Source organism: Helianthus annuus, chromosome 14 (genome assembly GCF_002127325.2).
Source record: "Helianthus annuus cultivar XRQ/B chromosome 14, HanXRQr2.0-SUNRISE, whole genome shotgun sequence".
NCBI classification, from domain to species: Eukaryota; Viridiplantae; Streptophyta; class Magnoliopsida; order Asterales; family Asteraceae; genus Helianthus; species Helianthus annuus.
The window spans coordinates 142,559,705-142,630,237 of NC_035446.2; the positions used below are offsets into that span (position 1 = coordinate 142,559,705).

Here is a 70,533-nt window from a genome sequence, read left to right on the forward strand (position 1 = left end):
TGGCGCAGGGGTACCGAGGGATTCTGCAGAATTTCAATGCGTATCTCTTTTGACAAGTGTTGGAAGCTGGTGGACGCGAGTTTTGACAATGCGTCCGCAGATTTGTTTTCACTTCTGTTGATATGACGGATATTGAAGGAAGTGAATTTTGATTTTAGTTGCAAAGCTTGCGCGAGGTAGAGGATCATGATATCCCCTTTTGCGGTATAGTCACCGCGTACCTGACCTGCAACTAACAAGGAGTCGACGTGTGCTTCCAGATGTTGTACGCCGAGCTTAACTGCTAGACGTAGCCCTGCCAATAGAGCTTCATACTCTGCCTCGTTATTTGTGCTTTTGAAATCAAGGCGGATTGCATAGGTAAGCTCCTGGCCGTCGGGGCTGACGAGTCGCAGACCTGCGCCCGCACCTTCTTCGTTGGACGCACCATCGGTAAAAAGTGCCCATATTTCTGAAGAAGGTGGCGGTGGTGCAGGGTTTTGTTGTTGTTCGCATTCTTGGATGCGATTTGCCGGTACCTCGGCGACGAAATCTGCCAGGACTTGGCCTTTGATTGCGGGGCGCGGTTTGTAGTTTAGCGTGAGTGCGCCCAGCTCGATTGCCCATTTTGCTAACCTCCCATAGATGTTAGGTTTGGATAGGATCGGGCCAATCCTGTAGTTGGTTAACACCGTGATGACATGATTTGCGAAGTAGCGTCACAACCGTCTTGATGCGTGTACTAGTGCTAGTACCAACTTTTCTATTATTGAATATCTTGTTTCTGGGTCGTTGAGCATTTTGCTGATGTAGTAGATGGGTGTTTGAACTTCCTCCCGCTCCACTATTAGTACCGCACCCACCGCATTGTCTGCGGCGGATAGGTACAATATAAGTGGTTCGTCTTTGCGTGGTGCGGTTAGAGTCGGGAGTTGTATCAAACACTCCTTCATTTCCCGGAAGGCGTCCTCAGCCTCTGCGGTCCACTGGAATTGTTCTTTCTTTAGACAGTTCCGCAGGGTCTTGATGAAAGGATAAGATTTAGCTGCATGGTTGGCTAAGAATCTATTTAGTGCGGCTAGCCTGCCGGCTAGTCGTTGCATCTCTTTCATCGTTGAAGGCGATGGCATGCGGTCGATCGCCTGAACTTTTTACGGGTTTACCTTGAATCCATCTTTGGTTACGATGAACCCAAGGAATTTGCCTTCTTCCATTCCAAACGAGCATTTCCCTGGATTGAGCTTCATATTGACGCTTCGCAGAGTTTGGAATGTTCTTTCGATATCAGTGAGCATGGTATCTTCTTGCATGCTCATGACGACCAGGTCGTTCATGTAGATTTCGACACTTTTGCTGATTTGCCCGCGGAAAGTGTCGTTCATCAGTTTTTGATAGGTTGCGCCCGCGTTGCGCAACCCGAACGACATTTTTGTATAACAGTAATTTCCGGTAGGGGTGCGGAATGCCGTTTTGTCTTCGTCCTCGATTGCCATCTGTACCTGGTGGTAGCCCTTGTAACAATCGAGGAAGCACTTCCCTCGAAATGGTGCAAGGTTATCGACCTTTTCGTCGATTTCCGGAAGTGCGTAACAATCCTTGAGGCAGGCTTTGTTGAGGTCTTTGTAATCGACACAAATGCGCCAGCCCCCGGATGGTGTTTCTACCATGACCGGGTTGGACAACCAAGTCTGGTACTTAGGCATGATGGTTTTTCTACCATGACCTTTTCGTCATTTCTCCTACACTTTCATGTTAACCATTTATTTGAAAAATAAATGGTTAAGATTTCTTCTCATCCTAATTAGACAAAATAAACTTTTTATTTGATCTTACTCCTATGATAGATTACATACAACATTGATTCAATTCATAGTAATCCTGTAGTTAGACACAAACTATGAAGTTCATCATGCAAGAGTTATGAATACTAAACTCAGAACTCGAGTCATGAATAGTATGACAAGCTGAGGTTTATACTTGTTTAGTATATATAATGATATAATAATTTTATATTCTAATCATACATTATATTATATTATATTATATTTTATTTTTTATATATATATAATTTTATATTTTATATATATATAATTCTCAAAGTACCATGAATAGTAATTTCAATTTCCAAATAATATATAGGTTTTTAATATTTTATTATATTACTATATTTTTTAATATTTATTTTTAACTTTTAATATATTTTAATTTAATTTTTCCTATTTACTTTTAGCTTTTAACGTATTTTTTATTTTTCCTTTTCTAAAACCATATTTTCTTTATCATTTATTTTGTTTTCTATAATATTTTCTTCTTTTTTTAAATTTACCTTTAGTTTATCAATTAATTTGATATTTCTTTAATAAATTATGTTCGTTAACTTTTTTCTAAAAACTTAAGTACGTAGTTGAGCTTACTTTTTACCCTCGATTAATATAAGTTTTATTAAAAACGAATTTATATTAAAAAATAAAGTATTTGTTTGCTATCGTAAAATGATACGATGATAAACTGAACCGATTCTAACGGTTTGGCTTTCTAAACAACATTCTACATTTTCAAATAACGTTTGTTTTACATTATCGTTTGCTCCGTTTCGCCGCAACGCGCGACTGAAAAAAACCTAGTTTTATATATATGTCGTTTATTATACTTGTATATACAATATAATTGTTTAAGCCTTAAGGCTTGTGATTAGGTTGGGTTTGAGTTCGCCTCGATTTGAGTTTATTTCGAGTCAATTTCAAGTAATTCACTGATGGTTTCAACTCGTTTACACCCTAGTTAGAACTATGAAATCCTCAAAGGTCGAAATACTTAGGACTCATGAAACATCTTTAACAAATGTTATATACACACACACATTAAGTATTTATATTCCCGACACACAAACAAAGTGATGCTTGATCAAATTGAATGACTGGTAGAACTCATAGCCAAAGTTTGGCTTTAAAGTTTATTGACTCGTTTTTTAGTAACCGCCTTATATTAAAAATTTAGGCTTGGTACTCTATAAGTAATTAAAATAGCAAACCTCAATGACGAAAACCGAATACTATACCATTACTTTTAGAACACAATCCCAAACACCTAGGATGATGGAGTTATGCCCTTTTTTGGTCGATCTGGTTTGGTTATTTTCGTAATCGAATAGACTTTAACTACAAAAATGAACAACTAACAACACATTGCAGCATTAACAAAGTATGAAAAAAAGAAAAGATTACCACAAACAAATCCATGATCTAAACAATAGAAACCTTAGCACCAGCTTCTTCAAGCTGTTTCTTCGCATCTTCAGCTTCATATCTGGACACTCCTTCCTTAAACTTCTTAGGAAGACCTTCAATAAGCTCTTTAGCCTCCTTTAATGCAAGGCTTGTCAAACCTCTAACCGCTTTAATCGTCGCAATTCTGGCATTACTAGGAACATCATCAATTACAACGTCGAACTCCGTCTTCTCCTCCACAGCCTCCGCCGCTTCCGCTCCACCGCCACCAGGTGCGGCGACTACAGCAGCCGGAGCGAAGGATGCGGCGGTGACTCCGAGCTTGTCTTGCAGGTACTCAACCAGTGATTGTGCTTGAGCTAGGGTTAGGTTCGAGATTTCATCACCTAGCTCAACAACTTTCTCCTCAGCGGCTACGGCGGCGAGTGGGCGGAGGAATGTGGATCGGTGGTTGAGTTTGGGGGTGTGGAAGGGGAATTGTTTGGGAGAAAAATGTGAGGGGAGAGAGGCGTGAGTGGTGGTGGCGCGTGGAGTGTGTGAGAAGGAGGGTAGGGTGACTGTGGAGAGTGTTGAAGACGCCATTGAAATTGAAGCAGAAAGAAAGGGGAGGGAGACTGGGAGAGATAGGATAAGAGGATTGAGATGTTTGGTTGTTTTTTTAGATGGAAAGGAGACGGAAATTTACATAACACACCCTGATAAATGATAGGAGTGCAGAAAAAACACCTAATTTATGTTACGATTCCAAAAAGGGGGCATTCCGAGAATCGAACTCGGGACCTCTCGCACCCAAAGCGAGAATCATACCACTAGACCAAATGCCCGAGGTGTCATGTTTGTATCTATAAAATGCTAATACTTTGACAAGTATAAACCAAATAGAACTTTAGGGGATACACACGCAATAAGAGAACGATATGTTTGGCATGTTGATCAAAATAATAATAACGATAACCTTCGACCATCTATTTCACCTTCCCACCTTGGAAGTCATGATAAACTATTAAACTGACACAGGTGATCTCTCGTTTGTGGAAAGCGTTTATAAATACTGATAAAAGCAACTTGGTAGTGCCAAAAACCAATTAGAAGTAAAAGAAAAGGTCAGTTTGCAAACTGATAAACATGTAGAATCAAATCACACCAGCTGAATTTTTATACTTTTATTAGTTATGGGTTTTCAAACAACTGATTTTTGGTTTATACAAGAACTAAACCATTTATTTTCTCTCAAAATTCATGAATGAACAATACGAGTGATTGGTAATTTCGTATGGTTTATATTTTGTAAATTTGGAAATTTCGACATAAATATTGTTTCGGCTAGAGTCGTAAACAAAAGAAAACCCGAGTCATGGAAAACCAAGTTAAAGAAGGAAATATTTCTAGTCCCCCCAAGTTTCTATTTTTACGCTACTACAAGAAACATCCAAACCAAATAAGCCTAGGCTTCACCTCATAAGTTTAGTTAAGAGAGCAAGAGGCTTAAGAGCTACTTACAATGTTGTTAAAAGGTTGAACCACAGCCGCCATTGGTTGAATCCGCCAATTTTTGCGATGGTTGAACCAGTTACCCAATTTTGTGGTTAGACCAATCTTAGTAAAAAAAATATATATATTATTAGATTATTATATATAAATTTGGGATCTCTTATATACATGAGTTCACTAAAATCATCAATCGCCAATTTCAGCCTCGTCACCTTGGCTATAGCCACATACTCTTCTTAACTTGCACCTTTGAGAAAAGCCCATCTAGATGACCCTTGTCTATAAATAAACACTGAAATTGGTTCATGACCGAATAAATGGCTGCTGCCTTTATGGTGGCCATAACTAAAATTTTGCCTTTTACCTGGCCAAGAAATATTTTTTTATTATTCGGAAAAACAAACTCACACACACTCATCGAACTCGAACCCACAACCGGCCACGACTAGAAGCACGTCGTTAGGCCAAAGGAATGGTGAGCCAAACAAATGGATAAGTTTTCTAAATTAACAAACCTGGAGTGATCTCAACTAATAAAAACTGAAGTGAATTGATACACCCTAATCTTGCCAATTGCTTGATGCACGTTTCTTAGGAGAAGGTATTATCGTCAACTTGGTTTGAAAAAAAAATAAATGTGAGGAGCTCCTAGAAGTTTGGATCCCAAAACCCGAGGTGCAAGGCGTACATCACGTACATAAGGTGTTGCTCCGTAGGTTTATTACAGCCTTAAGTTGTTCGTTTCTCTTAGTGTTTTATCAAGTAAACATTTCATACATTCTGCCCACTTGATTGTTTTATATACCAACCTCAAAGACCTCCAGAAGTGAGAAGTGTGCGCCTTGTATAATTAAAAGAATTGAAGATTAGCAGTAGGCCTATAGTCACTTGGATAGTTGGATGCCAAGGGTTTCCAGTGATTTATACAATTAGAAATAACTTTTCTAATTGAATTTCATAGAATCAAGAACTATGATTTTTCATGACTCGTGACATAGCTAATATCGATGCCATTGTTTTCTTAAGGCCAAGTCATGTTCGACAGCTAATACTTCAAAGAGTTGCAAAAACATCAAGTAAATCTTCAGATAAGTAACTTAACAGAGATATATAGCACATAAATTGGTAACAGGATAAGTTTAGCTACAAAACTAAAGAACTAATAACACATTACATTGTGAAAAAGTATAACAGAACAAAAGATTACCACAAATCCGTGATCTAAACAATAGAAACCTTAGCTCCAGCTTCTTCAAGCTGTTTCTTCGCATCTTCAGCTTCATCTCTGGACACTCCTTCCTTAAACTTCTTGGGGAGACCTTCAATAAGCTCTTTAGCCTCTTTAAGCGCAAGGCTTGTCAATCCTCTAACCGCTTTAATCGTCGCAATTCTCGCGTTACTCGGAACATCATCAATAACAACATCAAACTCCGTCTTCTCCTCCACAGCCTCCGCCGCCTCTGCTCCGGCGCCACCAGGTGCGGCCACGACAGCAGCTGGAGCGAATGACGCGGCAGTGACTCCGAGCTTGTCTTGCAGGTACTCAACCAGTGATTGTGCCTGAGCTAGGGTTAGGTTTGAGATTTCATCGCCTAGCTGGACAACCTTCTCATCGCTGGCTACGGCGGCGACCGGGCGGAGGAATGTGGACCGGTGGCTGAATTTGGGGGTTCGGAGGGGGAATTCTAGGGTTTGTTTGGGGGAGAAGTGTGATGGAGTGGTGGTGGCGCGTGGTGGATAAGAGAAGGAGCGTAGAGTGACTGTGGAGAGTGCTGAAGACGCCATTACAGCAGAGCTCGACAGAGACGAAAGGGAATGAAGCGATAGGATAAGAGAATTGATAACAGGTTTGGCAACTTGGTTGATTTTGGATACAGGCGTCAATTTAATTTTTTGAGTAATTTTATACAACACCCTTATCTTTGAATTGATTTCTAGAAAAAGTTGTTACTTTATTTATTATTAACTGAGACCGCGGGATAGACGGTTACGTAAGCACCTTATGTATCACACTTAAAACAAACCAAGAAAATGTTTAAACCGTCGATGCAATTCTCAACATAAGGGTAGATGGAGTCCACCTGCAAGCACTTTCGGAGAAGATCCCCTTGAATCAAATATCTCCACGTGGACTCGAGCTTGGGGAACGGAATGTATATATCGTTGGAAGTCATCAATGGAATGTGAGAAAGCGGGAGGAGATGCGGGGAAAATGGGTGTGAGGATGTGAGAACACCGACCATTTTACGCGGGGAATTACAGGGGTTTCATCGCTTTTTAGGGTGGTGGGAGTGGGTGCGGCAACCACGCTTAGCAACCATTGCCGTGGTGCGATAATCCGGCAACACCCACTCCTTGTGATGTGGCAACTGGTTCGGCAAGTGGTGGAGACAACACGGAGATCCAAACAAATGCCATTGATGCCGAGAGAAAACAGGAGTTGGTTAGGCCCCTCCCCAAAATTCAACCAATCACATTTTTTTTCTTACTTTTTATTTTAGATTTAATATAAAAGTTTGTTGTGGCATGCGAAGCGTACGAAGCGTGACAAGTAAAAGACAAGTGGTGGAAAACTGATGTGACGCTGATATGGAGGATAGAGGGCTTGTGGCATGTTGGCATGGGAGACAAACACTCCACCACCCTAATGGGTGAAAATTTAGCATGCTTACAAGAAAAAGAACTTTTTATATGAAACCATAACAAAGATACTAATTTACAGAAATTAAATATCCTTTTACATGAACACATATGCTATACATGATAGAATATTTTGATTATGTTATGTATACAAGTCTTACTGTCATAGCACATGAGTATTCGTGTTGTCCAAACCTCCTACTGAAATTGCACAACAAGGGTATAGGCACTAAACTTGGACTCAATAAGTTGATTTTAATAACAAATTTTAGGGGGTGTGTATTCATCGTGAAAATAATCAACCCGCAACTCTCACCATCGCCGGCGTCTTCTTCCATACCAATAAGCAAATGCAGCTATCGAAGCCGCTGCCACCACCCCTGCAGCTGCATGCCAAGGGTACTCCGGTTTTTCTAAAACAACAAGTGATGTCGAACTCCCCACATCCACTATAGGCAGCACCGGTTGTTTCTGGCTCAGTGTCACCACAAACCTTAGACCCTGCCGCTCGAGGTCACTCATATCATCAATCGCCGGTCTAAGCCTCGTCGCTTTGGCTAGCGCCTCATACTCTTCTTTACTTCCACCTTCGAGAAAAGATCCTACTAGATGACCATTGTGGACCCAGTATGCACCAAAACTAGTTCCTGAAAAATCTCCGAAATAAACGGCTTCTCCCAAATTTTCTCCATAAAACTGCCACGAAAACAAGAATGCCCTGGAATAGAAGAATGGCAGGTAATCGAATTCTGGTGTAGTATCTGGTTCCATTATCGCAGAGACAGCATGGCGAGCTGATTTTCTAGCAGCATCAACGTGTTCAAGCCGTCGGATTTCACCAAAAGCCTTTACCGGAAATGATGCCACGTCACCAACTGCATACACCGAGCTGTTGCTCGTTTGCAACATGCTGTTTACTTTGATTCCTCCTTTCTCTAGAGTGAGTTGGCCTTCGAATAGACTTGTGTTTCGACGGATTCCAATTCCTACGACCACCAAGTCAGCAGGAAGATAGCTTCCATCCTTCAGATTAACTCCAATAACCTGTATACAATCAGTTCGGTTAATGACGCTAATTTAACATTGACTCATTCTCCGTTAATGACGCTAATTTGACTTGTGTTTACCTTCCCCTCAGGATTGATAACAAACGATGACAAAACTGTGCCTTTGACAAAATTTACACCCTTTGATTTATAAAACTCTTCATAAAAACTTGCAATCTTTGGGGTGAATAAACGGGGTACTACAAAAAAGATGAAAACGGTGCTTTAATTTGACTAGAACTTATACAAAGAAAACAGATAAGTTTGAAAAATGAAAGTGCTTACTGCAGTGTGGCTCAGGAAACACCATGGTAACATTAATCTTATTTATGACCAAGGATGCAGCAACCTCCATTCCAATGTAGCCACCACCAATAACCACCGCATTACCGCCAGTAGAGGCTTGCATCAGGTCCACAAGCCTGGTTGCATCGGCCAAATCACGCAGATGACATACATTTTCAGCGTCTGATCCGCTTACACCAAACTCTTCAAGCTTAAAAGCCTGTAACCAGGCCATACGAATAATTCAAGAAATAAAATACTCCTATTTTTTTTTTTAGTTCAAGAAATATAATATATACATAATATTGTTTGAGAACAAGCTTCAGTACCCGAGCACCTGTTGCAATGATAAGAAATTTATAGCTGATTGTTTCTCCTGCTGCAGTTACAAGTGTCTTACGTCTTACATCAGCAGACGTTACCCGAGTATCAAGAATCAGTTCAATTCCTGAAATAATTTTTGCATTAAGTTTTTATGTTTTCATTATCAGGTCTATTTATAACGCATTATGATACTTATAACAGTATATGTTCATTACATACTATAAGAACACTTATCATCATCGGTTTATGAACAACATTTACCATGTTCCTTGTACCACTTAGGTGTTAACCTCTCTTCATTGACGCCTACACACGTGTGAAATGCAGGTAGACGTGCAGGAGCTGTGTGGAACAATTACAAAATACAGAGTCAAAAAGAAGACATTGATGACGCTAATAAGGCAACTTGTGATTGGATATTAAACTTTATAAGGAATCAAGACCACTTTGACACTATTTAATTTTTGATATACAATAGGTACCTTCTGGGAGTAGAAAGCCTTTGCTGAGTGCAGGTCTTTCATAAGGAGCCACCTGCACATTATCAAGATGAGATGTGTATCTAAGAAAGCCAAAATATGAACTACATGTGCTTTTATTATCATGCATTCTTGTTCTATGTTCTAACGCAAATATATACGCTACAAATGAATTTTACATGATCAAGAAATTGGTTTGGATTTAAATTAATAGAATAACCACCTCATGTTCAATGTGATTGTGAAAGACAAACTAGCATGATATTTCAAACATGGGTTAAGCCAATTTCACCGTTTTATAACACTTTCCAAAATGCACAGGTTACCGAACCTGATCGTGATGATCTACAACTCTAGCTAAACTACCCTTCACATCTAAATTCCAATTTGATAAGATATTTTGGAGCCTTTGGAGCTAACTCAAATTGATCATCGAAACTAAAAAAAATGGATTTACATGACTACATAGGCTAGGAAAGTCAAACATATGTGCAGAAGCAATCAAGATTCATGAAATCCACTGCCTTTAAACTCCCAATCAAACTACAGAACTAATTCAATTTATGTTATGAACACCAATGGCAATACAGGTCCCGAACCAAGCCGATACGGGTCAAGTACAACAGTGATCAAATTCAACCTAGCAAGGAACTGGGTCAGAAAGGATCCTAGCAAATGGAATGGTTATGTCATGAATGCCACATCAGCAGCAGCACCATGGACACGCAAATTGACTTTTGTATTTTCTTTTCTCGTCATCTCCTCTGAATTCTCTGTTCTCATCTCAGTTTCTAAGCATTCAATAAAATTTTCCTTTTCCTTAATTAGATTCACTCCAATATATATATATATATATATATATATATATATATATATATAACTGGAAAATCAAAGTATATTGCAAACCTTTAAGTTCCCCAATCAATCATAGTTTTTAAAACACACACCAGACCAGGGTAAAACAACAAACACTTGGCGTGCAAGAGATAAAACCGAAACTCAATGATCAGATTCAACAAACAAGATGATCAATGAAAATCAACGAATTCACGTCTGAAACAGATTAAGGGTTGTTAACTAGGATATTTGATGTGAATGAGGACGGAAGATTACAGGTTCATCGGAGATGATGCAGAGTTCACCATGAGCGACACCTTTGTTGGCGAACTCAAGAGCTGCATAACCGGCAGCCACTCCTCCACCAAGTATCACGTACACAAACGATCTTCCCATTTACCCGCTCTTTCTCTCTCACACACACTCACTCTCTCTCTCTATATATACACACACACACACAAGAAAGATGTTGGATAAAAATAGACCTCTATGGCTCTATCTACTCCATCCACACTCCAATATTCCTGTGACTACAATCAACTTAGCGGTTATCTTTGTGAATAAAACAAAATCTTGTTCAAAAACCAAACAAAAAGGGTCAAATTGTAAAAGAAGACGACTCCAAGGGCTGTTTAGCAATTAGCATAATAAATAATCTCTATTTCTTTCTCCCATTTTATTTTACCCAGATAAATTCGACCACCAAAGTAGTATGACTATGGCCTATGCGAAGTGGTTGCATTCCTCCGCCCTTTCTCATGCTACCGTCCCTACAACTAGCCCCCGACGGGATACCATTCCGGCAACCTTCCGGCCAACCACTTCGTCCGACCGACCGTTGTTTTTCTCTTCGAATTACCGATACAGACCTCCGGCAATCGCCGTTCAAGCACAGGCCAAACGAGGATTGTTACAAAAAACCGAAGAGGAAGCAGCTTCACGTAAGTTTTATCTGAAACTATTTTAACTTCGATGATAATTAGTTGTAACACGGAGCAAAAGGAGATTTGGAATTTTCAAAATCTAGGTTGTAATTGAAGGTTTCAATATGGTTTTAATGTTTAGAGGAACGATACATGATACTGTTGTTTCTAGTTATGACTGTGATTGTTGTTTCAGCGGATGATGTGCAGTTTGAAGGTCCACTTAACATTGTGTTGTATCCGGACCCTATACTGAGGGCAAAGAACAAGCGTGTTGTTACGTTTGATGAGAATTTGAAGAAGTTAGTAGATGAAATGTTTGACGTGATGTACAAGTAAGTTTTTCTTCCTCCGTTTATGCGTAGTATTGTAATTGTTCATGTGCTCAATTGCTGAAGGTTAGTTCGTGTTTTAATAGCAAAATCAAAAGTGACAAGGTGTCAAGTTTAATTGCAAATATTGATATGGTAGTGATTGGTCAATGGACAGTTTAGTGTGCTATAGTGGTAGTCTGGTAGAATCTAATTTGCTCCTCACAACTTGTGGATGCTTATTGCAATTTGCAAAGCTTGTTTTCTTGTAAGAGGAGTACAATTTAGTAATGCCAAGAATAACAGTATTGATATAAGGGTGAAGGGAGTGGTTACCTATTTGGAATAGGTAAACTCCCCATCCACCCAATCAGACAGTGCCATGTCAATTCACCTATATTGTTTACCTAATGCTCAAAAACGTTAGCGGTGGTTTACCTAATGGGGTTTAGGTAAACTATTTAAAAAAAAAAAGAAAAATGTGTAATTGGTTGAGAAAGAATGGACCCCACCACATACCTTGGTTTAAAAAAGCGTGCCTTAAGCGCAAAGCGACCCTAGGCGCAAAGAGTTGCGCCTTGTGTGACATAAAGCGAGCTCTGTACAAAAAGCGCACAAAAAGCGAGCTTTTTTGGGAAAAAATCCCACTGAGGCACGCGCTTTTTGTACAGAAGGTGTTTTTGTGCTTTAAAGTGTTATACATGCAGCTAAAATGGTTGTACATTATATGATTTATACATTAAATCATATATAAACCGTATTTATTACTATATTTTGGGTAAGGGATGCTAAAAACCTATATGATATATATAAAAAAATATATAAGCACCTTGCGCCTCACGTACGAAAAGCCCACCGCTTTTGCGATTTGCGCTTCACGCTTTGATTTTAGACCTTGTCGCTTTTGTGCGCTTCACGTGTTTTTAAACCAAGCCACATACCCATCTCTCTCCCCCTTCCCTCCCTCTCACCGAATCGGTGAGCCCTCACCGCAAACGCCCCCCAATTCGGTAACATGTGCTCGGTAAAAATGGTTGGCGGTGGAGTTGGGATCGGTACCCTGTGGGTTTACCGACCCACTCCGTTCACCCTAATATGTCTTTGGAGCTTTTGTTCAACTTCTTTTGGCAGTATGCCTCTTAGCTTTTCATTTTGCCAGAAGTAAATGTGATTTGGAGCATTGATTTGTGTAAAAAAGTTAACAATATCAATAGTTGGGGCTGTTTGTTTTTTCAGAGGTAAAACGTCTGCAGTCTGCGGACCACATCTGCAGACATCTGCAGCAGAAGAGGTGGACCAAACCTCTGCAGTCTGCAAGATTAAGACTGTTTGTATCTTAACTTCTGCAAGCTACTGAAATAACACCAAAATTCAGCAAAGTAACACCACAATTCTGAAAATTCACACCAAAATTCTGAAAAACTAACATCAAAAGTCTAAAAGATAACGCCACAATTCTGAAAAACTAACATCAAATGTGTAAAACTCATACCTTTCGTCTCCATCTGAATTATATACTGCCGATCCAGTTTCAACACTCTCCTGAAAATTCCAAACAAATTAAACTTTTTAAAACTTTTAAAATGTCAAATGTGTAAAACTCAAACAAAGCTAAAAGAACAAAAGTTTAAAATATAGGCGCACTCAAGGCGCATAGGCCTCGCCTGTGGCCTAGGCGCAAGGCACAAAAAAAAGTGAGGGTCACTGTGCTTAAGGTTACTGTGCATACAATTTTCTTTCTTAGAACTTAAAAAATACCGAATTTGAAGTGATGGTTTGCTTGCTGAGACATTGTGGTCTGTTATTACATTAAACATTTATAGTCACTGTGCTTAAGGCTTTTGTACTGATTTTTATTACTACTACAAATCATATTAGAACTCACAAGAAAGTCGCTCAAAGTCTGACTTTTAATGCGTAAAGCATCCTAAATCATTTTATTCTAAGAAAATGGTTAATTGAAATAATCTTATATTTGTAATCATATCCCACACATCAACTTTATCGGAACTTTAAATTTAAACAAACCTGAACCATACAAAAACTATAGTTTTGAGTTTTGACCCATTATAAAACTCACCTGTATGATTCCGAAAGAATATTACTATAACAATTATACTCCAACTTTTTTCAATGATAAGTTTCAAAAGGTTATTTACATATTTTCTGTAACGAAAAAATTGCTACCCAATTTTTTTGTCACCTACGAATCTGCATCATGGCTATTTATCTAGTCTGCTTGAATCTACATCATGCTTTAAAGCCTAGCGATTTTCTCATCTTGCTAAATGTCCAATTGAACGCCACATGGCACCAAAATAACTCAAACTTAACAATCTAACGCCATCTCAGCTTTTAGCGTCTTCACTTATTAGAAATATGGATTATGTCAACCTTGTTATCTACAGGAGTATGAACAGTACTTGTATGTCCGCAGAACTGATGGCATTGGGCTCTCAGCACCCCAAGTTGGAGTTAATGTTCAACTTATGGTGTTTAATCCAGCTGGCGAACGAGGCGTAGGAGAAGAGATAGTTCTTGTAAACCCACGAGTCATCAAATCTTCTAAAAAGCAGGTTCCATTTGAAGAAGGCTGCTTATCCTTTCCAGGGATCAATGCTGATGTGGTGGTAATAAATTATACATTTTTGTGCTTTGTATAATTTATTTAACTAGTTATAATTTTTTAATTATCTTTGCTGCACACTTTGCAGAGGCCAGAAGCTGTTAAGGTTGATGCACAAGACATTACTGGTGCAAAGTTTTCAGTTAGCTTGTCACGTCTCCCCTCCCGTGTTTTCCAACATGAATATGATCATTTGGAGGCAAGTTAATCAATATCCATTACTTGGCATTGGACTACAACCAACAATGTCCCTTTTTTAACCATTTGAATATAGGGTAAAGTTCTTGTACAAACAATCTTAACATACTAAACATACAAATTGAAGGAAAACTCAAAAAGACAAGGTGGCATTTTTGTAATTACCACCAACTATCAAAGTTACTCTACAAATATACCTAAAAAACCTAAAAAAACCTACCCCCCCCCCCCCCCCCAACACACACACACCCCCAAGCTAAAATGCTAAAAACTAACCCCCAAAAAACCTTAAAAAATCTAAAAAAAAAAAAAAAAACCACACACAAAAATTATTTATTTTTTTTAACATTTTTTATTAAAAAATCGTTACTTTTAGTAGCAGAAAAAAAAATTTGCTAACAAAATGTAGCGATTTTTTAATAAAAAATGTTAAAAAAAAATTGTGTTTTTTAGGTATTTTTGGTTGAGTTCACATTTGTATAGTAACTTTGATAGTTGGTGGTAATTACAAAAATGCCACCTTGTCTTTTTGAGTTTTCCTTCAATTTGTATGTTTAGTATGTTAAGATTATTTGTATTTGATCTTTTGCCTTTGAATATAATCAGATTATATTATTAATGTTTTTACAATTTTAGTGTTTGAACTTGTCTCTGACTTAATAAATCTACAGGGTATACTCTTCTTTGACAGAATGACTGCAGAAGTTGTCGAGAGTATCCGTGCAGAACTACTGGTGAGTAATTATTATTGTTATTGGAAATTCTAACGTCACATGTAATTTGTAGTCTAGAATATGATTCAATATCTTCTCTGGTGCCATACTATAAGTCAGAAGTGGAAAATAGTCGGATTGGGTAACTGGTCTAAATGAATACGGGTCAAACATATCGAAACGGGTTGGGTCGGATTGGAATTCCAACGATTGTTCCTTTCTTTAAGTTTCAGCATTATATACTATGTATGCTGATTGATTGTTTTGATGACACTAAACAGGCATTGGAACAGAAATATGAGGATAGGACCGGACTGACGAGACCCGAAAGTGTAGAAACCCGCAAAAGATGGAAAGCAGCTGCTGGATTTGGAAGATCTTGATACGAGTGAGGGCGTTATTGTAATTATATTATATTACACTCAAAAACATTTCTTTAGTCTGGATTGGCAGAAAACTGGTGGAGATAACCCTTAGAATTGGTTGAAATATCATAGTACAAAAAAAATCTAATTAGATTTTATTTTGGGGAAATAGCCAAAATAGCCCAGACTTGGTCAAAGTTTCAAAAATAACCAATTCAAACGGCTCTTTAAGACTTTTCCTCAAACCTGAAACGTCTCAACCAGCAACCAATCCACGAAAGCCACGTGTCCACAAAAGAAAATAATTCCAAATAATTGCAACCAGGTAAACAAACATTGGAAATTGAAATTCTTCGCACCTACTTTATCATCCAAACCAGTTACCATTCATTTCTCTCTCTACTATTGTTCCTCTTTCTTCTTCACCGAGAACCACCACCACCCTCACCGAGCACCACCACCCTCCACCCATCACAACCACCACGGTCCACGATCACGTACCAACCAACCACCACCATCACCTACTAACAATCGTCACTCTCCGCCCACCACAAAAACCGTCACTAACCACAACCCCCACCACCGTCACCTACCACAACTTCAATAGACCGGACGAACATCTTAAAACCATCTGGGTTTTATCACCGTAGCTCCGGTCAGTGTGTGATCGCCATCTGGGTTTTATCACCGTCACCTACCACAACTTCACTAACGTCAAAACTTAATTGCCGGACAGGATTGCCGTAAAACGAACGGTTGTAGAGAGAGAAAACAGCAAAAAACGAGAAAGAGGAACAGTTGTAGACGTTTCAGGTTCTGAGACGTTTCAGTGTTCTGGGACGTTTCAGCACTTGTGGACACGTGGCTTTCGGTGGGTGGTTGATGAGGAAACCTCTTAACTTTTGGTTTGAGACATTTCAGGTTTGAGGAAAAGTCTTACAGAGCTGTTTGAATTGGCTATTCTTGAAACTTTGACCAAGTCATGGCTATTTTAGCTATTTCCCCTTTTATTTTTTGTTATCTTTTAGCATTAAAGCATTCTTTTTGTATATTTAGGGGACCCGAGGTGGATAGCTTTTACCCCGTGATGATCATTTATCACGAGTGAATGTTTCCCAAACACCACCGCCACTAAAATGTATAACGCATGAATGTTATAACGCGTGGCCACCATCGCGCGTGATTGTTTGAGTTGTTTGAGGGAAATTGTTGGGTTGTGAGGGAAATTGTTGGGTGTGGTGAGTGATGGGCATTTCCACTAAAATCCATCACTGGTGATGGAATAAAGCTCGATGACGTGGCGGAACTTGATTGGAAGTTGTGAGTGAGTGATGAGTGATGACCACCCCTACCCCCTTATAAGCACGTTGGTGGTTAGTTAGGATATGATTTGTATATCAATCACATGTCAAGAAGATTGAACTACAGAAGTTACTGGTCAAAGTGGTAACTCCATTCAAACCTTGTTGATTTGATTGTATGAAACATTCTTTCTGGTGGCAGGATGGAACCTTGGAATCATCAATGATGTCAAAGGCATCTGGTTAAAATCCAGATTTGCTTATTAATAGGGTCAAAGATATACATCTAGTATCTAGTTCAAATACATCTATTTATTATTAGGGTGGTAATTCATGATGTGTTTTGAGTTGGTATTGCCTAACCTTGACATGAATCGTTTAGTTAATAACGTCAAAGAGCCTAAGCCTAACCTGGATGATGGGTACAGCTTTTACTTTGTGACGACGGGGGTAGCCCAAAGACAAATAAAATCACTAATATGCAAAGAGCTTAAAAGGTTGAAAGGTTCATCGGATGAAAAGCTGCATAATGAGTGAATCGAGGAACAGTAACTACTCATGTCCACCAACTCATCTCACCAACTCACGCTCACCAACTCACAAAGTCAGAGCAGGTCTGTACAGGCACACCCTATTAACCAGGGGTCCAAAGCCTTGAACCCCAAAAGGGGAAACCCTCCATAAGCAAACAGGTTCCACTAGTATAGTCCATACCATTTCGAGAGCTGTCTTCCACTATAAGAAGACAGCTCGAAGACACTTCCTGGACATTCCAAAAAGCAGAGATTCCTTAATCTCTTGTCATTTAAGAGTTCTTTGTCACCTCCAAATAACTCTTCATCAGATTCATCTCATTTGCTTTCTTTTCTGAATTCGAGCTAGTCTCGAAGAAAGAACTTCAAAGCAAATATCTCAATCATACTAGTGAACCTCCTTCCACGTTTTGCAAACGTGGAGGGACCCCGCGACCTGCGTTAGGCAAAACTGAACCCTTCAGCCCTTTTGCCTAACCAGATAAGCTACCATCCTTGGTCCCGTGTTTGTTGCATCAACAAGTTGGCGCCCACCGTGGGGCTACGCCGCTATTTCTCCTCAGAAGAGACCTGGTACGTGTAGCTCCTTTCGTTCAAAATCACCATGTCAGAAAGTGGATCTCCGGGGGAGGTGAACCAGGTTCCTAACACCTCTACCCCGGGAAGTGGTCAAGCTCACACAACAGTAACAACGCCTTTTTCAACTCCGGGGAGTACACCCGAGTTCCTCACCTTTAACACACCAACCCCATCCAGATCTGGAGCTCCGTCTCCCAACGTTGGTGTGTCTGACACTCCTACACGCGTTGAACTTACCCCCGAGGGGGTCGCTAATAACTTCCTTGAGTTAAGATCACTCCTTAACCAACATGTGAACAGAGAAAGGGAAAAAGGTGTAAGGATCCGTCTCGATTACGACGAACCTGAACCAACGTTGTCTCCTGGGCCACCTCTACCACCCTTTGTTACAAGAGGTGAGGCCGGTCCCAGCAACCCTTCAAACTTTCATCCTTACCTGTCCACTATGACAAACCCCACTGTTCATCCTGTTCTTTCTTCCCAACCAACCGCTAGTGGTACTCCTCTGGGACACGAGTTAACCCTCGACCAACTCCTACAATCCCCAGTGACCAGTTGTCCCGCTTCTCTGAATACCACATGGGAGCAAGCCCTGTCCGTGCTCCCTTTAGCACGAAGTGCTGTTGCCAGCACCCCTCTTGGGGTAAGTTGCTCGGTTGGTCCTGGAAGCCTTCAAGGTTTCAATTTCGTGCCCAACGTGATGTCTCAGATGATGGCCCACTTCCCTTGGCAGCACTTCATCAATCAAGTGCTGGCCACCCAGGGAAACCAAGGCAATAACAACAACGGAGGCACGAGACCTGAAGAGGACTTGGCTAAACCTTACAAGCCAAGCAACCTTTCATGCTTTTCAAGACAGATAGCTGATTATGACTTCCAGTCAAAAATCAAAATGCCTGCCCACATCAAAACGTATGATGGGACTGAAGATCCAGAAGATCATCTTCAAATCTTTACTGGTGCTGCTCGAATAGAAAAATGGTCGAATGCTGAATGTTGCCTAATGTTCATGCAAACCCTCATTGGGTCCGCTAGAATTTGGTTCAACGACCTTCCTGCTCAAAGCATTCGAAGCTTTGATGATCTCAGCAGAGGCTTCCTGGCAAACTTCTCCCAACAAAGGAGATACGTTAAGGACGCGACTGTAATCTTCCAAATAAAACAACGAGATGATGAGAGCCTACGAGCATTCATTGAACGGTACAAGAAAGAAGGGCTAACCTACGTGGGGGCTGATGAGAAAATGAGGGTTGCCGGTTTTATGAACGCCATAACCTCTAAGTATCTCACACGAGATTTCAACAAATCTCTACCCAAAACCTTGGAAGAAGCCCTTGAAAGAGCCGAGGCTCACATCCGAGGAGAAGAAGCTGTTGACATCAAGGAACAAAGGAAAAGGGGTTCTGGTTGGCGAAGTAGCAGTCCAGCTAGAAAAAGAGGCAACTTCAACTCTTACGACAGACGCCCAAAGGGTTCAGACCCTCGAAGGGTTGAAGGGCGTAACCCTTCAAGCAGAGATAAAAACATGAGTTTCACTCCTCTCACCAAAACCCCTCAGGAGATCCTGGCAACGGAAGAGGTCAAGCAAAACTTCAGACCTCCCAGGCCTCTTCCCAAAAGTCGGAAAAACGAGAACTCCACTCAGTTCTGTGAATTCCATGAAGAAAAGGGACATCACACCAATGATTGCTTCCAACTGAAAAAGAGAATTGAAGAGGCTGTCAAGTCGGGAGAACTTGCCCACTTGGTAAAAGGAGTCCGAGACAAGATGGCTGAAAGCAAAGGAAAGGAAGTAAACATGGTGTACTCTGATGACAAGGCCCCTTACAAGAAACAACGCCTGGAAGCTTGGGAGCTTCAGTGTGTCTGCTTCCCCCCAACAAAGAAGGACCCACTACCTGGCCCTCTTGTGGTCGAAGCCCTCGTGGGGACATTACAAACATGCAAAGCATACATAGACACGGGAGCAGCCACTGAAATCATGTTCGAAAAGTTCTTTAACCGATTAAGCAATGAGGAGCGTTCAAGGCTTCAACCCTCCGGGACTTCCATAAAAGGTATCGCTGATATAACCTTGAAGCCTTTGGGCCAAATAACTCTTAACGTATGTTTCAGGGAAGGTTTAAAGGAAAGGACTCGATCACTAACCTTCGTGGTTATCAATATCCCTTCCAACTATGATGTGATCATAGGGAGGCCCGGACAGTGTGCATTTTACATGGCTGTATCTGTTGGCCATGGCACTGTCAAGTTCCCCACTGAGAGAGGGATTGCAACCCTCCAACCCTCTCAGGAAGCCTACCTGATCGAAGGAGAAAGTCCCGATGACGAGAAAGACAAGCAGGGGTTAGTCATCAACCCTAAGTACCCCGAACAGCGGATAAGGGTCAACCCCAACCTTTCTCAAGAAACTCTTTCATACCTTGAAAAGCTACTAAAACACCACAGCGATGTATTCGCCTGGTCCCCCGAAGACATGACCGGGATTCCTCGAAACATTGCTGAACATGAGCTAAGGATACCACCAAACGTCAAGCCAGTGGTGCAGAAGAAAAGAAGCCTGGCACCCGAAAGAAGCCTAGCAGCTTGCCAAGAGGTTGAAAAACTTGTATCAGCTGGCATTCTTCGAGAAGTTAAGTACCAGTCATGGATTGCTAATCCCGTTATGGTTCGAAAACCTGATAACTCTTGGAGAATGTGTATAGATTTCAAAGATCTTAACAAGGCTTGTCCTAAAGATTGTTACCCACTCCCAGAAATTGATCTCAAGGTTGATTCACTCACGGGATACCCGTTCAAATGCTTTCTCGATGCATACAAAGGCTATCATCAGATCCTCATGAAAAAGGAAGACGAAGAAAAGACGGCTTTCCACACCGACAAGGGCATTTTCTGCTACCAAAAAATGCCTTTTGGCCTCAAGAACGCGGGAGCCACTTACCAACGGCTCGTCGATAAAGCCTTCGAAAGCCAAATTGGAAGAAACATGGAAGCATATGTCGATGACCTGGTGATCAAAAGCAAAACGGAATACCAGATGCTTGATGACATCCAAGAAACCTTCAAGAATCTTAGAAAAATCAACATGAAGCTTAACCCTGAAAAATGTTCGTTTGGGTTTGATGAAGGAAAATTCTTGGGTCATATTGTGGGAAAGCAAAGCATCAAGGCCAACCCCAACAAAGTAAAGGCTGTTCTCGAAGCTAAACCACCAAGAACCAAGAAGGAGGTTGAAAGCTTGAATGGGAAGCTTGCAGCCTTGAAACGTTTTACATCAAAACTGGCCGAAAGATCTCTACCATTCTACAAAACACTCAAGAATTGTTCAGATAAAAAAGATTTCAGATGGACCGATGAGGCTGAGGAAGCTTTTAATCAAATGAAGCAGCACCTTGCTTCACTGCCAGATATCGCAGCACCAGAAACCGGGGAGCTCATATCGGTGTACCTCTCAGTCGCCGATGAAGCCATCAGTGCCGTCCTAACCATTGAAAGGGATAAGGCTCAGGTACCCGTCTATTTTTTCAGCAAAACTTTAAAACTGGCTGAAACTAAATATCCTCCCCTTGAAAAATTAGCCCTAGCCTTGGTCCAAACAGCCAGAAGGCTTAGAAGGTACTTCCAAGCACATCCTATACAAGTGGTCACTGACCAACCTGTTAAGAACGTGCTTGAAAAACCCGAAAACTCGGGAAGATTGGCAAAATGGGCAGTGGAACTAGGTGAACATAACATCACCTATGTCCCACGAAAAGCAATCAAAGCTCAGGTTTTGGCTGACTTTCTAGTAGAAATCCCAAGCCAAAAGACTGAGGAAGTAAACACCACAACCACTGAACCCTCCAACCCTGAAGCCTGGAAACTATTCACAGACGGGGCTTCAAGCGTTGAAGGGTCAGGAGCTGGTATAATCTTGATCAACCCTGAAGGGCTAGAATTCACGTATGCTCTTCGTTTCAACTTTCAGACCACCAATAACGAGGCTGAATACGAAGCACTGATTGCTGGTCTCCGGCTAGCCAAAGAAATGAAAGTCAACAAGCTTGACGTGTTCACTGATTCACTACTAGTATCAAGCCAAGTCAATGACAGCTATGTTGCCAAAGAACCCAACATGAGAAGGTACAAAGAAAAGTCCAAGGAATTAATGAACACCTTTCAAGCATGCAACATCAAACAAATTCCAAGATCCCAAAACAAAAGGGCAGATGCCTTAAGCAAATTAGCGTCCCTCACATTCGCCCACCTCACAAAAAAGGTGTTGGTTGAAGTGTTGAAGGCTCGTTCAATTGATGAATTGGAAGTACAAGATGTGGTCACCGAGGAAGATCCAAATTGGATGACTCCCATAAAGAAGTTCCTTCAAAACAATGAACTACCCAACGACCAAATGGAAGCTGAAAGGGTAAAGATCAAAGCAAGACAATATGTGTTGCAAGGAGAAATCCTCTATAAAAAAGGATACCTTGCACCATTATTAAGGTGTGTGGGCCCTGAACAAAGCAAATATTTGGTCAAAGAAGTGCATGAAGGAATATGTGGAGCTCATTTTGGAGCTAGATCGGTGGTTGCAAAGCTTATGAATTTGGGATATTTCTGGCCTTCAATGCATCGTGACACCGCTGAGCAACTAAAGAAATGCGATGCCTGCCAAATCCACTCACCGATACCAAAAAATCCCAAACACGACTTGGTCCCCATAACCTCAGCATGGCCATTCCATAAATGGGGAATGGACATTGTCGGTCCATTCCCTCCAAGCAAAGGGGGAGTAAAATTCCTATTGGTAGCAATCGACTACTTCAGCAAATGGCCAGAGGTTAAACCCCTTGCCAAAATCACAGGAAAACAAGTCATAGACTTTGTTTGGGAGAATATCATATGTCGCTATGGGTTACCAGGGGTAATTGTCACCGATAATGGGAAACAATTCGCCGAGAAACCCTTCAGCCTTTGGTGCAAGGAGTACAGGATCAACCAAATCTTCAGCTCAGTGGCCTACCCGCAATCAAATGGCCAGGTTGAAAGAACCAACAGAAGTATTGTAGAGGGCATCAAGACAAGATTGGGGAGATATGAAAGTAATTGGCTGGAAGAATTGCCTAGCGTTTTATGGGCAATCAGAACGACGGAAAAAACAAGTCACAAAAAGACACCTTATAGCTTGGTATTCGGATCCGAAGCCGTAATCCCAGCTGAAATAGGAGTTGTAACCCAACGAGTTGTCAACATGGATCCCAGTGTAAACACACAAGAGACCATGTTGAACTTGCAACTCCTAGAAGAAGCCCGGGATCAAGCAGCAATACAAGAAGCCAAGTACAAACAAAGGATGGAGGCCTATTACAACAAAAAGGTCAAGAACGAAAGATTCAAGCCAGGAGACCTAGTCCTCAGAAACAACGAAGCCATCAAAAAGGAAAACCAAGGGAAACTAGGCCCAAAATGGGAAGGTCCTTACACCATCCTCGAAGCACACAAGGGCGGATCCTATAAGCTGGCAGATTCAGAAGGCAAAAGGCTTCCAAGGCACTGGAACGGAAAAACCCTTAGAAGGTTTTATGTTTAGAAAGTTTGGTTGGTAGCAAAACAAAAACCTTTTGTAAAAGCAAATGTTGCTTGAATGAATGAAGTTACTTTATCAAACTTGTCTTTCTATCCTAATATCAGGTTGAGAACCTAGCAAAAAACTCCATGGCAAGGGCCATGTAAGGGGATGAGCTCCCAGGCCATATCGCTCAATAGGTTCAAGGGTTGAATGGACCTATATAAGGGGTGAGTTCCTAAATCAATACAACTCCATGAGACTTATCAAAGAAAAACAATAGTGTCTCATAGACAGGTTTGAACAGCCTACACCAATCGTTCCTTAAGTCTAAAAAATGTACCCAATAAATAGACTTACGAAATCAAACAAATCGCAACAAAATAAAAGAAAAGGATAGATACTACGTCTTGATGATAAACACTAAGGCAAAGTGACTGCAGCACTGAACCCTTTAAAGTGTAAAAAACATAAAGACAAAGTAAACAAAGACAAGGCAAGAAAATAAAAATAAACAAGCCCATCAACCAAACATACAAACCAAATCAGAAGCTACCCAGCGTTCAACCAACAGACACTTAGCTTGAAAGGTTAAAGGCTTCAACCCGGCAGCAATCATACAAAAAAGCTTGAAGGGTTGAAACCCCACAAAACAAACCAAGCAAGTAAAATAAACAAAAACACCAAACCATCATGTCATAGTCAGAAAGGCCATAAAAGACCTTCATTAGATAGTCAAAGCAAGCCCTAGTGACTTGCAGATAAAACTAGTGTCCAACGGCCATAAAGGCCTAACCAACCATAGGAACCTTAAGGGTTCCCAAAACCTAAACATTGTTTAAAATATTACAAAACATTAAAGTGTTTGCTAAGAAAGCTACGAATAAATGTCAGTTGCCAGAGGGCTTAGAACCTTCACCCTTAGACTTTTTGGCTTTCTTGGTCTTCTTCGCCTTCACACCTTCTTCACCACCAACTGCAGAGGTTTCCAAACCAGCATCTTTCGAGGTTTCAGGCAGACTCGAAAGGGTATCATCACTGTCCCCAGAGTAGGACCTCTTCCTTGACAAAGAGCCCAAAACCTCAGCACAAACCTTCTCATTCAACCCTTCAGGCTTCAATCCCTGTAAAACAGACAAAGGCTTGCCAAAACAGGAAGATACCTCATGAATGTAAGGGTAGGTTAGCCTCTCCATCTGCTCAACAGAAGCTTTGAAAACATCAGAAGCCTCGGGGCGAAACATGGGTGACTTCTCCAAAGGTTGCCCAGATTCATGAAGTTTATAGCCAGCAGTAAGGCCCTGATGCTTCCCCAGGTTCAGCAGCTTTGTGTAAACATCACCAAGGGCAGAGTTAAATTCCTTAGAGTGCAAAAGATAAGTCACAACCTGCTGAAACCCATGCTCGATCAACCACTGATTATCCGCAGTCACCTGACCAACAGAAGCCTTCAACCCCTCCTTTTCTTCACGAAAAGCCTTCTGTTGGACAGACAAGGCCTCTCGATCAGCCTTCAACTTCAGCAAATTAGCTTCAAAGCTCTTCTTCAAGTCACCCATCTCAATGGCATGCATCTTCTTCAGATCCTCAGTCTCCTTCTTCCAAGCTGCCTCCTTCTCTGCAAACCCAGCCACTTCCTTCTTCATCGATGCAAGGGAGGATTTCATTTTGTCTTTCTTTTTAGAAAAATCTTCATACTCCCGCATCCTTTGGCGAAAGCGTGTAATCCCTTGGGGAAGCATGGCTGCAAGGTTGCAAGTAGTTAAAACCATGCGAGATAACATAGTGTCATCATCCATCTCAGCAATAGTTTCACGAACGGAGGGAGGAGCAAGATGACTAAGAGCATCCTCGCAAACAGCAGCATCCTTAAAAGAGTCATCATTCTTAACCAACCAAGTAGGCACATAAGTGCCCTCAGGGTTCAACCCTTCAACGTCCCTGCTCGACGATTCTTGAACAGGGGTAGCAACACCCTTCTTCCCTCGAACCTTCTTACCACGCACAACTAATTCCTTCTCCTTCTCAACCTCTGCCTCAGCCTGATCCTCAGAAACCTCGATGTCATCACTCAAATCCACTGGCTCAGTGGAAGTGGATTGAGGAGTAGCCTTCAGTAAGCGACGAGATAACCGGCGAGTCGAAGGCTTGGGAACATTGGACTTGGTAAAACCCTTCACATTTTCAACACTGACATAACCCGAGCCCTCAAACCTTTGCTCAGAGGTCCTCACAACAACATTTTCACCCGGAACAGTCGGAGCATCTTCAAAAACCACATCGGACGTATCGTCACTCTTGATGAAGTCCAAAGCAGACATAACTGCCAAAAAACAAATAAAGAAAATAAGTCACAAACAAAGTAAGACGAAAAGGCATAGGGGAGAAAATGCATACCAAGGCCATTTCTCATCAACACCGGATCCCGATCAACTTTTGCCCAAATATTACTAACCCCTAAAAGCACTAACAAATGTTCGGGAAAAGGACGAACCCTGGAAGGGCACCTCCGAATGGCTGAAAGAAAGGCATCATTTAATTCAGACTCGGAAGGCTCCGGATCGTTGAGAACAGCATCCGGATGCCTCCACACCATTTTGAAAGGAATGATGGATTCAGAAACCCAGAAAAACGTATTCTTCCATGATCCAAGGGTCGTAACCATGGAGGAAACGAGACAAGTTTCAACCTTTGTGTTCTCAAAAGTAAACCAATCACCATTTTTGGCTAATCGGAAGAACCTCCGAAAGAGCAACAATGAAGGATCATAACCTAAAGCACGACACAGCACTTCAAAGTGCAAAACCCTAGCCATTCCTTTCGGATGTACTTGCCCAAAAGACACTCGATAATACTCAAGCAAATTTAGAACAAAAAACGAAAAAGGGTAACGAAGATTAGACCACTCAAAATGCCGACAATACAAAGCAATAAAACCAGGAATCGGTTTGTCAATGGAAGCATCGCAAGCAGGGGCGGTTGGATTAAACTGTTTATCAATACCATGTTCAAGACAAAACAGGTCTACCTCCTCTTGTGTCAATCGAGAAAATGACCTCGCTAAATCCTTAAGGGCACCCATGATCGGAAAAAGTAAAAGTGAAAATGGAGAAGAAACTAACCTGAGAAGAGGAAAACGGTGAATGATTGCAAAGAAAGTGAAGAAACTTTACAATAGTTAAAACAAATAAGAGAGTAAAGTAGGGGCATTAAAGGTAAATAAGTAATTTCTGCCAATCCGCCGCCTGACACATGTCAAATCAACTGTCAAATCGATTAAAATTCAAAATTCAAAAAGTAACCGCCTCAAACCCTTCAAGCCTCCAAACAACGAACCCTTGAAGCCCTTTAAAAAGACATGCATAAAAGTCAGAAGTCTTTGAGCATAATACCCCAAAAACCTCTGACTTGGGGGGCTGACGACGGGGGTAGCCCAAAGACAAATAAAATCACTAATATGCAAAGAGCTTAAAAGGTTGAAAGGTTCATCGGATGAAAAGCTGCATAATGAGTGAATCGAGGAACAGTAACTAGTCATGTCCACCAACTCATCTCACCAACTCACGCTCACCAACTCACAAAGTCAGAGCAGGTCTGTACAGGCACACCCTATTAACCAGGGGTCCAAAGCCTTGAACCCCAAAAGGGGAAACCCTCCATAAGCAAACAGGTTCCACTAGTATAGTCCATACCATTTCGAGAGGTGTCTTCCACTATAAGAAGACAGCTCGAAGACACTTCCTGGACATTCTAAAAAGCAGAGATTCCTTAATCTCTTGTCATTTAAGAGTTCTTTGTCACCTCCAAATAACTCTTCATCAGATTCATCTCATTTGCTTTCTTTTCTGAATTCGAGCTAGTCTCGAAGAAAGAACTTCAAAGCAAATATCTCAATCATACTAGTGAACCTCCTTCCACGTTTTGCAAACGTGGAGGGACCCCGCGACCTGCGTTAGGCAAAACTGAACCCTTCAGCCCTTTTGCCTAACCAGATAAGCTACCATCCTTGGTCCCGTGTTTGTTGCATCAACACTTTGTAATGCTATATTTTTGTTTTCTATCTTTATATCGGTTGTTGTGTCGATCCACCTACCCATAACCCAACCCAAGCCAACCCAATCCAAACGCAACCTGTTTGTTCAACATGTTAAAGACCTCTTATGAGCCAAACCTGTTCAAACTTAACACTAACCCCTCTATTTTTTTTGTGTTGGGAATTGACTTTCTTTGCTATTAATCATGTAACATTGTATAGGTCAAATGGTTCATTAAAATCACTCAAAAACTTTAATTTTAGAGTTAATTACATATTTAGTCTCTGTGGTTTGTAGAAAATAACATACTTAGATACTAATAGTTTAAAATCACAATCTAGGGTATTAACTTTTCATTTTGTAACGTTTGGAGGTATTAACTTCTAGGGTATTAACATAGTTAGTCCCTGTGGTTTGCACAAAATAACATACTTAGGGGGTGTTTGGCCTAGCTTTTTTATTTAAGCTTATAGCTTTTTTAGCTTATTTTTACAAAATAAGCACTAATGGGTGTTTGGTTTAGCTTTTTAAGCTTATGCTCATTAGCTTATATAAGCTAATTCCAAGAAGCTTATGGGAACATGGTTTTTTAGCTTATTTGAAAAAGCTTATTTGAAAATGATTATTTGAAGAAGATGGTTTTTTACTCATTACACACAATGATATTATACCCCTTCCCATAATACAAAATAACTTAACAAACAACTAAAGATTAATTATTAATTATCAACTTGTAGAATATAAGCTAATCCAAACACTTAAAAATAGCTTATCAAATGAAAGAAAATAAGCATAAGCTACTTTAAAATATAAGCATAAGCTAAAAAAAATAAAAGCTAGGCCAAACACCCCCTAGATACTAATAAAATGTGATTTTAAACCTACAAATAACGTTAATACCTCCAAACATTACAAAATGAAAAGTTAATACCCTAAAATGTGATTTTAAACTATTAATACCTAAGTATGTTACTTTGTACAAACTACAAGGACTAACTATGTAATTAACTCTTAATTTTATTAAAAGAGTTGTAGTTTTGAAACTAAATTATGGTATAGTGATTTTTTAAACCTACATGTCACTTTAGGTAAAATTTTCAAAACTATTACATATTAATCAAGTTTTACAATTACAATTGTTACATTTGGTTATATGCTCATATAACATTAAATTGTGTAAATAGTTCATACTTGTTTTAAACATTATCTAACTATTTAAAAACCAACTTTAGGAACAGTTTTTTCATGCTATTAATCAATGTTGTCACATGGTAGTTATCCATTGATCCACATTACAACTGTGTGTGTTTTTTTATTTCTCTCACACACTTAACATCTTTACTTCTGGTAGTGACCGCACTGACGACAACTATTGGAGAACATTGCACAACAATCAATACATTTTTTTCTATATTTTCATGATCATGGTATTAATTTTCTTTAAAAATATTTTCATGATCATCCATGATCATGGTATTAATTTTCTTTAAAAGAAAGAATTAGTGGTTCTAAAAATAAAAAAGTGAACCAGACTTATATTTGTTACAAAGAAGCATAAACAATAATAAAAATAAACTAAATCAATCAACGGTTTAACAACATCAATTTCAATAATCATAGAGTTATATTTTTTTTGAACGACAACTATTTCATTAGATCATTCAATAGAACAAGGGCCAACAGGAACAATAACTAGCTGGGAGTCCCAAAAAAAAGCAAAACATTACATAACAATATCACGGATATTAAAGTCTCTCCATTTCTCCCAAACTAAGTCTTTAAAAGGCGTTCTATGTTTTAGCCACAATCACGACTCTTCCTTTTTTCCCATCTACCACTTTCAAGATCGATAATGGAATGCCATAAAAAAACGTTATCGTTTCAGATCTTCCAAATCGCCACGTAAAAATTACTATCCACCACTTTTTTTTAGAATCACTATTATATATATACTAGGTTATCACCCGGGAAATGCTTCCCGGGCCGGAGAAAGTTATACATATCACTTATTATTTATAAGCAATACATACTTAAATAAAAGTCTGCACCATATGATCAATATGATCTACCAATGGGCAAATCCTCTATAAAGGCACGATAACTTTGACCACATTTATAGACAGCTTAGTCAAATCAACAATAATTTCTTTTTTTATCCATGTGCACATACATCATACACCAAAAATGTAACAAAATTAATTAAAAAAATGCAGTTTTGAAAACCAATTAGTTTCACTCTTAAACTTAGAATAATACCTCCATCGCTATTTTGTAACTTCTTTTTTCTAAAAATGACTCATTTTAGCTCGACCCCATTTTACTCTTAGCCTTTTGAATAAAAAAATTGATATTTAGCCATAATAGCTGTTTCGATTTAACTTGTTTGTTACCCTTACCCCTTTTGACCAAACCAATCTGATACTTTTTTAAAATGGCGACCTTAAATAGTTAAACGTGTATGCAAGTTCAGTCCACCCAAATCTATTTAGACTAAACCCAAACTTGTGTTCGGCAAAACATGTATAAAGATGCAACTTTAACAACATTTAAAGAGACCCTAGCCATTTCAGCAACAATTTTCTTCATTTTATCACACACACATGAAACAGACAAACACAATATATGTGAAAAATTGATTTGTTAAAAAAAGTAGAATAAGACTACCACCATCGCCAGTTGCCACCACAAAAAAAAAGCAAATGGATCTATTTTTTTTTACCTTTTTCTAGGCCAACTCCATATTGCCCTTACCCATTTGGACCCAAAACAACATGGTTTTTTTTTTCCTCCAAAACAACTACGCTAATTAAGCTATGACCTGAACCTGTTTTGTTACCCTAAACCCTTACCAGTAACTCATTTCTTTCGTACCCGTTTAGACCCGAACGTATTTTATTACCCGAAACGCTGACCCTCAACTCATTTCTTTCATAAATTGATTTGACCCAAAACTGTTCTGTTCAAAAACGGGTTGGACGACTTCTGACCCGAACACATTTTGATCCGTCAACCAAACCAGCTGACCACCCCAGTTTCGCTGGATTACTCCGGCCCCTATGCAGATGAACGTGTATTAAGTCATGAAAACAATTTTCAATGAAATAAGAACAAAACCTATAATATCAATATAAAACTGGTATTAAAACAAACCATCAATTGTAGCTTCTCAGTGTATGTACACCTTTTGAATCAAATAACATTAAGATGGATATCATATGTGAAGGTGAAAGACTTTTAAAAGAAGTAAAGAAATGTGAAAGTGTATAGTGTATACCTATCGTAACCTTTGCTTCTTAACTGGCGAGCTCTACCATTTGACCCTATTGAGCATTAAGACAGTGTAGAAGTTCCATGTTAGCCTACAGAAGTCGTAACTCCGGCTGCTGCTGTTGACTCTGAAGGAGGCGTATCACATTGACCAGCAGGTATTGCAACTTGAATTGGTGTTGTTGACTTCGAAGGAGGCTACCATGTTGACCAACAGAAACAATAACTCTAGCTACTACTGTTGACTCTGAAGGAGGCCTATCATGTTGACCAACAGAAAAATTGATTCACCTAAACCGCTTTGTATCCACGTATCCACAATATAAAACAAATTGTTGGATTCACATTAAAATAAACTTGAAGCCTTTTTTTAAATGATAGTTTTGTGTTCCAAAATAAGTGAGTGTCAAGAAACCAAAAGATGTGTTAACGGTTAATCTGCTATGCTATTTCTATAGATCTTTTTTTAAATGATAGTTTTGTGCTCCAGCCAACAACCTAAGATTACATGACTACAACAAAAATCACAATTAAAATAGATCTTTTTTTAATACGATTGAATCAAAATTGGACAGGCTGACGTGCAAGCAATTTCCGTCTTCTCTTTTCTTGAAATTTTATAAATGTGATTAAAGGTGTTCTCTTTTCTTGACCTTTGTTAATATGATTAAAGAAACTAACTTTATATTTATTTATACTCACATTGAAGAAGTAAGAACAATACCTTCAATAACTCCCAGGAGATGAAAGTCCAGCTTACGCCTGATCACAATATCATACAGTATCAATTGTTCTCATCATCGCTAGCCTGACCATTTTGGAGGCCCTACGCGGAAAAAAAAAATACGAGGGTCGTTTTCCAAATGCCAATGCTATAAACCGTCCTTTATCGTAACTTGACTAACATGAAGATCGAAGACACATATCCTGGTTCAAAGAAGCCAGTTAGCAAGAAATCTGAAATCACATCCTTAAAAAAACGAACCACCTTATTACCATCCATTAATTGCCCGTTCGTGCGCCAGCACAACACCCTTTTTTTTTCTAATTATCCGAACCTCTCGGTTGGGTCAACATTGTCGCCCTCCTGCACTACCGACGGACGCAAAATAGAAAAGTTTAGAATAAAATTACCAATTGTGTCACCTCTAAATGTCCCCAAAGCCTACCCAATTCATTCTCTTGATCACCTAATGTTTTCATAATTCAATATGTACATATTGAATAGATAACATCAAAAAATCAAGCAATATGTACATATTCGCTATGTAGCATATAGGTACCTTATCGTATTTGTCGTTATTCACCATTAACAACTATGGTGCCCGCGATAGCGAATAGCGTAGCTAAGCGCTCATGTGTTGTTATATAGTTGGTAGCGACAAATAGCGGGAAATACCGAGATTTTTGTAACTTTTTTTATTTTATTGGTAAAATATACATGTAAAATATTTCTAAATTATTCTTCTAGCGTATCGCTAAACATGAAATAGTGTTCGCTATTTTATCGTTATCGTTATGTAGCATATAGGTAATTTATCGTCATCATCGGCTATTCGCTATTGACAACTATGCATAAAATGCTCGATCAACGGCTACTAATTCACCACATGCACCTGATAAGCGCATTGATTGTATAAGATGAAAAAGTGTTGCCGGGGGGAAACATTATTCACTTACCTTTGACCTTATAATACAAAAAGCACCTAACGTCTTTGCAACTTGACAAGCTTTAGCACAATCATCAATAAGTGCACCATATGTGTGAACGCTTGGCTCCACTCTAAAGTTGATCATTTCATGGAAGACCTAGAATGGTACAGCAAAGTATGTAACTAAGAATACTATATAATTATCATAAATTAAAAAAAAAATCCTTCAACCGGCCCCATGCCCCATCCGCAGCGCTCTTGCCGTCAACGTGACACTCCTATGACGGCCCAAACTTGGTCCACAACACATAGCCTGGAAATTAATAAAATACTACTTAGACACTTAATACAAAATTAAATCATCAAGTTGACAACTATAGACACTTAATAATTTTAATGACCAAACCATTTAATGGCCTTGACCCATCTATACCTTGTATATTCAAACCAGTGTTCATTTCCTGCAATAGAGAAAACAAAAATTAATCTTTTATTCTAAAATTCAGCATTGAAGAATCTTACCAAGCCAGTTGCAAACAAAAACTTCTCTAGCACATAAAAGCATCTTAACACCATCTTCAAAAAGTTCCAGAAGCCAGAATTCCAGGTTTTTCATTATGTCTTCCCACCAACATGTAAACACGAGACTTTCTTCTGATCAGAAACAATTTTCTCCCAATAACATAATCCCGAAAAACTCGAAAACTCCCGAAAAAAACCTAAAAAACACACCACCCCCCCCCCCCCTAAAAAAAAGTAACCTATTTTTTCCATTTGTGTTAAATATTAGTATTTGCTATTCTGGTTTATAATTTTAGGCTGTTTAAAAGAGTAATTGTTATGCAAAAAGTTTGTAGAATCCAAAGAACCTGAACATATGTGTTTGATGCTGATAAAATATGTGCATTCTTAGCTCCAGAAAAAGCTGCTTTTATATTTAAGTATGGAACATTATTAATGAAAAATTACAAAAAAAAATGATAGCTTAATTCAATTTTAAAGACAAATTTGATAGTCAAACAACACTGGGCAACTTAAAAATTGACATGGTGTTATTTGTGCTACAAAGATCAAGATCCTTTATATTGCTTGTACTACTTTTAAACAAAAAAAAATACTCGTGTTTTTAATTAAGTCTAATTATTATCAATATCAATAGCCTGGGTTAAAGGCATCAATTACACGACAATGAAAAGAGAGATGTTATTACCAGTGAGTGCCCATTCTCCCCAGAACCTTGTAAAGAGAAGCATCATTATACCACATGTCATTCCAACAAAAAGCACTATCTGATGTTGTACCTCAGTTTTATCTGTTTGAATAAGAAAGCTCCTTCAAAAGTTTCAAAAACACCCAAAATATCATTATTCAAGTTCTACATTACATAAATTTCATATAACAAAAAAAACGTTACTCTATACAGAAACCATTTAATGAATTAGAGAATTGAACATACGGGACTGTATGAACATACACGTCTCTTCTAGTTCTGGATTATTCCTTATGTAAAAGGGCGATGTAGTGGATCGTCGCAAAAAATAAATTAGAGTTTCTCAAATGAATCGAAGAAGATAGGAGGTTAGGGTTTACAAATGAATGTCTTCCTCAAATATATGTGAGATACTTGCTTATGAATCCCCTAAATATATCCAAATAGCTTATAAATCCCTATAAGATATCCAAATAGCTTATGAATCACTAAAACATCCATGGTTAAAGAACAACAACCAATACACTAAAGATAGACGATAGCAAACATCAATAATCAAAACACGAAGATATACATACAACTGTTAGCATAATATATCAAATGAACAAAAACCCTAAATCAGTAATCAAATCAACATGGACACAAATTGAAGAGATTCAACAGCAGAAAGTGTTACGAAACCCCTAATTTTAGCAAAATTAATATCTGAAATCATGAATTTGTCCGAATTTTTTTGAAGAAACTAAAGTTTCTTGACGAAACCCTAACAGATCGAAAACCGAAAATGATGAAATGAAACCGTAACAGGTCATAACAAAAGTTCGATAAATCAAACTTACTTGAACCCGATCATATTCCGTAATCAAATGCTCCAATGTTTCAATCATACACAATTACAGGGAGATCCAGAGAGCGAGGAACGAATATTGAAGACACAGCTTTAGAGGAGATTAAGGGTTTGAAAGAAGAAGAACCAAAAAATCTAGATCACCTAACCTTTGAATGGAGCATATTATTCTAAGAAAGAAGCGTGAATGAGAAGCTGTGAATTTTAGGGTTTGCGATAGATCTGTATCAAGTTTCCGATGAAAATTAGGGTTCGGGAGAAGAGCCGCAACTTTACCTTGAAGAAAATGAAGATGTGCAAGAACACACAAATATGATGAAGGGAATATTGGAAGATAAAGAATCGCCTTGAGAGATAAGAGGAATTGTGAGGAAGAATAATTTAGGGTTTCTTCAGGGAAAAGAGAGAGAGATAAGATCGTAATGATGAACTAAACAGAAAGGGTCCTCAAATAGATACATATATATGGTCCGAAAGCATTGGGTCGGGTTTCTCAAAACGGGATCCGCGTGGAAGGAAATAACCCAGCTCATTTTCCCGCCAAAACGCATTCTGAGAAGCCCTAAGAACGTGTCACATCAGCCCAAATCTTCATGTTTATTATATACTAGGCTATCACCCGGGAACTTCCCGGGTTAGGAAAATTTAATTTACAATTAACAAAAGTATATAAATAACACTTTGAACCTTTTAAGTATTCTCTTTTCCTTCTCCACCACAAATTTTTAGTTTGGTTTCATAAGCATCCCGACTTTGGAAGACGTCTGATTTGTCACATTTCTATTTTAGAAAAAATAAAACGAAAATAATAATGACAATTCAACCTGATTAAAAAAGCAACTCAAATCATTTGTTACCTCTAATTTTATAAACAATACCGATACTGACCTAAAGGTGCCCCATTTCAGGTTTTTAAGTTAAATTGGTGCTTTCCACCCGTGATTCGGGACGACCATACCAGTTTTTAATAAAAAAGTGCTAAACCAATTGTGCAACGTGACGATACAACGTTTTTTCTTAACATGTTTTCAATCTTTACCCCGAATTTTGTCGGTTTTTGGTATTATTTTCAAGTTTCATGTTAGATTTCAGCCTATAGAATTTACTAAAGCAGTAACAGGACCTATTAGGTTTCCATGGAATTTATTTTTTCAAGTTTCAAACCACTAATTGGGTTTTAGTATAAAATCATGAACTTGAAACAGTTATACAAAACATATATGATAGTTTCTGCATATCAAATTTGATACCAAAGAATGAATAGAAACCAAACATCATAAATTATTTAGGCTCAAAATTGGTTTTTCGTTGTGGCTGCAATACTTGCCATGCCTATCTTTGATTGGCAAGAGTTTCTTCTCCAATCGTCCATTTAGTAATTTCCACTGTCTTGACTATCTCTCCTGGTCGTCTCCATAGCAATAATTGTTGACTTTTATAGCTCTTTACATCAAGCTGTTGACTTTTACATTTGTTATAACAAATGCTAATCCACTTTGAGCTTTTATTAGAGAACACATTAGCAAGCCGTTGCCTTTCTTGATTCTCACAAATTGGTCATCAAGCACTTCTTGGCATATTCCTGCAAACCATATAATTAGAAACTTGGAATCTTTTATTAGAAAACACATTAGCAAGCGTGGGCTCCAGAAGCGCGAATTTTATAAAAAAAGATTAGAAAATCGAAAAATTTTGGAATCTTTTGACTCGCCGGAGTGATTCAACCCTCCACGAAAATGTAACCATTTGACCCAGTTTGAGGCAAAGTGTGACTAAATCAACATGTTTACACCAAGGTCACCCGTTTCTTAAACCCACAAAATTCACGATGAGCAAATAGGTCTTACTTCATTGAAGGATTGAACATCACTTCCCCATAATCAAGCATCACAGCCAACATCCCGGATTCTCCAACCTAGAAATTACAAATGCAGAAAAAAAAACATATAAAAAATAATAATAACAATAATAATTGAAACAATAAGAGTTGGTAAAACGTCAAAAGAACATACAAAAAAAGTAATAAAGAAAACTGCTAGGTAACGTGTTATTAACAAATCCGCACATACAAATATCTAATGAAGGTGGCAAGTAACGCAGGTTGGATTATAGGTTTAATTGAAGTGGGTCGAATTGAGTTAGGTTGGCCCGCTAACATTTCTTTTAACTATATATATAAAAGTATTTATGAATAATTAAAGTGTTAACTATGACTACCAAAGCAAAATTACTATAATTGTTCGACTCTTAAAAAAATAATTCAGAAGTAGCATGCTTTAACAATAGACTATGAGCGACTTCCAACCTAATTGACTTGTCTATTGTTTATAAAATACAACCCAATTACCCATACGCGATAATGACTCGTTCTGGATCACAATTGCCAACTATAGTATGAATTTTTAATAATAGTTCAAGTGACGAAAAGAAAGAACGCACCTAAACAGCAGCTGGAATTCATATGAGCATGGGGCAAACCACTTTTTCGAAGCTCCACTGTATATATAAGTACACATATATGGTAAAGTAAGCAGGGCCGGCTCAAACTTTTTGGGGACCCAAAGCGAACACTAAAATCGAGACCATTAAATTGGTAAACCATATAATAGGTGAAGTAAAACTTACCAAGAGATATCGTATTTATGGGTACTTCTAGCTTAACCATTTTTAAGTGTAATCGGAATTGTTGTAAGCATTTTCCTCGTTTCTTGAAAATTGTTTAATCTGCAACATGTTTGGAATCATCAACTGGTGTGTAGCGATCTGATGCACTTTGATCCCAAAAGCTGATACGTGATGAACAATGCGCGAACCGCACGCATCACGTATGCGAGGCGTTCTTTATAAAAAAACATATTGATACCTAATATCTTAACTTGTCAATCTTTAAACACTAAATATAAGACATTTTCGTTGTTTATTTTCAGATTTGTTCAAGCGATAACTTGTTCAAATACTGGTCAATTGTATAAAGCGCCACATCCGACCACGTCATATAATAATCTTTTATTGTTTCCGCTAATTATTGCCGATAAAGTAGTAAATAGAGCATTAAATATTTAATTTACATCATAAAGTTATATATAAGGTTAAATGTTTAATTTATCTGATAAATAGTTATTATTATTGTCATACCTTAGCACCAAAGTTAATCATGAAGGCCATCAAAGAACCAAGTGGCAATCGAACCCACATCCAACATTCACATATGCAAGAAATGCTTTCCATCCACATCCAACCAAAGTTAATCTTCCTCTTTTAACTCTTGCCTCTTTTCAGATTTGTACAAAGTAGCCGGTTTACCTGAACCTGAATCTCCCCTGTTTCACTAGTAACCAGATCAAAATTGCGAAACGCTTAATTGGACAATGGTAGCTAGAGACAGACTGGATGGGTAACAGTTTCAACTCGTTCGTTTGTAATACGGGCTGTAAAACAGGCTAGGTCACATCACGCGGACCCAGACATACTTTTTTGTTCGTTTATTAATCTTGTTTACAAATAATCAATGAGTTAATTGTGATTAGAAAGACATCTATGTACTTTACCCTAAACAAAAACTTTGGTAAACTACAGGGACCATCTATGTACTTTTACCTTTAAATTTTTTTTTTCTCAAAATCGTTAGGTTGTATTAAAACAATTAAAACAATAAAAAGATTCATGAGTATACTACATATGCACAACTACATACTCCAAAAATAGTAAAAAAAAAAAAACATAATAAAAGAGGTTAAATGGTTGGTTTGGTTTATAGGCTCGTCAAGTTACAAAGCTCCAACGACCGTTAAACCACCAAAATCAAACTATATAACAGTCAAGCTCCTACTTCTAAGCACTTGGTGGCAAAGAAGGTAATTATATTTATAAAGAATGGATGATAGTTCTATAACTAAAGATGAAACTTGGCTTACGTATTTATTCATGATCATCACATCACTTCCAATCTTTGCATTCCTGTCTACATTGCTGTTTCTGCAACAAAAAATGAAGACATTAAAGACCACAAAATGTTTAAGGTGCTTTAGGCTATCAAACTTGACATCTTTTTACCTGATTTTTGGGTTACTTCCGACCCCGATTGTCACCTTTCTATTAGTCAGCAAAGACGCAATCTCAGATTATTTCTGATAATAATGATGATATTAAATGATAAGATAAAAGCTAACAAATTTCTCACCATTAAATTAAGTATTTTGTGCAACCACAATTGGATATCAAGAAGTAAAAATGGCAAATTAATGACAAAATTCACACCTACACCCTAAACCTTGACCAACTTGATTTTTATGTTTCCTTTATCTTATTCAAAATTTCAATATAGAGCCACCTAAACCCTAACATCAATTACAACCATTTATTGAGCAATACCAACAGCTAAATAACACATGAATCAAGCCACTGCTACATTTTTTGGCTCTGTAGTCTATATGGTATCAAGTTTGACCTAAATCATATAGTGTTGAACTACTACTAATCAAAGTTCTTCAAAGGCTACCAGCTATGATCCGTTTCAACATAATATAATCTGAATAAACCTTTAATCTAGAAATAAAGCAAAGGTATGCATGTTGTAGCAATAGATTCATATAAATAATATTAAGGAGCATATGGGTAGATTGGGTAACATGCCAAAGCGGTTCCGTTCATAAGGGTCAATTTTGACATGTGGAACTTTTTTTCTCTGTTTTCTGAAAGTCAAGTTGGGTTGACCCACATACACATGAATGAAAAGAATTAAGAGTTTGTATTCATTAAAACAGACTTTGGGCAAACTTTCAACCCATTTGACATGTTGCCCTTTTAGCTAACTTTTACTTGACAGATAAAACATAACCGCTATCAACCAAATCACAAATAAGTGTCTAATTCTATTATTGAATTCATGACAAAAACCTAAAAAACATATACCTAGTCAAACCAGCCTTGTTCAGAAGTTACTGAATGCATCAGCATACCTTGTAAGTACTTAAAACTTCCTCTTTGCATGCCCGTGCGGCCGTGCTTAGGTAGGTAATACGCATATGCATAAGTCCATTTTATCACTCGCTTGCATTCAACTATCTGCAGAGTAGGAAAAAAATAAATATGAGTTGAAAAGGTAAAATAATAACTAAAAAATTTCTTGAATTATTAGTCTATACATGTAGAAGATGATATCATCAACAAATACTAACGAAGCACAACTTCAACCCATTAACTTAGAAATGGGTTAATTTGAGTTGTGTTAAACATATGAAATCAAAATTAAGAAAAAAGAACAGGCCAAATAGATAGATAAAAGTGCTTCTGTAATTAAAATATCTACGATGTTATTGTAATAATAATATTGTTTTTGTTATTAAATTATCGAGTTAATTATTAATATAAAAGAAGATGGAAAATGTAAGCTTGCCAACCGAAAGGATTTGGCCCGTCTCAACCAATGGTAAAAAATCCAAAAGATCAATCCACACCCATCTTGCCACCTCTATAATACTTAGAAATTGGTAGTTGGATATAGCTAAAAGTGAAAGTACAAATAAAGAAAAGAAGAATGCACAGATTTTAACAAATAAGGTCATGCAAAAGAGAAAAGGACTATATACATAAAGTGCACTGACGGTTTAAAAAAGTAAGCATACCAGTAACCAAGCTTCTATTATGAATTTCAATTGTGTAATAGGTTGGCACTGCTTCTCGCTATCTTTTGCAAGCTAAAAGAAAAATCATGAAACAACTAAGGACACATGTAAAACATGAAACAGTTTTAAAATATGACAAACAGGTGGTTTTTTCCCAAAATAAAATGATGCATGCATCATACTGGATTACATAATATTGACTGCCCATTAAAATACAACACACTTTAACCAAATCCTGTAAAAAGCATTCACGTGATACGACAAATTGCATTCATTCGAGCTCTAGCTACAACTATCAAGACCATAGTTGTCACCACCAATACCATTAGCACCACCGCCACCTCCACCAAAATAATATTTGTTTAAATTGGCCCATTTTGATACCAACCAACTTGGCTCAGGAACCATTTTGACTTACCCGCCCCACCCAAACTACCTATTTTACCTGGCTAATATAACACTCATACAAAACATGGAGAGATAAAGAACCATGTTTAAAAACAAAAACAAATATGAAACGACCAGTTGTTGAATAAATGAATAGGAATAGAAGAAAATAGTAACATGGTTTGATTTAAAAACAGAAACTGAAGTCCAAAAAATAATTTATCTCAAACTGAAGTGATTTGCTTACCTTTGTTTGGGATATTAGCAGTAGTAGGTATGGCTGCATCTCGAGTGAGGCAAGTGGCATCAAAGACCTAGCTTACAACGAATTCTGTTGGCCTTGGTTGAATCCAAGCTGAATCTCATGGACAACCATTTTCTGAAAAACAAACCAATAGTTAAAGGAATAAGAAAAAATTTCCATGTGGTTATATATCACAAACTATTTACATGGTCAAGGTCTTGGTTTTAAAAAACGGTTGAGGCGTGCGAGGCGAAACGCCCAAAAAACGATTATGAGGCACCTCAGGGGGTTTATATTGAATGTGCGCCTCAAAAGGGCTGAGGCACTAAAAAACGACTGCGGCTCAGGAATTTTTTATATTTGTTTTTGTGCAACTTCGCTACATGCTAACCAGTCTTAGCTCAGATCTGCATCATTGGCCACCTTCCTCTCCATGAAGATATAAATCTCCCAGGTAGAGACTGTTATAACTGCAAAAAAGTAAATTAGTACCAATAAAATTTCTTAACCAGTTAAAAGGCAATAGCCAATAAGTGACTTAAGCGATGATGAGTGAGACATGTTCTACCCTGAGTATCCCATGAGAAGATTCGACATTTCCATATTCCTTCAGTTATAAAACACGAAAAAAAATTGCAAATTCTCAATTACCTATACTTAAGTCCAGATCTAGCAATTTATTCCAAATAGCCTAAGATTTATGTTACATAAATTTTCTTTAAAAAAAAGTAGACATTTATACTTGTTTTGATTTTAGTTTCTACCCTTTGACTTTGAAAGTCAAATTTGTATTTGCCATATCTTAAATTATTGTCTATTTGATTACATTTTCTCCACCAATTATAGAACTTCTTAATGAACTCACATATATCTCCTCAGATATTAAACGCCCACACATCAATATTAAAATTGAAAGTAACTTCTTTGATACATAAGGTCAACTATATGAATCCTAAAGGGGGTAATAAATATAACAGATAAGTTGATCAAATGCCCTAATCTTTAGGGTTTTTAGCAACCCCACATATTAGATGACACTAAATATGTCTAGCTTCATCAACAATTCCAATTAATTAACAAAAAAGATAGAAACTTTATATACCTAAACATGATCTAGGACCCTATCTATATTGCAGAAGCAGATCACCAGTAATGTTAATTCATGATTTTAAACAAACAAAGGTTTTCAAGAAAATATCAAGAATAAAGATCAAATCCCCAAATAAAGGTGTAATCTTTTTATGCAGAAACAATAAATAAAAGCAAGAATAAACCATAGGGTCACCTTAAATCTTGAAAACAACCCCATCTTGAAACGACCATTGATTTCATCCTTTTCTTCCACCTACATCATCGAGAAAAATAATAGGTAAAACAAATAATAACAAATATGCAAATCAAGATCCTCATGTCAATAAGTGAAACCCTAAAACCAAAGTAAAAGAAATAAATACAACCCTAAAAGGAGATTGAGACGCCGATTGAAAGAAATAACACTAACAAAGAAACCGTATAGCATACCTGTTTAGATCGAACCAAGAACAGAGTGAATCTTTATCGATTTCAACAATCAACGAAATCCTAAAAAAAGAAAAACAAACTAATGAACCGTAAACAACAATTGAACTCCTATTGAAAGAAAAGTCAAATCAGAAAAACAAATGAATAACGTACCTATTTAGATGGAATCGATAACAACACGGATGATAATCCATCAAAAAGTATGAGATATACAAAACAAAGAAATTAATAGTCAGAAAACCTAAGGAAACCAAGGATGATAGTTGATTAATTTATGAAATCCAACCTTTATGATGAAGATGACGATCAGATTGACTCACAGATGAAGGAGCGGCAGAGAGAAATGGAAGAGTAGCAGGGAAGAAACCCTAATTATGGGCGGCATTTATATCTCGGGTTTTAACATCATCAAATGGAGCAACACGCGGTATCCATATAAAAATAAAAATATCCACAATTTTCCCGCCAAAACACCAAAGTGGTTGCACCATGTGATGACATGTGTCTCAAACCTTATTCATATATTATATATATAGATAATAATAGATTGTTTTCGAGGGACGATGAATAGTAATTTCATTTTTAAAATAATATATAGTTTTTATTATTTTGTTATTTTATTATTTAATATATTATAATATAATAGTTTATTATTATATTTACTTTTAATAACATATTTTTCTTTTTTTAAACATATATTTCCTTTACCTTTTTTTGAATAATTGTTTTTTTTTGAACATATGTTAATTTATCGATTAATTTGATACTTCTTTAATAAGTTACGTTTATAACTTTTTTTCTGAAAACTTAAGTACGTAGTTGTGCTTGATTTCTTTCCCTGACATTCCGTTATAAGTTTTGTTAAAAACGAGGTTATACTCAAAATAAAGTATTTATTTGGTATCATAAAACAATACGATGATCATTGTTCTAATGGTTTGACTTTCTAAACAACATACTTTATTTTCAAATCACGTTTGTTTCGTATTATTATTTGTTCGGTTTCGCCGGAACGTGCCAAATAAAAAAACTAGTGTATTTTAAAGGATGTCACTATGAGTAAAAAATTAAAAAAAAAAAAAACTCTCTCCAAAATACAGTTAATACTTTGATGTTACTTGTCTTTATTGATCCAGTCAGTCAATCAACGGTATTAATTATTTGAATTAAAGATTTAAAAGCTTAAAGCTACCACATTATTCAGTACTACAAACACCGCACCCTCATCCAACCGTTAAACCTTTATTCAACCAGATCAACGGCTACCACACACCAAACTGCTACATTTACACCATTCAACAACTTCCACGTGCTCCATGGGCCCACACCCCACACAGCCCTATGTATACCACGGACCCCTAAACTCGCTCCAAAACATATTCCATAAACACATTTCAAGTCCGCCTGCAACAACAAATCAAAATTGGGGAAAAACATTCAACCTAATTCCGCCAAGATACAGAGAGATTATCGAGTCTCATATGGTCAAAACTTGTATGCAAAATCACTGAAGCTTCGTAAAAGTTCATAGATGCCGGCTTAATTTCATCCCTGCAGAAGCGGTTTCAATTTTTAGGGTTTTTTTTGGTCTGGTGGTGAATTTGATCGGCGTTTTGTAGATTACGAGCTGTTTTTAGCTGCAATTTATAGGTACGGATACTAATTTTTTATTTTTGCCTGCGTTTTGGATTAAGTTAGCTAGTTTATGTGATTTGTGGATGGATCAGAACTTTGAGTATGATTTTGTGAAAGGTTTAAGCTCATAATCGAACTTTGGACCTCAAAAATTGTGGAATTAGTTTCTGTCATTAGGTTATTGTTATCTCATTTGGACGCTGGTTGTTGGTGTTTTGAATTTAGGTCTTCACATTTATGAAAAGAAGGGGATTTTAGAGGGAAATTTACCTATAAAGAAAGAGGAGTGTATAGACTACAGATACCGATATAAGTCAGGAAAATATATTTTGAAAGAGTACAAGCATAACAATGCACACCGATGAAACTAGTTGCTGAATACCGAGTATGAATTTAAAAACTTAAATACAGGTATGCAATATAGTAGTATAATGCCATATGTATATAAACCCTTAACCCTGTGCATTGTTATACTTGTATTCTTTCAACATATACTTTCCTTCAGAAAGTAGTTGAATTTGAAAAGGCTGCAGAGTGCAGAGATATCTAATTGTTTAGGAGATCATTAGTTATGGTCTAAAATTACATGTAAATTTGTTATAGTCATCACTTTATCAGACATAGTGAAGTTTTTGACAAGCCGAAAGCCCGAAAATAACAGCAGCTTTCAACAGAAAATAAAGGATGAAAAAAGGAGATGGAAGAAGCATCACAGCTAACAATACCATTTAGTGAAATAACTTTTTTAGGGACTTAATAAGTACCAGCTGTGCTCTAGGTGTTTACCCATATCATAATTTTTATGGGTCCCATAATAGAATTTATGCTAGAAGGTTCATGTAGATGGTGCGTGGCTAACAACCTGGATGAGATGCCGCTGCCAACATATATCAAAGTTTCACCCATGATTAATTTTCTTTAATTTGTCTTGGTCAACCACTTAAACCTTTTGTTTTATTATTTATCTCACATCCTGGATGAGATGCCGCTCCACATGACACAAATTGTACCATTTAATGAAATGAGTTTCAACGAATCTAACAATTGCTTTGTATCTTAGTACTTATGCATGGTGTCCTGGACATGCGTCATGTTGCATGTTCCAAAGCAATATTTTTTTTTTGTCACAATTAATAACTTAGTGTAAGCAAATGTGATTCATGTTTATTATTGTAGTAGTCTAGTAGAGTGCAAAATGAAACTAGATGATCATTGGTTACCACTAAAACTCAAGAATAACAATACAATTGTTAAGCAAAAGATGACTTACGCAACAGTCAGTTTAGTGTGACTGTCTTATCACAATTAGATAACGATCATAACATAGCGTGATCTTATATGAAAAAAATAACAAAAAGGTTTCAATGTTTCATACATATTTATTAATATTTGTATATATTAGTTATAGTTGCAACTTGCAAGTGTCTAGTATGTGAAACAAACTAAGTACTAACAACAATAAATCTTGTTTACAAAGGTAATTGTGTCAATATGTTATAATGATTACCAAGATTTCTGGATATAAACCCTGTCAAAAAGGAATAAATGTGATTATTTTAGGGGGATAATAGTATGTGAGTATATGAGTTTGGTTCGAAGACCCAAAAACTTTTAAGGAAAATAATCCAAAAAAGCAAATACTGTTTTACAGTGTCTAAATATCACACATTGCACCATGGCTTATGTACCTTTACATGATTGTGGAGTAGATGTACCATAGTGTTCTCATATGTCATAGTGGTTTTGTCATTATACAGATGTTTGTTACCATGCGCGATGCATAAGTGATAAAACGTCAATTTCTCAATTTGGTGTTCCACAATTATGGCTTCTGGTGGAAATATGGCTCCACCAACAGTTGAAAAGGTTGATGGTGATTCAATGTTTGTTGACAAACTGCCCGAGGAAATCAATGAAATGAAAATTAAAGATGAGAAGGTGGAAAAGGTTGTTGCTCTTGCCTCTTGGTATCTTTGTCGTAATTTTTTCATTACTTTAAGTCTTTACTTCTATGTCCATTGGATGCATCTCTACTACAGTTTTCTCATAAAACTCGCCTCTTGTAGGAAATGGAGGCAACTGTGGTGGATGGAAATGGCACTGAAACCGGTCATATTATTGTTACGACTATCGGAGGAAGAAATGGTCAACCCAAACAGGTAACTGTCATTCACTTTGTTATTAATTGGTCTTTATTAGCGTTCTCGTTTCATGGTTCTATTTACGTGGATTGTTTGTTTTGTACTTATCGGGTTAATAAACAAACGTACTCAAGATATTGTGTTTAATGTTGGGCATAGGTAGCACTTTAGGAGTACATGCATACTTTATTCCATTTGTTGTTCAAGTACTTTCTGATTTTTTTTTTTAATTTTTAACTTATTTTTACTGTTCTTTCAGACAATAAGCTACATGGCTGAGCGAGTGGTTGGCCAAGGTTCTTTTGGAATTGTGTTTCAGGTAATACTTTAAAAGACAGCTGTGAATTGTCCTAAACTTTTACATTTCCATAAACGATTTGGGTGTCAAATACGCTTTTGCTTCCTAAATGTATGTTACTCATCAAGTTTTAATATCTGCAGGCCAAATGCTTAGAAACTGGAGAAGCTGTTGCAATTAAAAAAGTATTGCAGGATAAACGATACAAAAATCGGGAATTGCAAACGATGCGGCTTCTTGATCACCCCAATGTTGTTTCACTTAAACATTGCTTCTTTTCAACCACAGACAAAGATGAGCTTTATCTCAATCTAGTTCTAGAATATGTCCCAGAGACTGCTTATCGTGTAGCTAGACACTATAGTAAGGCCAATCAGAGGATGCCCTTGATTTACGTCAAACTATACACCTATCAGGTATGTTACATTCATTTCTCTGTTCGCGTAGCCTGTTGTTAGTCTTAATATCTTCCTATGCTTTTATTTCTGTTTAGAACTCGTAATTATATCATAAATCTAAATACCCTGGTGTCTTTCAGATTTTCAGAGCACTCGCGTATATTCATGCAATTGGTGTCTGCCACCGGGACATAAAGCCTCAAAATCTTCTGGTGAATCCACATACTCACCAGCTCAAACTCTGTGACTTTGGAAGTGCAAAAGTTTTGGTAATAAGTTTGTCTGGTTATGAATTGCAATGTTATCGTTATCTATATAAAGTTTTAGGAAGTTGATCTTATTATTGATGTCTTGTCTGCAATATAGGTGAAAGGTGAACCAAATATATCATATATATGTTCCCGATATTACCGTGCTCCTGAACTTATTTTTGGGGCAACCGAATACACAACTGCAATTGATGTATGGTCAGTTGGTTGTGTTCTTGCTGAACTGCTTCTAGGACAGGTTCTTACCCATAATAACATCCTCCTTCTAATTGTGATTTTTTTTAATTATTATTATTTACGTTTTCCTTTGTGCCTTTTAGCCTCTTTTCCCAGGTGAGAGTGGAGTTGACCAACTTGTAGAGATCATCAAGGCAAGTTATATTCATCTTTTTAGATACAAAAAAGAATATATATATTTGAATTTTCTGAAATTAGTAATTCATGTGTTTATAGGTCCTTGGTACACCAACCCGTGAAGAAATCAAATGCATGAATCCAAACTACACAGAATTTAAGTTCCCACAAATCAAAGCTCACCCATGGCACAAAGTAAGATTATATATAATATTTCATACATACGTGCATATACATAAGATTATATATAAGATTTCATTTTATACATAGATTTTTCACAAGCGGACCCCACCAGAAGCTGTAGATCTTGTTTCAAGACTCCTCCAATATTCTCCGAACTTGAGGTGCAACGCTGTAAGTGCATCTTTCTTGATTAGATTTATATACAAATGGAAGATGAAGGAAGGTATAGTTGACTAACTTAATGTTCAACAGTTGGAGGCATGTATCCACCCGTTCTTTAACGAACTTCGTGATCCAAACACTCGTCTACCTAACGGCCGCCCTTTGCCACCCCTCTTTAATTTCAAGCCTCAAGGTTGGTTAGTTAGTTATTAGTTTCTTTGTTTTAATATGAGTTAGGTTATGTTATGTTAACAACAGCTTGGTTGATGATGGTAAATTAACAGAGCTAAAAGGGGCATCGTTGGAGCTTGTGGCTAAACTGATACCAGAGCATGCTCGTAAGCAGTGTGCCTTTCTTGGCTTTTAATTAAGTCACCGTTATTCACAAAATTATCATTATGTTGTAATATGTTATGTTATGTTTATTTTCAGATATGCTTATTTATTATTACTTTTAGTTTCCCTCAACTTATGCAATATGGTATTGTTGTATTATGTAAAAATAGATTGTGCTTGCTATCCCTAAATATTCTTCAATGTTATCAAATTAGTTATTTTTTGATAACCAATATGCAGTTAATATTCAAATCAAGTAATTTTATGAATTTTACAGCTCTTTGAACCGGAAGGTCACAACCCTTTGATAACCATTGTTGTGCGACTTATCCCAACCGGTGCATGAACGGTTCATTTCATGAAATCAACCCAACAAGCAATAGAAAACAACACATTTCTATTGTCATTTTGAAAATATTCCCACCACAATAACGAGTTAATTCATGATTTTCTGAAGAGCATTTGGCAGTTTTACATGCATCAAATACAATATTTAGCAATCATGTTATAGGTGTCACTTGATCATTCTTATCATGTTGCATTTTTAATGTTGTGTTAAATAGATAAATCAAGAATGTTGAATAGGTTTTTTAGTGAAACCTTTCATGATGAACCATGACATGACTCCTTTATAATTGGTGCAACCTTTGGACCACAGAATCAGTTTAATACCAACTACCAAGACAAGACCGTGATAACCTCCATAAAAGTTTATAACTTTATAGGCTCTATAATAATAGGAGGTTACCAAAATGAAATGCAAGAGAAAGCAATAGACATTACATAAAATGCATGAAATTCATTTGCAGTAACATTTTCGTTAAATTTCTCTTCGTAATTACTCCAAAACGTTGATGGCATTCGTCTTATGCAACCGTGCCTCAAAAAGAGTGAGCACCAACAATGGCATTCGTCTTATGCAACCGTGCCTCAAAATGAGTGAGAACCAACAATACCACAATAAAATAAAGATTAGCGTAAAAATCTCTGTACTTTATACTTTTTTCATAAAATGACTACTAATTGCAAATTGAAGTTTCTTGTATGGAACATATACAAAAAAAAAGTCACTAAGGAAACTTTTTGTGTTTAGTCACTTCAACTTGATTCCCATGGCTACTCTTTCGACACAGTAGGATCACGGATACATTAGATTAAATATAGCTAAATGTAGGAAGATGATTACAACACAAAATATTGATCTCAGGATTTGTTGACTTCGTGGCTAGACTTTATGAACTTTGTGGTAAATCACCACAAAGAAAAAAAATGATTCATCACATGTTTGTTATAGTGGTTCATCTACTATGTAGGGCAACCATTGAAGAAATAAAATAAAATAACAATTTTATTAAGCAATATTAAGATTACAGTACATAAGTATGAAATGAATCAAACGGAAACAAAACACAATACAAAATCTAAACAAAACTAATAACAGATTACAACAACAACAAAAAACAAAAAAAAAAAAAAAAAAAAAACAAAACAAAAACAAAAACAAAGGGGACTGAGGCACGTGAAGAACACGTTTCCGTTAAAACAGATTTTGGGGCATCTAGGTGAACCCGTCTATTTCCTAGGTACAACTGTCAAAGCAGATTGTATTGTGAGGGATAGCCAAACACCTTGAAAACTACCTGAAACAAGAGCACGAAAAGAAGCAAACTTAGGGAATTCTTTAATGTTTGTGGGCGGTGTCTGGACCATACGAAATCTCTTATTTTAAAGTCTTGATTGATTTCAGAATTCAATTAACTCAGCCAGGAAGTAAGAAACTAAAGGATCTTGAACACACTAGTTAACCACGCCAGCCATAGGGCTCGAGCCGCACCCAAAAATAGTAGAGGCGGCTACAAGCGGATCGCGGCGATGCGAGCGTGCGAAGTGCAAAGTGTGCCATCAAAAATCTCATTGCCCTCGTCACGGTCCCGGACCGGACGCGTGCGTGTGTCAGGTGTTTCACAATCTCACTTGTTCTCACTTTTCATACCCTAAGCCACAAAGCAATTTCCACTAAAGAGACAAGGCTACGACACGTCCCCAAACACTTTCCATGCTTGGGATGCACGCACCTAGCTTGTTCTCTTGGTTGTTTTAGGACTTAGAGTAATACCAAGTAGCTTCCAAGAATCAAAGTAACATAACCCCGCCTCTCCTCAAACATTTGCCATGTTGGGTATTACACGCCCGGGTTATTCTTACTTGGCTACTTGACGAACTTAGTTAGTTTATCCTCATTCATGACCAACCGGGTCATCAACTAAGTTGATGACTTTGTGCTTTGATGAATCATACAATGAGGTTAACCATACCTTTATGCTTGACTTATATGATAATACATGATGGACTATACTATATAATATATATTTACTAACCAAATTCTTGATACTAATCAGATTATGGTTAGATGTCAAGGACTTAGGTTATATTATCTTCGTTTATAAACTCCTCGTTTGTGATTCTAATGGGCAAGTTAGGACCCATGAAAACACATGAAAACTTAGTGTCCAAACGAGTATTTAGACAAGATATATTTTCGTGTACATATACTTTTAAACTTAATTCCGAATCCAACTCTTTACAAACCCCGAATAGTCACACACCTTTGTTTCCCCAATGTAAGATAACTTTGGTGCTCCACTCTCAATAACTTGTCAACTCCTGTGTAATCGGAATGCTTAGCAAACTGTGAGTGTACATGAACCCTTTTATTTTTAACACTTTTGGGAGCAATACATATAATTTATCAAACACACGCAATCACATACAAACATGCTTGACACAAACAAACAATTCGTTATGCATCCTTAATACGTTATGCTAGAATTCATACATGCTAGAAACTTTATTTGCACTATACTTTGTCATTGACTTCGTACAAGCCTCCCTTAACATGTATAACGTTATAGGAGTAACACACTGCCTGTATTCTTGATGTCATGTTAAGTCATAAAAAACGGTCTTGTCGTTGCGACGACAAGATTACGCTAGTGGGAAACTTTGGTTTGACAAGTAGGAGATGCATGCTAGTATTGTTATGATATGTTTTAGATTACGTTTATGCCATGTGGATTCGTTTAACTGTTTTTATACTTATGTTAGTAAATCAAACTCATATGCTCGCCAATACTTTATGTGTTGACATGTATGTGGATTCGTTTAACCGTTTTTATACTTATGCTAGTAAATCAAACTCATATGCTCGGCAATACTTTATGTGTTGACATGTACTTTAATATGTATGGTAGGAATTTGATGATGAGACATTGAAAGAAATCTAGTAGGATAACTAGAAACACACTTTAATTTAGCACTTGTTTTGTATTTTGTTTCCTTGTTCGAGTGTGTTGTACTTTATTTACAAACAATGTATTTTTTCCGTTTTAGAAATGAAATGAAATTTTGATTATTAAATAGTTGTCGCAAATAGTCGTCATGAAGTCTCTTGCAATCTCGTTTTCGTCTCACTCCGATATTTCCGTCATCGATTAGGGTGTAACACATAGGAATACATTTCTGTAGACAATTCTAATTATAGATCGATAAAACATTTATCTCTCCACCTATGTGGGACAAACACAATTTCCCACACATTAGGTCCCAACACACAAACTTAATGTACAAGATCTCTTATTCATCTTGACTTAATTATTAAATAACCATTATATTCAGGGGCGGACTTAAAAGGTTAGTAGGGGTAGCACGGGCTACCCCTCAAACCCGTCTTCGTAGTGTAAAAATACCCCTTAACTCCGTTTCCGTAGTGTAAAAATTTGTCTCCGTTACACAAAGGATACCCCTGGTCAAAAAAATAAAAAAAAATGGGATACCTCTAAATTTTTGGGCTAGTTCCGCCACTGATTATATTAATCAGTAATATAATATTATTTATAAAATTTCGAACACTATAGATATATCTACCAAATGAAATGCTAGTATTAGTGATATTAAGATTTTATGTATGAGAATTATTAGTGAACGAGTAATCATTTCAGAACCAATAATATGTTAAGAACCATAAGAAACGTATTTAATATTGTATTATTTAATTATTATATAAGTTGACTAAAATGCATGTAGATTTTTACATTTTTTAGATTTATATAAATATATATTATTGATAGTATTTTATGTGAATGCATCACATAAACTATATGTACATTTTTATCATTCTTTTTTTTCTAAATTCAGGAGAAGAAGATAGAATCAAAGGAGTGTGAAGAGATAAATAAACATTTCTATATCACTTTTACATTTTCATTCAATCAAAAAATACACATATTATACATTTCTCACGGTTCTCAATGTATTCTTAATTTAAAAAAAGAGACGTCCTTACCATTAAACCATTGAGGGAGTCCTTGCAAAGAATACAAATGTATTATGATGACGTTCTAATCCATGGTAAATCATAAACTGTTACATTGTAATTTAAAACACTGATTATACAAATAATTTATGGTTTATGAGTTTTAATTTTTAATTCATACATGTTTTTTACTTTTATTTTCTTAGAAGAAAAGCCCGTAGATCAAATTATATTCTAATTAGTATTAGTAGTAGTATTATCTTTTATGTTTACACACTTTTCACGGTTCTCAACATACTATTGATTTTGAAAATGACGTATACTTATCACTAAATACATATCAAAGAAAAAAAAAAACAGATTGGAAGGATGAGGGAGTACACCTCTAAAAAATAAATGTGTATTACACTAATCTTCTAATTCATGGTAAATAAATCACTAAATCATAAGCTTTTACATTTTAATTTTAACACTTTATAGTTATACAAATAAATTACATTTCTAAGTTTTAACCCATGGTGTTATACAAATAAATTACATTTCTAAGTTTTAACCCATACTTGTTTTTGTACCATTTAACTTTTTTTTTTTTTGGAAAAAAGGCTCGTGGATCAAAGCATATTCTGATTTCCTCCTCTAGTAACCATACCACACCTTCGATCGTTCATTTCTCTCTACGCTTCTCCGGCGAAGCGACTTTTTCTCTCTGATTGACATGTCACCGGAGACAAAGAACATTTAGAGAGAGAGATTAACACTATTCTCCTTTCATCCTGCATTTTGATCTGTTTTATGACCTAATAATTCATCGCTGCTTCAGGCATTTCAATCGACACACCTTCAGGTAGCATTTTTGTTTCATATTGTTCCGTTTTGTTTACCATTCGTCTAAAATTAGGGTTTCGGTGTGGATGACGTTGTAATGTGAAGATTTAGGCTCGTTGATAAAACCCTAGGCTAAATACGTGTACGTATATCGTGAAATAGTGTTCGTATTAGGGTTTATTGCGTTTACGATGAGTTCGTGCTTGTTTTAAATGATTTTTTAGAGGTTTTGGGAGGTGAAAGGTTTTGGTTAAGCGTGACGTCATTGTGTATTGCACGCGTGTAAGGTGATTTTAGTTGTGCATGTTGATAATTTGTTTTTTATGTAATCGGAGGTAGGTAGGTGATTTGGATGTGAATAATCGTAAGAATGTTTCGTTTTGTTTCGGTTTAGAAGACGAACAGGTGTTGTATGCCTACGGTTGATTATTTGTTTAGTATTTTGAATTTGGGGGTTTTTGTTATGGTTTTATGAGAGATAGTGTTTGGTATTTACATTTTGTATATATGTTGTCTAGGGTTTTGTTGAAGCTTCAGAACCACATGTTTGTTCAGCTAGGCTGCTTGCTTCGTTATCATTTATTGCAAATGAAAATGTTATTTTGGTATTTACATTTACGTTTAGTGGTTGATTTGTTAAGTTATGCTGTGTAGTGTACTTGAGATTGGTTTGCTGATATGGCTGCTGCTGCTGCAACTACAACCTCTGCTGGTCCACGCTACGCACCGGCGGATCCTACGCTTCCAAAGCCATGGAGAGGCCTAGTAGATGGTAGAACTGGGAATCTCTACTTTTGGAATCCCGAAACTAATGTTACCCAATATCAGAGGCCCACGCCTCCACCAGAAACGCAGTCATCGGATAACTTAAATTCGGCGAATCCTTCTGAACAATGTCATGATGACGGTATTGCTGGTGATGATGTTAGGCATGAAAGCAGCGGCAATGGTGAATCAAAATTTTCTTCCGACACTAAAGGTCATGAGGTTTGTGCGCTCTACCTGCCTCTCTTAAGTATGTTTTTAGTTATGGAATCATCTACATTTATAACTTATAGACATTTGTAAAATGCATACTTTTAGATTCATTGGGACATTTTTTACAGTCAGAAAAAGCGGGTATCACATTAAGACTAATTTACTGTCAGAAAAAAAGGATTGCATGAAGTTGTTATTCAGTTTTTTAAGGCTGCATGAATATGTTTGTATTTACTTGATATGATTATAGGCCTGCTATTTGTATGCATACCTTTGTCATATATTGGCGCATGTAATGAGCTCTCGGCGCCTTTTAAATTATTATGTTTTATATATGGATGTTTGTATGTCTAACATTATCGTTAGTGTAAAACATTTGAAGTTTCTTTGAACTTTTGATGTTTACTTATTTTCTATAGGCTGTTTTGTTTTCATGATACTTTGTGGTGGTTTTAAGACAACCATAATTCTTGTTTTAATCTTATGTTAGACAACAAATGGCGGGACTGATGATACCCCGATAGAGACAGTTGACTTTGGACAGAAAGAAACTCCTGCTTTGACTCCCGTTCCATCAGTTGACTTTGGACAGAAAGAAACTCCTGCTTTATCCCCAGATGCTTATCGCCGGCGGCATGAAATAACTGTATCTGTAAGTACCAGTTACTCTACATTGTTGAATCAATAGAAGCTACCTTTACGGTTAAAGCATCAAGTTTGGTTATAACTTTACGAAGTGATTTGTTTTTTTGTCGCGATGACTGATGATAGCGTAATAACTAAAATCAAACAGATTTTCTTATTAAAATTTTAAATTGGGACATTACACATACATGACTTTAAGACGAGAACAAAGAAATCTAGTAAATGAGCATGCCAATTGTTTAATTTTTAATCTGTGTTAGATGGTATATTTTATATAATTATGGTGTTTTGATGTATTTGTTTTGTTTTCAAGTTGCTGATACTTGGCCTTACATCTTCAGGGAACCAATGTGCCTCCACCTTTTATAGCATTTAAAGATACTGGGTTTCCCGCTGAGTTACTCAGAGAGGTATCACTTTTCGAAGGACTGATTTCGTACATACTCATATGTGGTGGATCAAATCGTATATCTAAAAGATAATACCTTTGATTTTTGTAGGTACTCAAGGCTGGATTTTCTGCCCCAACTCCCATACAAGCACAGTCATGGCCCATTGCGCTCCAAAATCGTGATATTGTAGCAGTTGCCAAAACCGGATCCGGAAAGACATTAGGCTACTTGATTCCTGGATTCGCGCATCTTAAACGAGCCGGGAAGAATCCTAAAATGGGTCCCACTGTTTTGGTTTTGTCACCCACTAGAGAATTGGCTACACAGATACAAGATGAAGCGATCAAATTTGGAAAATCATTGAAAATAGATTGCACGGTATGTTGCTAATTGTTTTATTAGTTTTTGAATTTAATGCAGACGAGATTAATTTAATAGTGGAACTAATATATCTTATTTGTTTTTTTAATGGAAGTGTTTATATGGAGGAGCACCAAAGGGTCCTCAACTAAGAGAGCTGGACCATGGCACGGACATTGTGGTTGCGACACCTGGCCGTTTGAATGATATTCTTGAAATGAAAAGGGTCAGCCTTAGTCAGGTTAGTTACTTGGTGTTAGACGAGGCGGACCGAATGTTGGACATGGGATTTGAACCTCAAATAAGGAAAATAGTTAATGCAGTCCCCACACGTCGTCAAACTCTTATGTACACTGCCACCTGGCCAAAGGAGGTTCGAAAAATTGCAGCTGATTTTATGGTTAATCCAGTCCAAGTCAATATTGGAAATATTGATGAACTTGTTGCCAATAAATCCATTACACAGGTATGAACTATGAATGCATGATCTCTAAAGAATGTTCTATTCTTGTTCTTGATGATATCATCATATTTATGTGCATTTGCAGCATGTTGAGGTATTGACTTACAATGAGAAACGCCGACGCTTAGAGCAGATACTTGGATCTCAACAACCAGGATCTAAAATAATTATATTTTGTTCAACAAAAAAAATGTGTGATGTGCTGGCACGACATTTGAATCAGCCGTTTGGTGCTGCTGCAATTCATGGAGATAAAAATCAGAGTGAAAGAGATTCTGTGCTGAGCCAGTTTCGGTCAGGCAAGTCTCCTGTGCTTGTTGCAACTGATGTTGCCGCTCGTGGTCTGGATGTCAAAGATATCAGGTTTGTTATGGCTTTTTAGAGTAAAATGTTATTTTTGTTCCGAGGTTTGGCCAGTTTTGCGACTTTCGTCCAAAGGTTTGTTTTTCCGCATCTGGATCTAAAAGGTTTGAAATCTTGTCGTTTTCATCCGGCTCGTTAACTTCATTCATTTTTCTCCGTTAAGGCAGGGATATTTTTCGTTTTTTTTAAACGGAGAACATCCCTACCTTAACGGAGAAATATAGATGGAGTTAACGAGCCGGATGAAAATGGCAGAATTTCAAACCTTTTGGATCCAGATGTGGAAAAACAAACCTTTGAATGAAAGTTGCAAAACTCGTCAAACCTCAGGGACGAAAATGGCATTTGACTCGGTTTTTTAAGTTCTTATGTATTGAAAATGTACGTCTTTTTTTAGTAAATTAATGTTGATTGGCTTAAAAGGGTGGTGGTGAACTATGATTTCCCGACGGGAGTGGAGGATTATGTACACCGCATTGGAAGAACAGGGAGGGCAGGTGCTACAGGAGAGGCGTACACGTTTTTTGGTGACCAAGATGCAAAGTATGCTTCAGAACTTGTTAAAGTTTTGGAAGGAGCAAATCAACGTGTTCCTCAAGAACTTCGGGAAATGGCTTCACGTGGTGGTGGAATGGGTGGAAGATCTAGGCGGTGGAACTCAGATGGAGATGGCGGTGGTTCTAGCTTTGGTGGTCGTGATGGTGGAGGATATGGTGGAAGGGGTAGCGGCCGTGACAGGTATGATAGCTATAAACCAATTTATTTAAAAAAAGAGTAAAATGCCATTTTCGTCCTTGAGGTTTGGCCAATTTTGCGACTTTCGTCCAAAGGTTTGGTTTTCCGCATCTGGATCCAAAAGGTTTGAAATCTTGCCATTTTCATCCGACTCGTTAACTCCATCCATTTTTTTCTCCGTTAAGTCAGGGGTATTTTCGTCTTTTTTTTCTAACTTAAAGGGCAATTTGGTCTTTTTCATTTTGTGTAAAAAGAACAAATACCCCTGAAAAAAAAAAACAAATTGCCCTTTTAAGTTAACAAAAAGACGAAAATACCCCTGAATGGCAAGATTTCAAACCATTTTTGGATTTAAATGCGGAAAAACACAGCTTTGGATGAAAGTTGCAAAACTGGCCAAACCTCAGGGATGAAAATGGCATTTTACTCTTAAAAAACACTTGGCACGGTTAAGAGTCTGCTTTTATATGGTCACACCAACCCTCAATTATATTCTTGATTGCAGTGACAATGGTGGTGGCGGGTATCAAAGTAAGAGTTTTCATGAAAGCGTGTCCAACAATGGTGGTGGATGGGGCGCGGCGCCACGTAGTCGTAGTCGTAGCCCAGAGAGGTTTGACAGTGGTGGTCCACCAAAAAGTTTTCACCAGCTTATGATGGAGAGAGCCCGGGCTCCACCTAGCACCTAAAAAATCTTTTAAGGTCACCACCAATCTGATGGTGGTGAATTTGAAAAAAGATGGTTGTGTCTTATTTTCTTATTTTGTGGCCTAATTAAGAAGTTGAACAAGAGCTGCTATATGTTATGATGTTTTGGGAGGTTCTAAGTTCTAACATAGGATGGTTTATTGTAAAGCTTTTGTATGCATCTAGATGGATATATGCGATGCTAATGTGGTCTAATTTTGTTCGATATGAAACCACACTATATGCTATGTGGTTTTCATTTCATTTTCTAGTTCCTAATTCTTGCAATATTTCATTACATATTTTCACCATTTTACTGATGGTGGCGAGATTACACGTTAACTATGACTACAATAACAATATTGTGACAAGAATAATCTAAATCTCAGGGTCAGGGATATGGACCATATAGTTTTGACAAGATCAACCGGCTTGACCTTTATCTAACCTGTTTAAGATAAGGTTACTTAAAAGGCTATTGGTCATAAATTTGAAATTGCCCCCTCTACATTACTACATTTCACATTCAGTTATGTGACTGACCATTTCTTGTTACATGTATGTTATTCCTTTTAATTTGGTTTGGACCACTACTATCCACATGTGGATGTTTGAGGCAACACAAGATATGCCATGCTCATAGCAAACATTCGGATGCAGAGAAAGGAATTTATGTGCCTTTCACCCATGCAGGAAATGAGGGTAGAAAATAAGCTCTCCCAAAGTGTTTATTTATTTATTTATGTATGAAATTAGATTATTATTGTAATATCAGAATCTTTTGTAATCACGTTAACATGTTTGCAGGATGACCAGTGGCGCGGCTTTATGGGGGTCAGGGGGGCCTCCCCCCCCCCCTCTCGCTCAGTAGTGTAATTTTTCCGAAAATTTCCAATTTTTTTTTGTAGTGTAAAATATTGGATTTTACCGAAAACTTTGTTTGGTAAGACGATATGGTTTGTAACTTTGTTTCACTTACGAGTGACATAGTTTATGTCACTTCATGCTACTGGGTATGGGTCATGATATATTGTTAACATGATATGATTACATACCCATATGTGGTTGATGTGTGTGCAGGGTGGATCTAGGCTTTCAAGACCAGTAGCATGTAATATGGTAATTATTTTTATGTGTTATGTATGTATCTAACATTTGATGGATATGCATTATTGGACCATGATAATTAGTTCAAAATAAAAAGTAGGGAGGTTTTGAAGTTGTTTTAAGCTTTCAGCATGAATTGTATCAAGATATTGCTTGCGTGATTACCATTGTGTATATTTCGACATTTTTGTTAATTTGGATGATCTAATATGAGCCCCTAAAAGTTATCTAAGTTATAGACATCTGAAAACCAAAACATGGTTATCCTGAAAAAATAATTCATGGATCCATCACTCCGTGTGTTTGGTTTGAGATCTTTTAACCTAATAGTTACTGGAAGATTTGTACGTCTCCAAAGAAGTTCCTGGTCTCAGTTCATTCCATTCCATTACATTTGACATAAACAAATCCTTATGGTTTAAAATGATAACAAACCGAGATGGGTTTCTCCAAAACAGCCACATACCCATGCTTTTAAAGAAACCGAGGAATTAAAGAGACCAAGAAGCCTCGTTTATTTGAAGCATTTCATAAAATAGTCTGCGCGCGTAACGCGCCTCATCCAGTCATCCACTCCAAAAGATCATCATGATAACTAAAGCACTGACACTCAAACGCGACATGATCCAGATAGGCCAGTAGAAGAATTATAGTTCTCATTTCTCAAAAGCCTAGCCAATAATAAGTTCGATTATAACAAATGATATAGTTTTACTCACGTAATTTTCAACAAATAATCTAAAGAATCAAATACATGGTATTAGATTGTAGTAAACTTATTTTTGGAAAATGGAGTAGACAATATGAAGTTAGCTACTTCTAGGTTGCTTTCAGTTTTGGGGTTTGCCATGGTTCACAACAAGTAGTGTGCAAGTGGCTAAACTTTGGTCGGATAATTATGGGCCGTTAATTAGATATACCCGCCCCAGAAAATATTCTCTTTCTTTTTTGTCCTTAATTCTACACTAGACAACATTCCTACTTCCCAAATATTCTTCTTACATTCCCTCACCCATCTTTTTTTATTATTATTTTTGAACAGCCAAACAAAACCATTTATTCAATCAGACACCCAATCTTTTATTTCCCAAGTAATTTAATTTATATATAGATAGAGATGGAAAAAATAGCGGTTTGGATTTTCAAACTGGTTCGTAACCCGACCTGACTTGCACTACCAAACTGGTTTGAGCTATATCTGTTTCAACCCGGCCTAGACCGCCAGTATTTATGCCGGTTCCCTCTCTCGTCACCCAAACTGGTTTCAACCTGAACTGGCTTGAGCCGGACTGGTTTAAACCTAACCCAAAAAATATATTTGTTTTTTTTAAATACCGGTTTTCCGTACCAGTTTATGACCCAAACGAATTTAAATAGGATTTGAATATTTTTAAACGAATTTAAATAGGATTTGAATATTTTTCACCAAAATCGGTTTATGACCCGGCCTAGTTTCTCCTCAAATCAGTTTTGACCAAAGTTGACGAAACCGGTTCGCTTTATACTATGTATAACAACTAGGTGATGCCCCGCCCGCGTTGCGGGGCGATGGCCGAATAATTCTCAATCAATTAAAAAAATACTACTATAATTTTGTCAGTAAAAAAACTAAAACGATGATAAGACTGTTTTTTTTTTGGCTCAGGGCAAAACTGCAATTTTTCAGGACTAATGAGCGAGTGTTAGGCAGCTCCTTGACAAGGAAAAAAATTAAATCGAGTCAACCAATAAAAAAAAGTTTTCTACTTTTGAGGGAAAAACTAAAACGATGGGAAAACATAATTTTGAACTGAGGGCGAAATCATAATTTTTATTCAGGGATAAAATCGTAAATTAAATGGACCAATGAAGGAGTGTCAGGCAGCTGCCGGCTTGACTGTAATTTTACACTGGGGGAAAAATTGTAATTTAACCAGGAAAACAATGAAAAACGATGGAGAAAATGTAAATTTAATTTGAGGGCAAAATCGTAGCGTGGCTATGAGGAAAAAAAAAAACTAATGGGAACACTGTAAATTTAAACGGGGCAAAATCGTAATTTTGAACCGAGGGCAAAATTGAATATTTTTGGTGGGAGAAGCGTAAATTTATTTTTAAGTAGGGGTATGATGAAACAATGGTTAACCGGGCAGGGTTAACACACTGGTCTCGTCAAGAAGGGTTAATCCCTTCCTCCCGAGGATCGCTGGCTGGATCACCGGTGGTTGATCTCCTGCACAAGGAAACAAGCCGTGACTTGTAACAAGGAGGATGGGGTGGGGGGTGCTCCTTGTTACCACTCTCCGGCGTGAGAATCAGTAGTTTGCTTGGGAAGCAAAGTAAGATAGTAGTAGTAGTGAGAGAGTTGTGAAGAGATACCTCAAACCTGGTTTGGGGTTGGTATTTATAGCCGAGGAGTGAAGGAGGATGATGATGGATGGACTGACGACGTGCTGCACCTTTGTAGGTGTGTCAGGCTTGTCGGTTGTGGAGGTTACGCCACGTCAGTCCATTGCTTACGTAGCTCTGACAGGTAACTGCCATTGGTGCCACTTGCACTGTGGTGTCAGTCCCACTTGTTGAGTGCATAGGACGCGGTGCAAGCCGCATCGCTGCATGCGGTAACGTCTGAAGTTACCGCGTCTCCTACTTGTGATCAAGGAATACGCGAGATGCGGTGCTAGCCGCATCGTCGTCCGCGGAGACTATTTGCCTGCATCCCTTGTCGTGACGAAAATGCCCATATGGTGCGGTGCCAGCCGCACCGTTATGTTCATCTTCTTCTATGCCTAAGGTAAGGCTTTCTTGTATTGACAGAAGTGTTCACTGGATGCGGTGCGAGGCCGCATCGCTGTGAATACTTCCGTTTTCATACACCAGATGTGATGCTATGTCGCATCACTCTACCGTTCTCATGTTCCATGTAAGTCCTCCTTCGTTACTAGATAGATTGGATTCAACCCTTGTGCCGACGCGTTCTCGCATGGGCACAAGTAGGTTGTTAGCTAGTGGGGGTTTTGATAAGGGTAATAGTCACTCGCGGTCGATGCTGACGCGAGATCTGGGACCATACCCCTTCAAGTCCCCCCAGTCTAGTGTTGCTGCCACATACAAGTTGTATGTGGGAGGAGTACTGGACTATGGTGTTTGGAAGGTAGTTTGGAGTCTGGAGAAGATCCTAGACCATGTGTGGTCTTTTCTGTATGTAAATCAAGCTGGAGGTCTGGAAGGGTCATCTGACGCCTCTTCCGTATCGGTGAAGGAATTTCGTCTGATGCGAAATTCTCAGCCGATTTATGTCACCAGGTGGCTTGCCACCTGTTGTTGTGCCGAAGGTCTCTTGGAGACTTTGTTAGTAATGCTGCACAAACTTCGAACCAACCTCTGAGATGGTGGTTTGAAGGTATGCACAGGCTTTCAACCTCTGAGAGGTGGTCTTGTCTTCAAACCAATTGTTGAATTGGTGCATGAAGAAGAAAAGAAACTTTGGATCAATCTCTGAGATCGGGATCAAAAGTAGTTGATGCTTGTAAGTGCTTTGCTCAAGCTCTATGTTCAGCATCTAGTCATGAGATGACGATCCGTTTTTTGTTGGGTTTTCGTGTTCGTCGTCATAGCTCTCTAGTAACCGCACGTCCTTTGCGGTTACCTCGTTGCGTCATTATTGGCCATGTTTGGTCGAACAATGTAGATTTGTACTATGGGTAAATAAACATGGTCATAGGCAAGGGTATGCCCACCATTGTTTATTCTATGCGGCCCATAGGCGGGCAAACAAAGTCATAAGCAGACTTGTTACCGCTGTTCGGACGCTTGCTGTTCGACAAGGGCTTGTTTAGAGCGCTTATCTGCGTTCTTTCTGGAGCCACTTACCTTCACGCTCCAATACCGAGTTTGCCTTGAAGTAGCTTCGCTCGGTGATGTGGAGTTAACTTGGCTCTTCCGTAGCAACCATTCTGCGGAAGCTATGGTTATGTCCGTAGCTACTCGTGAGTATCTGCGGTTTTGCATTCCCATATTCGCTCGAAGCGGGTGTGTTGCTCGGATGTAGCTCTTGAAGGTTCAGGAGACAGGGTTGCTGATGTGCGCGCGCGTACATTCCCTTCCTTCCTTATGTTAAAGAAGGTGTTCATGTACCCTCTGCGGTTGTGAACCGGACAGGAGGGATTTGAAGCTTGAAGAGAATGAAGGCGATGCGGTTTACCTGTGTCTGAGATGCGGTTGAGTCCAAAGAACAATGCTGGTTCTGAGCATCTGACACACCTGAACGGGCTCGTGTGTGTCATGTCCGCATATTCCACGTGTGCTCGTGGGTAGTGCGGATAGGTATTATACCCCCTTATAGTGTAGAGATATATATTTTTACCTATTTTTAGGGGTATGTTAAAAAACGACATGCGGTATGGGTTATCGTGCGGTATACCAGAGAAACCACATGCCGCTTATCATTGGATAATGTAGTTGCTTTTTGTTGCATACGTGGCTGATCTCACGTGTGAGTTGGTGGAAGTTGGTGAGATCTTCCTGGCATGTGCTGAAATGAAAGGACGTTTGCACTGCCCGAGGCATTAAATGCACTGTAGCAAAGAGTGTAAACGTCTCTCATGTCAGGCGCGTGGGCGGCCACGCGCGCGTGATAACCGTCAGCGAAAACGGCGCTTGACACGTGGTGTCGCGCGATTCGTTCTTTTTGAACGTGATGATTCGTTTTCTCCCTCCGCATTAATTGCGATGGGTATATAAGGGGAAACCGTTCGTGGTTTCCCCTCACTTGTTCGAAATTTCAAAAATTTGCCGGTGAGAGAAAACTTGTTCTTTGTCTTCTCCGACGATATTTCTTGAAGTTCCGGTGAGGTTTTTAGTTTTTCCACTCACGTTCTTTCATTTCCTCGATATTTTCTGATGGCTGAACCATCAAATCCACACAATGTGGAGGGTGAAAACCCAAAGCCATCCTCGCCGGTGGCGGCGGAGGAGGAGGAGGGAGGAAACGCCGGTGGTGGTTGCCCGGTGTTAAGGTGGACCAAGAAGTCTTTTGATCGTCTAATGCTTGACGTTCAAATGGCCCCTGAATATGGGGCAGTCTACCCATCGGAAGGTGACACCGGTGCCGATGATCCGGCCGGTTATGTGACGATGTGGGCATATTTTTTTGGTGACTGTAATCTCCGATTACCGTTGACTGTTTTTGTTGTCGAGGTTTTGGAGTGGTACAAGGTCCACATTTCTCAACTGAGTCCGTTTGGTATGATCCGGGTTCGAAATTTTGAATTCACCTTTCGTGCTCTTGGCATAGAGCCCACCGTTGGAGATTTCCGACGGTTTTATCAAATGACGGTGTCCTTGGGGTTCTTTTCTTTCCGTCAGCGAGATGGTAGTCCCAAGCTGATGACTCCTCCCAAGGGGATGACGATGTGGAAGAAGAAGTTCTTTTACATCAAGGCTGCTGCTATTGTTGCAAAGATGACGTTTCGGAATGTGACCGAGACGATCATAGCAGAGACCATTGCGGTCTCAAGTTTGAAAACTGTGGAGTGGTTTCCGCAGTTGCAGACCATTGAGTCTGTGAAGTTGACCAACACACAGTTGTGGGTGTTGCGCATGATGTTGTCAAGGAGGAACAAGAAGTCGAAGCCCGTGGTGCGGGAGAAAAGTGGTGGTACGTACTTTTCATTTGTTTAACTTTCTTATCCTTGTATGCGTTACTGACTTGTGCGTTTGTTATCAGAGGACGCTCCCGTATGGAGGATGTTTGCCCCGGATTTCCAGGGTCAGGTGGAAAAAGTTGTTTGTGCGGATGGCGAGGAGGAGTTTAATGTTATCATTCGAGATAACTTCCGGGTGCCTACTGAAGCCGTATTAGCAGTTGAGTTGCCGCGGGGCAAAGGTATGTTTAGGAATCCTTTATTCTTGTGATAACAATAATGGTTGCACTGACTCACCTCTTGCATGGTTTTCATGCAGGTGATCTTGGGGCCTTAGGGGACCCTGATGCGAAGGGTGTGCCTAAGAGGCAGACGGTGAAAGGCGTGCGCTTTCGCCAAAAGAAAATATCGGAGGTCACTGTTGTGCCTCATTTGGTACCGCAGGCGGCAGTTATCTCTCACTCTTCTTTTCGTAGATACTCGGATTATGTGATAGTATCTGATACCCTTGGGGGTTTGGGTACAGCTGCGGGCTCGCAGTCTGGTGCTGGGAAAAGGCCAGTAGAAGAGACGGCGGCTGGTGCCGGTGGACCGAAACGTCGGAGGCTGCAGTCTAAGAGGACTGTTCCGACATCGAAGAAACCTGCGGTTACCGTTGGTAAGTGTTGTTTAGCTGGTCTCACGTGTGATGTATAACATGTGTTTTGATAGCTATTTGATTTGGTTTTGCAGAGCTTCAAGATAAGGATTTCTCTATCTTTGATGCTCCAGAGTCACCCCCGCATGATGCGGGTGCGGGTGTGACTGAGGAACCGTCGACACCTCCTGTCAAGGTGGTGCCTGAGTCAACCGTGCGGAAGGATGGTACCGCAGAGAAGGTTGCGACCCAGATATTCGATACCGTTGACTCGTCCAACAATCTGATCTCTCCCAATGAGGGAGATAATTTGAGTGTGCGGTTTGCTGATTCTGGGAAGCAACAGTCTGATGCAGAACCGCAACAAACTGATGCTGAAGCGCGGCAGCATGATGCTGAGCCGCGGAGGTCTCCTGCTGGTGAGAAGGGTACCGGTTCGTCTGCCGTTGGTGCGGGTTATGATGGGCCTCCAATTCAGCCTGGGGAGTCTGAATTGGAGTATTACTACCGCACTTATACCCAGGGTCGTAGCACTGTGTATCACCGACCCCCCTGGACTGTTATGCAGGGGGATGATATTTCTAACGACCCCTCTGCGTGCAAAGAAATTCTGGGTGGTTTGGGCACCCCCTTTGAAGTAGAGCGTGCCCGTGCCGCACCTCGTGAGCTGCGTATAAACCAGCTCTCAACAATGTTAATAGGATCTTCCATTGTGGCGAATGCCATTTTGGAAGATTACAAGGTGTTGGGCCGCCGCGAGGAAGAAGCTGCTCGCATGCGGGCTGAAGCGGAAAAGTTGGTCGAGGCTGCTCGTGCGGGTGCGGAGCAGCTTGAGAAAGATAGGGCTGCTTTTGAGAAGCAGAAACAGACCGCAGAGTGGGCTGCCGCTGCTCAGCTTAAACAGGTTCGTACTCTTGCCAAACTCCTTTCTGATGAACGCAAGAGTTGGAATGAAAAGTTGTCCAATGAGCGTAAGAAGTGGAACGAATCTTGGGCTAAGCAGAATGACACTCTGTTTCGTGCTCGGCAGGAGTTGACGAACGCCAAGGCAGCGAACGTTGCCTTGGGCAAAGAAAAAGCTGCAGCTGAGGCAATTGCGGTTAAGGCGCAGCAGGCAAAGGCCGAGGCCCTGAATGCGCTTGAAGAGGCCAAGGAAGCCGGGGCGCGTGCTGCAAAGGCCCTTGAGGAGGCCGAAGAAAAGGAGAGCCGTTCTTCTAAGGCTCTTGAAGAGGTGAATGCGGAGCGCATTTGTTTGGATAAAGTTGTTGCCAGCCTGCAGGTATGTTTCGTTGCCTCTGTTGTATATTTCGTTCATTGTTTTGAAAATGTTTATCGAGTAAACTGTTTGCTGTTTTTTGATAGGCTGAGGTTCAGGCCCGTGAGGTCGCGGTTACAGACCTTACTGCCCGCGTGTCGGTTGCGGAGGAGCGGGCTGATGCCGCTGTTGAGGCCAAGGATGCCTTGGTGTCCTCCTTTGACCAGCTGAAGGCTGACCGTGAGTGGTTGCGGACTCACGGTATCGCGCGTGTAAGTATTCGTTGCCTTTATATTCGCTTGGATTATCATCCGAGACTTATGATCTTTGTATTGCAGATTGTTGAGGCTATCATGAATGCCCCTAAGACCGCATCTGGTTTGGACCTGGTTAAGGAACGTGCGCGCGATGCTGGTTTTAAAGCTGGTTATAACCGCTGCATTGGTCATATTAATGTAATATCAACGGGCGGTTATACTGATAAGCGATCTGGGTTCCATGGTGTGGATACCGAGTCGCTTCTTAAAGCGGCCGAAACCTCCTTTTATGATACGTCCCTTGCCTGTGTAGAGGAACTGGACAATTGTTTAGAGGCTGCGGACTATGTTGATCGCCTGCGGATGCTTTATCCTGATGCGGAAGAGGAAGATCCCGCTGGTAGTGCCGAAGGAGGTGCGGGAACCAGCGGTACAAAATACGGTTCAGGTTGGCTAGTATGCCTCCTTTTTGTTTTCCTCTTGTATAGAATAGGAACTTTATGTAAATCCATTAAGCATCACGTGGGTGCTTGAATTTTTTGAATATAAAGTTTTTTGTTCAGTTTGTACAAGTGTTTTTAATTCTTGCATGTCTGAACGTATGTATGCGTAACTTTACCCATTTGTGAATGGGGTCAAGTATATTCCATACTTTTGTCGTATGAGTACGCGTCAATTCCATTGTTTGCCTTTTTGGGCTTAGGAATTGTGTAAGCTTTGTAAAAGCTTATATATCCGGAACTCTACCCCTTTGTGAATGGGGTCAAGTGTACTCCATACCTTTGTCGTACGAGTACGCGTCAATTCTGTTATTTACCGCGTTAGGGTTTTAGAATTGTGTAAGCTTTGTAAAAGCTTATATATCCGGAACTCTACCCATTTGTGAATGGGTTCAAGTGTACTCCATACCTTTGTCGTATGAGTACGCGTCAATTCCATTGTTTGCCTTTTTGGGCTCAGGATTTGTGTTAAGTGTGAACAAACTTGTCTATCCGGCCGGATAAATATGCAAGTCTTTTTGCCTTTTGCTGGCCTATTACAATATTTGTGTGTGGTTACCACTTTGTATGGGTATCGCGAATGAAGATTTTGCCAATCTGTTTTTGGGATACCGCAAAGTGGAACACGCATTTGTAATAGTAGTAACAAACAATAATGTATAAAATTGCTTATTTATTTATTTGCAAATGGCCTGCGGCCCGATAGGTTACATAGAGAAATGTAAGAACATGGCTTACATATAACAGCGTCGAAGCTGTTGTGCATTCCATGTTCGTGCGATAGGTTCGCCTCCTAGCGTTTGTAATTTGTACGCGCCTTTCCCTAAGACCACTTTGATGAGGTAGGTTCCTTCCCACTTGGGGGCAAGTTTGCCTGGGCGCTCGACATTAGATGCCGCATTGTCGCGTAGGACGTAGTCTCCTGGGTTGAAAGTACAAACGCGTACGCGCGTGTTGTAGTACTTTTCAAGTTTGGATTTATATTTGGCCTCGTTGATGGCAGCGTTTTCGCGCCTTTCTTCCAAGAGGTCCAAATCGATCCTGCGTTCCGTGTTGTTGTCTAGTTTTTCAATAGCCAACATTCTAGGAGATGGGAGACCTACTTCCGCGGGGATCACCGCTTCTGAACCGTAGACTAGGCTGAAAGGTGTCTCCCCGTTGCTTGTTTTTGGGCTTGTACGGTGAGCCCATAAGATACTTGGGAGTTCATCGAGCCAGCCACGCCTGGCCGTTCCCAACCGTGCCTTGATCCCTTCGACTAGGCTTTTATTGATACTCTCAACTTGGCCGTTCCCTTGCGGGTGTGCGACTGATGAGAATATGTGCTCAATATGTAGTTCTTCTAGCCATTTCTGAAATTCGTCGGCAGCGAAGTTGGTGCCGTTATCGGTGACAATGCACATTGGTAAACCGAAACGGCAGATGATGTGTTCCCAAATGAACTTTCTTGTTATCATAGCGGTGGTTGAGGCGAGCGGTTTTGCTTCTACCCATTTTGTGAAGTAATCAACCGCTACTATGATAAATTTGACCGCACCCGGAGCGTCAGGGAATGGTCCCACAACGTCAATTGCCCATTTCTGAAAGGGCCATGCGGTTGTGACGGGGACTAAGTTGTTCTTTGGCCGCAAGGTTTTTGGAGCATGACGTTGACAGTCAATGCACTTGCGCAACTCTTTGACGGCGTCCAGGTGCATACCGGGCCAGTAATACCCGGCATTCATGATTTTGGCCACTACCATGCGTGGTCCAGCATGTATGCCACATATGCCCTCGTGTATCTCTCGGATGAGGTATGTGGCATCCTGGGGGTTGACGCATCGTAGTAGTGGCCCTAGGTATGATTTGCGGTATAAGATACCGTCTCCCATTTGATAATGGCACGCTTTGTATTGTAGCTTGCGTGCCTCTGACTTGCTTTCGGGGGTCACACCTGATTGCAGATATGCGATAATAGGTGTCATCCATGATGTTGAACCGTATTGAATGACGTTGACTTGGCGCAGGGGTAACGAAGGATTTTGCAGAATTTCGATGCGTATCTCCTTTGCCAAGTGTTGGAAGCTGGTAGATGCAAGTTTTGATAGTGCATCTGCGGACTTGTTTTCGCTTCGATTAATATGTCAGATATTAAACGAAGCGAATTGGGATGTTAGTTGCAGGGCTTGTTCAAGGTAGAGGATCATGATGTCCCCTTTTGCGGCATAGTCACCGCGTATTTGTACCGCAACCAACAAAGAATCGACGTGCGCTTCCAAGTGTTGCACGCCGAGTTTGACTGCTAAACGTAGTCCCGCTAACAGGGCCTCATATTCTGCCTCGTTGTTTGTGCTTTTGAAATCGAGGCGGATTGCATATGTAAGCTCTTGGCCGTCAGGGCTGACGAGTCGCAGACCTGCACCCGCACCTTCCTCGTTGGAGGCACCATTGGTGAATAGTGCCCATGTTTCTGAGGAGGATGGCGTTGGTGCAGGAGTTTGTGCTTCTTCGCATTCTTGGATGCGATTCACCGGTACTTCGGCGGCGAAATCAGCTAAGATCTGGCCTTTAATCGCGGGGCGCGGTTTATAGTGTATCGTGTGCGCGCCCAGCTCGATTGCCCATTTTGCTAATCTCCCAGAGATGTCGGGTTTGGATAGGATCGGGCCGATCCTGTAATTGGTTAGCACTGTGATGACGTGGTTTACGAAGTAGCGTCGTAACCGTCTTGAAGCGTGCACTAATGCTAGCACCAATTTTTCCATTATTGAGTATCTCGTCTCTGGGTCGTTGAGCATCTTGCTGATGTAATAGATGGGTGTTTGAACCCTCTTTCGCTCCACTATCAATACCGCACCTACCGCGTTATCTGCGGCGGATAGGTATAATATGAGTGGCTCATCCTTGCGTGGTGAGGTTAGAGTTGGGAGTTGTATCAAACACTCCTTCATTTCCCGGAAGGCCTGTTCAGCCTCTGCGGTCCACTGGAATTGTTCTTTCTTTGAACAGCTCCGCAGGGTCTTGATGAACGGATAAGACTTAGCTGCATGGTTGGCTAAGAATCTGTTGAGTGCCGCTAGCCTGCCGGCTAGCCGTTGCATATCTTTCATCGATGAAGGCGATGGCATGCGCTCGATCGCCTGGACTTTCTCCGGGTTTACCTTGAATCCATCTTTAGTCACGATGAACCCAAGGAATTTGCCTTCTTCCATTCCAAACGAGCATTTCCCTGGATTGAGCTTTATGTTAACGCTTCGCAGAGTCTGGAATGTTCTTTCAATGTCTGTGAGCATGGTATCTTCCTCCATGCTCATGACGACTAGGTCGTCCATGTAGATTTCGACACTTTTGCTTATTTGCCCGCGGAAAGTGTCGTTCATCAACTTTTGATAGGTTGAGCCCGCGTTGCGCAACCCAAACGGCATCTTTGTATAACAGTAATTTCCGGTG

General features: G+C 38.8%; 6 protein-coding genes, 2 long non-coding RNA genes and 1 other non-coding gene across 41 annotated transcripts; 3 read left to right on the top strand and 6 right to left on the bottom strand.

The window, feature by feature from the left end:
- Window positions 1-3,088: 3,088 nt before the first annotated feature.
- On the bottom strand, window positions 3,089-3,855 carry LOC110904056 (50S ribosomal protein L12, chloroplastic-like). The gene has a single exon (XM_022149864.2). The coding sequence runs from the start codon at window positions 3,786-3,788 to the stop codon at window positions 3,222-3,224; it is 567 nt and encodes a 188-aa protein (XP_022005556.1). The 5' UTR covers window positions 3,789-3,855; the 3' UTR covers window positions 3,089-3,221.
- Window positions 3,856-3,958: 103 nt separating this feature from the next.
- Window positions 3,959-4,030, bottom strand: TRNAP-UGG. Its single transcript has one exon. It is a non-coding gene; the product is annotated as a tRNA-Pro (tRNA).
- A 1,750-nt stretch (window positions 4,031-5,780) lies between these two features.
- Window positions 5,781-6,614, bottom strand: LOC110904059 (50S ribosomal protein L12, chloroplastic-like). Its single transcript, XM_022149865.2, has one exon. It carries the CDS (start codon window positions 6,480-6,482, stop codon window positions 5,919-5,921), a length of 564 nt encoding a protein of 187 aa, XP_022005557.1. The 5' UTR covers window positions 6,483-6,614; the 3' UTR covers window positions 5,781-5,918.
- A 751-nt stretch (window positions 6,615-7,365) lies between these two features.
- On the bottom strand, window positions 7,366-10,853 carry LOC110904060 (monodehydroascorbate reductase 4, peroxisomal). Its single transcript, XM_022149866.2, has 7 exons — window positions 10,585-10,853; window positions 9,475-9,526; window positions 9,254-9,334; window positions 8,998-9,116; window positions 8,669-8,888; window positions 8,465-8,583; window positions 7,366-8,381 (listed from the first exon to the last, which is right to left on the bottom strand). Exons 1-7 carry the CDS (start codon window positions 10,702-10,704, stop codon window positions 7,650-7,652), a joined length of 1,443 nt encoding a protein of 480 aa, XP_022005558.1. The 5' UTR covers window positions 10,705-10,853; the 3' UTR covers window positions 7,366-7,649.
- Window positions 10,854-10,984: 131 nt separating this feature from the next.
- On the top strand, window positions 10,985-15,613 carry LOC110904061 (peptide deformylase 1B, chloroplastic). The gene is made up of 6 exons (XM_022149867.2): window positions 10,985-11,249; window positions 11,428-11,566; window positions 13,980-14,172; window positions 14,257-14,367; window positions 15,038-15,100; window positions 15,361-15,613. The coding sequence occupies exons 1-6, from the start codon at window positions 11,021-11,023 to the stop codon at window positions 15,460-15,462; spliced, it is 837 nt and encodes a 278-aa protein (XP_022005559.1). The 5' UTR covers window positions 10,985-11,020; the 3' UTR covers window positions 15,463-15,613.
- Window positions 15,614-30,040: 14,427 nt separating this feature from the next.
- Window positions 30,041-34,854, bottom strand: LOC110904063. Of its 16 annotated transcripts, none has more exons than XR_004879522.1 (8): window positions 34,405-34,853; window positions 33,946-34,023; window positions 33,566-33,667; window positions 32,789-32,976; window positions 32,384-32,668; window positions 31,700-31,790; window positions 31,428-31,630; window positions 30,554-30,961 (listed from the first exon to the last, which is right to left on the bottom strand). It is a non-coding gene; the product is annotated as an uncharacterized LOC110904063 (long non-coding RNA). The 16 variants fall into 16 exon arrangements; XR_002572334.2 differs by lacking the exon at window positions 33,946-34,023 and having other exon boundaries at window positions 32,789-32,816; window positions 32,878-32,976; window positions 33,566-33,687; window positions 34,405-34,852; XR_004879516.1 differs by lacking the exon at window positions 33,946-34,023 and adding an exon at window positions 30,041-30,490 and having other exon boundaries at window positions 30,711-30,961; window positions 32,789-33,687.
- Window positions 34,855-35,554: 700 nt separating this feature from the next.
- LOC110904065 lies at window positions 35,555-42,631 on the bottom strand. 18 transcript variants are annotated; one of them, XR_004879530.1, is made up of 14 exons: window positions 42,475-42,631; window positions 42,189-42,248; window positions 41,953-42,012; window positions 40,874-41,128; window positions 40,671-40,802; window positions 40,037-40,108; window positions 39,371-39,476; window positions 38,466-38,539; window positions 38,327-38,387; window positions 37,548-37,740; window positions 37,038-37,136; window positions 36,852-36,908; window positions 36,260-36,327; window positions 35,555-35,994 (listed from the first exon to the last, which is right to left on the bottom strand). It is a non-coding gene; the product is annotated as an uncharacterized LOC110904065 (long non-coding RNA). The 18 variants fall into 18 exon arrangements; XR_004879526.1 differs by having other exon boundaries at window positions 38,466-38,504; window positions 40,874-41,137; XR_004879531.1 differs by having other exon boundaries at window positions 37,548-37,732; window positions 38,466-38,504; window positions 39,324-39,476; window positions 40,874-41,137.
- Window positions 42,632-43,557: 926 nt separating this feature from the next.
- LOC110904067 (shaggy-related protein kinase epsilon) lies at window positions 43,558-48,193 on the top strand. The gene is made up of 12 exons (XM_022149870.2): window positions 43,558-43,838; window positions 45,581-45,770; window positions 45,890-45,982; window positions 46,224-46,283; window positions 46,406-46,678; window positions 46,801-46,929; window positions 47,027-47,167; window positions 47,250-47,300; window positions 47,383-47,478; window positions 47,554-47,637; window positions 47,719-47,821; window positions 47,913-48,193. Exons 2-12 carry the CDS (start codon window positions 45,648-45,650, stop codon window positions 47,993-47,995), a joined length of 1,236 nt encoding a protein of 411 aa, XP_022005562.1. The 5' UTR covers window positions 43,558-43,838; window positions 45,581-45,647; the 3' UTR covers window positions 47,996-48,193.
- Window positions 48,194-52,844: 4,651 nt separating this feature from the next.
- LOC110904068 (DEAD-box ATP-dependent RNA helicase 14) lies at window positions 52,845-57,998 on the top strand. The gene is made up of 9 exons (XM_022149871.2): window positions 52,845-53,120; window positions 53,756-54,088; window positions 54,570-54,731; window positions 55,066-55,134; window positions 55,225-55,494; window positions 55,592-55,942; window positions 56,025-56,302; window positions 56,726-57,040; window positions 57,543-57,998. Exons 2-9 carry the CDS (start codon window positions 53,780-53,782, stop codon window positions 57,724-57,726), a joined length of 1,938 nt encoding a protein of 645 aa, XP_022005563.1. The 5' UTR covers window positions 52,845-53,120; window positions 53,756-53,779; the 3' UTR covers window positions 57,727-57,998.
- The last annotated feature ends 12,535 nt before the right edge of the window (window positions 57,999-70,533 follow it).

Coding starts and splice junctions, on each gene's coding strand:
- LOC110904056 (XM_022149864.2), bottom strand. CDS start 3,788: ATGGCGTCTTCAACACTCTCCACAGTCACCCTACCCTCCTTCTCACAC.
- LOC110904059 (XM_022149865.2), bottom strand. CDS start 6,482: ATGGCGTCTTCAGCACTCTCCACAGTCACTCTACGCTCCTTCTCTTAT.
- LOC110904060 (XM_022149866.2), bottom strand. CDS start 10,704: ATGGGAAGATCGTTTGTGTACGTGATACTTGGTGGAGGAGTGGCTGCC. Junction 9,335..9,474: donor AGGCTTTCTACTCCCAGAAG/GTACCTATTGTA, acceptor TGTTCCACACAG/CTCCTGCACGTCTACCTGCA. Junction 8,889..8,997: donor TCATTGCAACAGGTGCTCGG/GTACTGAAGCTT, acceptor GCCTGGTTACAG/GCTTTTAAGCTTGAAGAGTT.
- LOC110904061 (XM_022149867.2), top strand. CDS start 11,021: ATGACTATGGCCTATGCGAAGTGGTTGCATTCCTCCGCCCTTTCTCAT. Junction 11,250..11,427: donor CGAAGAGGAAGCAGCTTCAC/GTAAGTTTTATC, acceptor TTGTTGTTTCAG/CGGATGATGTGCAGTTTGAA. Junction 14,368..15,037: donor ATGAATATGATCATTTGGAG/GCAAGTTAATCA, acceptor ATAAATCTACAG/GGTATACTCTTCTTTGACAG.
- LOC110904067 (XM_022149870.2), top strand. CDS start 45,648: ATGGCTTCTGGTGGAAATATGGCTCCACCAACAGTTGAAAAGGTTGAT. Junction 47,301..47,382: donor AACTTGTAGAGATCATCAAG/GCAAGTTATATT, acceptor ATGTGTTTATAG/GTCCTTGGTACACCAACCCG. Junction 47,479..47,553: donor AAGCTCACCCATGGCACAAA/GTAAGATTATAT, acceptor TTTTATACATAG/ATTTTTCACAAGCGGACCCC.
- LOC110904068 (XM_022149871.2), top strand. CDS start 53,780: ATGGCTGCTGCTGCTGCAACTACAACCTCTGCTGGTCCACGCTACGCA. Junction 55,135..55,224: donor CCGCTGAGTTACTCAGAGAG/GTATCACTTTTC, acceptor TGATTTTTGTAG/GTACTCAAGGCTGGATTTTC. Junction 57,041..57,542: donor AGGGGTAGCGGCCGTGACAG/GTATGATAGCTA, acceptor TCTTGATTGCAG/TGACAATGGTGGTGGCGGGT.